The sequence below is a fragment of the Quercus suber genome, unplaced genomic scaffold, assembly GCF_002906115.3.
Source record: "Quercus suber isolate HL8 unplaced genomic scaffold, Cork oak 2.0 scaffold_145, whole genome shotgun sequence".
NCBI classification, from domain to species: Eukaryota; Viridiplantae; Streptophyta; class Magnoliopsida; order Fagales; family Fagaceae; genus Quercus; species Quercus suber.
The window spans coordinates 1,251,559-1,323,647 of NW_027069606.1; the positions used below are offsets into that span (position 1 = coordinate 1,251,559).

General features: G+C 37.0%; 3 protein-coding genes across 5 annotated transcripts; 2 read left to right on the forward strand and 1 right to left on the reverse strand.

Moving 5' to 3' along the window:
* Positions 1–16,909: 16,909 nt before the first annotated feature.
* Positions 16,910–17,832, reverse strand: LOC136068969 (uncharacterized). Its single transcript, XM_065776914.1, has 2 exons — positions 17,550–17,832; positions 16,910–17,457 (listed from the first exon to the last, which is right to left on the reverse strand). The coding sequence occupies exons 1-2, from the start codon at positions 17,595–17,597 to the stop codon at positions 16,945–16,947; spliced, it is 561 nt and encodes a 186-aa protein (XP_065632986.1). The 5' UTR covers positions 17,598–17,832; the 3' UTR covers positions 16,910–16,944.
* Positions 17,833–21,547: 3,715 nt separating this feature from the next.
* On the forward strand, positions 21,548–25,650 carry LOC112008287 (chaperone protein dnaJ 6). The gene is made up of 8 exons (XM_024040622.2): positions 21,548–21,868; positions 23,831–23,929; positions 24,009–24,110; positions 24,322–24,381; positions 24,474–24,580; positions 24,651–24,733; positions 25,144–25,231; positions 25,309–25,650. The coding sequence occupies exons 1-8, from the start codon at positions 21,788–21,790 to the stop codon at positions 25,514–25,516; spliced, it is 828 nt and encodes a 275-aa protein (XP_023896390.2). The 5' UTR covers positions 21,548–21,787; the 3' UTR covers positions 25,517–25,650.
* A 4,682-nt stretch (positions 25,651–30,332) lies between these two features.
* On the forward strand, positions 30,333–35,627 carry LOC112008286 (serine/threonine-protein kinase Nek6). Of its 3 annotated transcripts, none has more exons than XM_024040620.2 (14): positions 30,333–30,566; positions 30,657–30,805; positions 31,132–31,198; positions 32,136–32,201; positions 32,354–32,400; positions 32,714–32,759; positions 32,855–32,935; positions 33,016–33,058; positions 33,171–33,220; positions 33,470–33,551; positions 33,636–33,685; positions 33,797–33,870; positions 34,020–34,071; positions 34,157–35,627. In XM_024040620.2, the coding sequence occupies exons 2-14, from the start codon at positions 30,687–30,689 to the stop codon at positions 35,435–35,437; spliced, it is 2,058 nt and encodes a 685-aa protein (XP_023896388.1). In that variant the 5' UTR covers positions 30,333–30,566; positions 30,657–30,686; the 3' UTR covers positions 35,438–35,627. The 3 variants fall into 3 exon arrangements, with proteins under 3 accessions (XP_023896388.1, XP_023896389.1, XP_023896387.1); XM_024040621.2 differs by having other exon boundaries at positions 30,680–30,805; XM_024040619.2 differs by having other exon boundaries at positions 30,334–30,566; positions 30,671–30,805.
* Positions 35,628–72,089: the final 36,462 nt, after the last annotated feature.

The window sequence follows — 72,089 nt, forward strand, 5'->3', positions numbered from 1 at the left end:
AAAATTAACCCTAATCAGAATGTATCTGCTCTAATACCACTTGATAGGCCAAAAACACATTGACCCCTTGTGATGAATTAATTGATTAATTAGCCAAGTTTAATTAATTAATCAAATTAACATGCAAACTCATGGCAGCACAAACAAATCACCAATTTGACTAAGTATGCAACGAAAAATAAATTGACACGGTGACTTATTTACGAATGGGGAAAACCAACATGGCAAAAATCCCACTAGGTGATTTTAAGGTCACTGCTCCCGAAATTCCACTATTATCACAACAAGCGGTTACAAGTAAAGGAACCCCAGTACCTTATACCAACTTACAGTTGAACCTTTACCCCAATACCTAATTGGACTTGTTCTGTAGTGACAATTTCTGCTTTTGATGCACAACTCCCAGTACGTGACTAACCAATTGCCCGGATCCCAGTACGCGACTTCAATCACCAACTAGAGAAGGTTGTTGGCTACAAAGTTCTTCAATTCATCTAAATGATAAAGATCAAGAAGATGCTTGGTTACAAAACCCTACGGTGCACAAGCACAACAACTTCTTCATAAGAATGATGAAATAGAGCAAAACTCTGTCAACGGTCACAATTTGCTTGAACAAACTTTGCTCAACACTTGTGCAACTTGTGTCCTCTTTGATGACCCTTAAAATAATATTTTTATAAGTCTAGAGTTGTGAGAAAAGAAAGCCTAAACACATAATCACGATTAGAGTCAAAGCAAATCTGAAATTTTATTTTCCATAAACCTTGACAGATGCCTAGCTGTCGAGCTGCTGTCAAGCCACGGGGCTAATCAACTCTTTAAAGCTTGACAGATGGCTAGCTGTTGAGCTTTAATAATAGGCACTTTCTTGACTTGAAACTTGGACAGACTTGCATGACTTCAACACTTGATCTTGAAACACAGTTTTTTGAAGTATGAAACCATTCTAGATCTACCCAAATACAAGTAAAGTGCACTTTGTCAAAAGATTAGCTAATTACATAAAAAAGTGACATATGTTCATAACAAGTGAATCACATATGTCTTAACACCGAGCCTTATACTCGATTTTTGCTTTCTCTTTTAGAGCATCTCACTATAGATTTTTCCTTTTATTTTATTCTTTTTATCATAGCTGTATATAGGGATACAACGACCCGTGATAAGCTCATCTTCCCTTCAGCTATCACGAGGATTTTACACCATTTTTCTATTCCCTATCCCATCTCTGACCACTTTTTTGTTATGTATTCCATTGACGCTGCTATCGTTAAACAGAGCGAGGCACAGCTACGTTTGAGGCAATTCGATATGGTAGCTCCTTCTATTCCATCCACCTCTACTTCCTCTTTTTCTATGGGTGGTGTGACTCTAGATGCGATCATGGCGCAGTTCTAAGGTATGGATGCTCACCTTGACACTTTCACTAATGAGTTATGTTAGGTGAACACCAGTGTCAGTCGTATTGCCAAACGGTAGGCTCGCATTGGTCACTTTGTAGAGTCTCCTTCTTCTCCTCCCGAGGCATCCAACGATGATGATGATGAGGATGAGGAAGCTAGCTCTTCCAGCGATGACGAGATGTCTACGTGATACTCTTACCTTTTGTCACTTGTGACAAAAAGGGGAAGTAGTTTTGGATATGAAAGTAGTCATTCTTATAGGGGGAGAGTTAGCATAGGAGATTTTTGCTAGGGGAAGTGTGTATATTAAGGGATGTAGTGAGAACTTTATGTATCTTTTTTTTTTTTTTTTTTCTATTTTAGATGCATTGTTCATGTACCTTAGATCTTGTGATCATATTGTGATAGCAAACCTTGTACTTGTTTATAGATATATATATATACACACATTTAAGGTTGTCATTACAGTTCTTTCACCTATCTTTACATGTGTTGTTTCTCTTCTTTCTTTATACACATGTTTCTTATTAAGTGTATGCAATCTATTATTTCTATTTCACACTAAGATGCCTTGATGAGTTTTGTTTAAAATATTTCAGAAATACAAGTTGTCAAAGTCTATTTGCCATAAACTCTCTTCTTACAAAGTTTTTCAAGAGTTTGTATTAAGATAGATTTTATTGTATTCAACAAGTGAATATGTGTTGAGTGATTTGTGACTTCTCTCATATCTCATTTGTTTGTTATGTTTTCCCGTCTCCAACCACTTCTTTGTTATGTATGCCATTGACGCTGCTATCGTTAAACATACAGAGGCATAGCTGATGGATAACAAGAGTCTACGCAGCGGAAAAATTAAATTGACGGATCTACTTCATTCTCAATTGTCAACATGTGCCATATAAGTTTCAGAAAATACCAAAAAAAAAAAAAAAAAAAAAAAGCTACTACTGAACAGCGGGGATCTCTTCATTCTTCTCCTCAACCGTCTAATCCCCTTCAAGTTGACAAATACTGTCCTCAACGGATTTTTCTTGATCAGCATGAACAACCTACTCGTCAACTTGAGGGTGGGGGTTAGAGTCCTCAACAAAGAGCTCGTCATTTCCTTCGGAGTCAACAAGACCGGTTGTAGTTTGGCCTTCAGCATCAATGATGATGTGAGAAAGATCCAAATCCGAGAAGGAGGCCTTGACCTAACAGAAGCAATCATCAAAGCCATCAGCAAAGGAGGTGCTGATGGAAACAAGAGTCTACGCAGCGGAAAAATTAAATTAACGAATCTAATTCATTTACAATTGTCAACATGTGCCATATAAGTTTCAGAATTAGAGAATAAAGTTGTGTACCTTGAAGCAGTGAAATTCAAAATCGAAAATTCAGAAGTTCTTGGAAAGACTTTCAATCTTCACTCCAATTCTACTAACACCCAAGATGTGTGGTCTCTCAATCAGATATATGAGTTTGTTCTAGAAAGAATTGAAAAGTGTCCAACACACTTATACATACCAATTCTTCTTCTTATTCTTATTCTAATTAAATCTGTATGTTTCTCTCTATATATCTGATTATCTAATTGGGCTAGCCTTTTGGGTCTTCCCAATTGAGCTTTAGTATGTGGCTTGGAGTGAGACCAAAAGGGAACAAATAAGACTCTAGCTCCAATGGGCCTTGGGCTTTTCTGTCAACTCTTGACAAGTCCAAAGCTACCATTAACTATACTTAATACCACTATATAAATATAGTTGCACTCTAGGCCTTATTAATAAATTATATCTCAAGATTTTATTGTACACGCAACCCCTTCATAAAATATTCGTAGTAACACAAAGTCATTAATAAAGACTGCCACTTTGTGAATTACTATATCTTAATCCTTGAGTACCCGGTTTAATCCTTTTAATGTTATTCATCATATATTTATGAAATCCAATTTCATAAATATATACTTTAGTCTTACTAAAGTGGTTAGGCCTAACTCTCTGAATAACAAATCCATTAAACTTATCTTAGGGGAATATTTTGTATCTCTGTTAAGAGACTATGAATTCCATCTTGAGAATATATGTTCCATCAACACTAAATGTGGCTGCCCAACATACTGAGGTTTTGACCGTTACTTTAGATCTCACTCCTGATATATCAAAGCAACCTACACTTCATGATCAGGTCCATTATTCTCTCAGGATTAAGAGTTCATGTAAATGAAAGTCGTGAGATTTATTATTCAATTGACAGTCATTAGGAGAATAATAAATCTCATAGCGATCCTGTTCAATATGTTTTAACTCTTAAAACATATCAACATATCAACTAGAAGTCACTACTTCCATGACCAAGAGAAATCATCTTAGTTGATATTTATAGTCTTCGTAGATGAAATGCGCAATTTCATCACCGACTACGAACCAAATTCTGAGTTTACAAAGAACTTGTGACTTATATCTTTTGTGACTAAATCACATAAATCACATACTATGCATCTCATGGACTATATGATAATGTCCAAACATTCATGTTACCATTATTTCAGATAATAATAAAACAATATTAAGTCATACATCATGTCATACATAATGTCATACATAATATAATACATAGCATTATACAATAGGATTCTAGGGCACAAATCCCAACAAGTACCCAGTTCTTTTATGAGTTCGTTGGAATCATGACATTCACGTATAGCATCCTCCTTAGCCTGACAAAGTTGATCCTTGGCATCCTTGGTCTCACCCTCCTTGTCCTCACCTATAGCCTCGGAGGAGTGGTTGCCTAGGTCTTCGTAATCTTCACCCTTAATAATTGACGAAAGTTGCTTCAGGGCGTATTGAGAGTCTTCGCAAAGGATGACGGGAGGCTTCTTGGTGAAGGGACCCTGACTCATCATCAAACTCTTTCCCTTCCCCAAACCAGGCTTAGGGGGCTACTTGTTGGTAGCAGAGGTCTCACCAACAATTGACCTCGTCAGCACCTTGGGTTTCTTAGGTTGACAGTCTACTTTTTTAGACGGCTTCCTTTTTGTAGACGATTAGCCAGACTCATCACCTTAGGAGGTAGGCTTCCCTCCAGTTTCTTCTTTGCAGCAGCCTACTACTTGATGTAAGTTTTGCTCCTGCTATCTTCCATTTATGCAATAAAATGGACGGATAGAAGTAGTTATATAAGGTACTAAAAGTTAGAAAAGAAAGCAAGTAATGGAAAACGGACTTACATTTGCGTACTTGGCTATCGTAGCGATGAGCAGCTGTAGTAGGTTCAGGACCGTCACAATACCAATGAAGGGTGTCCAATGTAACCAGCTTAGTCCACGTTCTTTCTAGCAACTTGGTGGTCCTGAAGATCTTCTCCAAAAAGCTCCACTGCTCGAGGGTAATTTATGTGCGATCCTGAGCTGCAATAAAGACGGTTAGAATATCAAACAAAACAAGTAATAGAAAATGAAACCTAAGACGGATAGAGACCTACCAAATGGGAGCATTATACCCCAGGTTTTGTCCACAAGCATGTACTCCTGATCATATCTAGTCATCCTCTTGGATGAAAAAATACCGACTCTTCCAATTTCTATTTGAGTCAGGGGTCTCGCACACTAGCCTAAGCAACAGACTCCTTGGCAAGAAACTGTACATGCCCTTTGACTGGGTAATCTCAAATGGGTGGTAGCAATGGAAGAACCCCATCAGATAGCACTACATATAAAACCTCCGCACCTAGGAAGACTCTCCAAGCATTCTGAGAGATTTAGGTGACAACCAATCCCAGGTACTGAAGAAGACGATGATGAAGAGCATTTAAAGGGAATCTAAGTCCCGCTTTCAACATCTGCTCGTACACTCCGACATCTTTAGTGCCCTGGTAGTAACACTTTTCGAACTTGAAGGGTAGACGGATTGGTATGCCGGCGAGAATCTAGTATTTCTCTCTAAGCGTATTGAAGTGTTTTTGTTTGATGGTAGAATTGAAGTCATTTATTGTCCACAACGAAAGCATGGTAAACTCCCTAAGACCATTAGGACCTATGACGGATTGAATGGGAGGTTCAGCACTGTCAATATCCTCTTCATCATTGGAATCACCCTCTGACCCATCCACATCTAGGTCCTCATCCTCCTCCTCGAAAGGTGAGTTGGCAGACGGAACCCTTTCATCATAGGAGGTGTCGGGGTCATTTAGACCTGACAGAAACACCTCATCGTAGCCCGCTCCTTCACGGACGCACGATTGTTCACTCGACGCCTTACTAGACATCTGTCACCTACACGTGACGGGTAAACTTTTAAGACTCTACAGGTCTAAGACGATAGGCATACGATATTTAAATAAATAGAAAAAATAAAAAAAAGAAAAAAAAAAAGGGAGTTCAATATAAGGTGAAGGATACTTACAGGTGAATGGTACGAATAAGAAGATGGTGAAAGCGCAGCAGACAATCACACCAGGTAAACGGTATAACAATTTGTTGAAGAGGATGGTTGCGCTCTGATTGGAAATTTGTTGTGAAAAGTAAAAATTAAAGGGAGAAATCAACATATATATATAAAGGGAACAGCACGGAAGACGAAGGGATGCTTTGGTCCGAATGATTAACTACTAAAAACATGCCACGTGCCCCTATTGTATTAATGACTCTAGGCTAGCCTATCAATCAAAGCGCATTTTCCAAAGGTTGAGTTAGATCGTCACTCCACGGGTCTATCCATAAGATAAGACAACGGACCTATAAAGTGAGGGGGCAACTTAAGAGGATAAAAATTAAGATAGATGGACTTGTCCAAAAAGCCTTCCATAGGCGACAATGCTAAAATAATGGGTGATCATTACATAAGGACAACAGATTAATATTCTGAACAGAGAATATACATAACGAATGGATTCTCCATAGTGGAAAGATTCTAGATAAATGGACACAAGGGGGACAGATATCAAGGCCACGTGTCATCTATGTGGTTAAGTAGTCCCCAAGGAACCCTAAATAGAAATGGCTTGCACCTTACGATTAACCCTAATCAATGGGATCCCAATATGGGAAGAATCCCGCAAAATACGTACGTTTATGAGGATCTTCCCTACAATGAAACATCTTCCTAGCCAAGAAACAAATGTCGATTCTACACTACTATAAAAATTCAAAACCCTCAAAAAAAAGGTATGCATAATTTACCCCACCTCTGGCACTCTAAAGTTGTGAAAGTTCTCTAACTTAACCTTCGGAGGGTCTTTGGTCAGTACCACACCGGTACTCTCTGTAAGGTTTTCTTCTTCTTCTTTGTTGTCCAGGTCTTGTCTAGAGCACATAAGGACCGTGTAGCTTACTGAAGATTTTCGGCATCATCATTCCCTATATAATATTGTAAGGGCTTCATTCCATTTAAAGGCTTTTAGTTAATTGTCTAAATGACCTAATAGTTGGGCATTGCTTGAGTCCTAAGTTTTTCAAAGCTCTATGAATTAAACAAACCAAACATCACAACCCAAGACGAGTAAAATTTATGTCATCAAATAATGAAGCATCCAACTTCACCACTTAAGAACTAGTAGTGTAAGCTAGCTTAAGAAAACAAGAACATAATAATTGAGCAAGGAAATAAAAGGGATAACCGACTAAACTCAAATTGTTTATTGGTTGTTTGAATTTCAAGTGAAATAAAGAGGGATAAACAAGAACAGGTCTGCCTTGATGTATAGGATTATGCAATGACTCATGAGTTAATTATTGCAAATATTGCACTATTTTGGACAATGCCATTAAAAATGTGAATTTCCTATCACAATAGCATCTAAATTTCTTGACTCTATCCTTGACTTTCCAACATATATTAGAGAGTATACTAAAGAGTCTATTGGACTCATGCACATTTGTAAGGGGAAAAATTCTACAAGGGAGATGCATATACCAAGGGGGAGAAGACATCTTTTTATCAAGAAAACAAGTGAAAGTTCAATAAGGGTATACAACACCTTTGAACGTTTATGAACGGTTTTAGACCCCTTAAACACACAGATTGCGTAGCCTAGATTAATTAGCCAAGTTATTACTTAGTCAAATTAAACAATTCTAGGTTAAAACAATCCAAACAATCATATCAAGATATAATGCAGCGGAAAATAAAGAACACAAGATATGATCACCCAGGAAACCACACGGTAAAAACCTGGGGAGGATTTGACCCACCGATCCTCAAGGCTAACCTGAATTCACTATGAAAGAATTGAAGTTCGTACAAAAGGACTACAAGCTCCCCGCTCGACTTCCTAGACTCTTCCTCACTCATTTTTAACTCCTCAAAGCGAGTGGTCAGCATTTGAAGTTTTGTGTCCTTCACTTTCTTAGTTCCCTCATAGGTTGTCTTCAGAATTTCCCATGCTTCCTTAGCAATGGAGATGTGAGAAATCCGGTGGAATTCTTCTGGAGAAACACCGCAGAAGATAGCATTCAATGCCTTGCTATTTGCATTTGCTGCTGCAAGAGCATCCTTATCCCAATTTGCCTTAAGAGCCTCCGGTTTAGTCCAACCTATATCAACTGCATCCCACACAGTCTCATCCGTAGAACACAAAAATGCCCTCATTCGGACTTTCCAAAATGCATAATTATTACCATAAAAAAATGATGGAACATTGAGAGATTGAGACCTATCCATCTCACTAAGGGGTCAAGGATCACACTCAGGTATTAAAACCACAACAAGTGCGCCCGCTCTGATACCAATTGAAAGTTCAAAAAGGGTATACAACACCTTTGAACGTTTAGACCCCAAATAACACAAATACCAATTCAAGCTTTATATCAAACAATTTATGTGCGGAATATGATAACAAGCTTATAACAGAATTGATAGAACAATCTAAGCCAAATATAAATACATCCACAGTAGTAAATATAAGGCAAATGTAAAGGGAAAGAAGATGCAAACACACGGACAACACACTATGTGTTATCGAAGAGAAAACCGAAGTCCTCGGCGTAAAACCTCTCCGCCACCCTCCAAGCGGTCAAATAATCCACTAAAGAATGTAGTTGGGATACATGAACAACAGAAGACCCTCCAAGCCTAATCTACCCAAGTACCTAAGCCCTCCAAGCTTCTTGCTCCAACGAGGTTACGCCGAACCTATTTCTTCTCTAGCTTCCCGGATTCCACTACTTGACCATAGCATCAACCAATGTATATTGGTTCCTTTCCAAACTGCTTCCCATAGCACCAAATGGACCTTCTCACAGACATGGGTGTGGTGAGACAAGGGTTTGGTAAATGACCTCTTAAGGGTATGACAATGGAGAGGAAGAGAGTAGAGGAATTTGTAGAGTCTCTTTAGATAAAGATTGGGGATGAATCAATCTTGTATTTCTCTAGGGTTTTCTCTCACAAAATTCTCTCTAGAAGCTCTCTCAATATGATGGGTATAAGGGTGTATATATAGTAGGGTGAGAAGGGAATGCAAAACATCAGTTTTTGCCAAACAGGGCAAGTTGGCGACTTGAACTCGCAGCTTGGCCAAGTCGTGAAATCGAGTCGCGACGTAACGGCCTGGCCAGACTGGAACTTTTGTCTTGTAGCGTGACAGCTTGCGCGACCCTTCAGCTTCCCAGTGTGCCTCTCACGTGACTGCATTTCGCGGCTTGCCAGTCGCGAACCACCCGCGAGTCCTAGTCGCGAGACTCTGTTTTTCTTGCACACTCTTGAGCTTTTCCTCACATCTTCTCACACACTACCCTTACAATTTTCCCACCTAAATACAGGGTTACTAAGTGCTAAATTACAAGCAAATTGGTCACGGAATAAAGCCAATTAGATGGTTGATTAAATTCAACCTTACATAGAGGTTGCTCTATTTTCTATGTATGTGAATCTCTTAAGAGATCTGAGAGATGATTGCCTTTACACATGTTTAGGATTATCAAGAAGGAGATTTCATTGAGAGCTTGATCATCATTCAGTTGCTATACTAAAGAGCTTAAAGATACACAAGCGGGAGTGCTTGTACTTGCTGGAGAATCCAAGAAAGAAGGAGTCCGTGGTTTCAGAGCTTGCACGTAGTCGTGTCAGTAAGTTTTCTACATGAGATCGCAATAGGATATTAGTGGTCTAAGTCGCTATTATAAAATTTCGATTCTTTCATAGTGGATTTAGTTTTACCTTGAGGATAGTTAGGTTAAATCCTCCCAGGTTTTTTACCGTTTTAGTTTTCCTGGGTGATCATATCTTTGTGTTCTTTATATTCCGCACTTTACATTGATATGATTATATGATTGTGTTAACCTAGATTTGTTTAATCTGGACTAAGTAATCACTTGGCTAATTAACTAGGTTAATCTAGTTGTGTTTTAAGGGGTCTAAAACCAAATAAGTGGTATCAGAGCGGGTATCTCTCTTGTTGTAGATCTTTTGATCTTTGAGCTGATCCTTGGCCCTTACTGTCATGGAACATGGACACTTTCTAGTTATTCCTCCTCACTTTGATGGGAATAATTATGCTTATTGGAAAGTAAAGATGAAAGCATTCCTAAAATCTATTGATGAGAGAGTCTGGAACTCTGTTCAGTACGGATGGGAGAAGCCCACGACTCCTATGAGTGAGTGGCAAACTTCTCAAAAAGAAGCAGTCGCTTTCAATAGCAAAAAAATGAATGCTATCTTTAACACTCTTTCTATGGAGGAATTTAAGAGAATCTCTAATGTTGAGGTTGCCCACACTGCCTAAAATATCCTCTAGACTGTGCACAAAGGCACAAAGGCTATCAAAATTAATAAGTTGCAGCAATTAACATCTAGATTTGAGAGCATTAGGATGTCTGATAATGAATCCTTTGATGAATTTTATGCTAAACTTAATGACATTGTTAATTCTGCATACAATTTGGGTGAAATCTATGATCAACCTAAAATTGTTAGGAAGATTCTTAGATCTTTAACTAAAGACTTTAGACCCAAGATGACCGTCATCACTAAGAGCAATGATGTGGACTCCATCCCTGTTGATGAACTTGTAGGATATCTTCTGTCCTATGAGTTGGACCTACCCAAAACTAGCAAATACAAATCAATGGCTCTTAAGTTAGTTGATGATGTTGAGATTGGTGGATTTGATGATGGGCTCTCTGCTACAGAGATTGCTTCCCTTGCCAAGAACTTTAAGAATTTCCTTAGAAATAACAACAAAAAGGTTAACAACACTAAAAAACCTAGAGAAAAAGAAGGTCAATCTTCTATAATTCTATGGGTCCTCAATATTCTAGATGTCAAGAGTATGGTCACATGAAACCTAAATGTCCTACATACTTGAGGTCTAAGGGCAAGGCTATGGTTGTAACTCTTAGTGGTAATGAAGTTTTCAATGATGAGTCTGGTTTTAACGAGGATGAAAACTTTATTGCTTTCATTGCTACTGCTGTAGTCAATGAAAGCGTGTCTGTTGAAGAGAACCCTTCTGATGGGGAACTCTCTGAGGATGCATATCTTCAAGACGCCTTTAACAAACTCTGCAAAGTTGCTGCAAAGGATGCTGCAAATGTTGATCTTGGCTTGAAGAAAATTTCATCTCTTGAGCTTGATAAGAAAAAATTGCTTGTGAAACTGTTTGATGCTAATGAACTTTTGAACAATGTAAAAACTGAGAATATGCTTTTGCTTGATAAAGTTAAGAATTTGGAACTTGAACTATCTGTTGCTAGAGAACAGTCTAATAAGTCTGCAAGTTCCAAACTTGATCACATGCTGAGTGTTCAAAAGTCTCCCTCTGATAAAACTGGCTTAGGTTTTGTAGAAAGCATCTCTGTGTCTGCACCCCATCCCACAAATTTTGTTCTTTCTTCTTCCTCCGAACCTCCTATGAGTGAGACTGTTAAACCTGTAGAGGTTACAACTCCTAGAAAGATTAGGGTTGATCTAAAAGAGTCTAAACCTAAGGAGTCTACCCTTTCTAAGGACAAGGTGCATGGTAAGCCTGTTTGGGTTTGTCATTTTTGTGGAAAGTCTGGGTACATTTGTCCAAATTGTTTCAAGTTGCAAGCTGCTAAGCGAGCAAATAAGCTAAAAGTGTCTGTGTCTTAAGCACAAGATCCTATGGTACTTATTGGTGAATTGGTAAAGGTTCTCAACCTTTATTCCAATCCTGGAGTTGAAAATCACTCTAATATGAATAAGAACTCTAATGCTCGAGGTGCATCTAAAAATTTTTGGATGCAAAAGACTCGATCTAATTAAGTCTTTCTGATATGGTCCTTGTACTTCATTGCTCTACTCTTTGTGACCATCTTTTCTTGAATGAACCTGATAACCAAGTCAGAGCTGCTCATAAAATCCTCGGGTGCGACCCAGCTCAGACGTCATTCCCAGTTTCTCAGCACGTAATTAGAGCTCGTGACCCTCGGCTTACGCAGATTACCGTGGTGGAGAGCGGTTTTGCTTTTACTGAGGGGTCTTATATACCTGAAGGCATTCCGCTATCAGGTCCTTCCTCATCCCGGCAAGTAACGGTGGCCGAGAAAGGACCATCTAAGAAAGCGAGGGAGGTGGTTGAACTGAGCTCGTCCGAGGACGAATATAGTGTGTTTGACTTAGTTGATCAGTCCGAGGATCCTCCCGGTGACCTAGGGGACCCTCACTTGTCCGAAGCCGACCTTCAGCTCTTAAGAGCTGGTACCCAGGCTGAGATGGGTTTAAAAAGACAGCCCCAAACCAATCTTCTTGACCTGCTCGAAGGTGGTTCCAAGAAGGATGTACCAGGGGAGTCGCAGCCCCAGCCCCCAGCACCTCAGCCTCAGATTCCAACCATGCAAACCAGGTCNCTAGGGGGAAGTCCTACAGGACAGTCGTCCAAATCGAAGAAGGCATATTTGAAAGCAGTACAGAACGTTCAACTCTCTGGACGATTACCAGGTGAGAGAACTACGGACAAGCAGACGATTACCTTCACGGACGAGGATGCAGAAAGAATCCACCAACCCCATGACGACGCTATAGTCATCACTCTCCTTATTGCTGATTACAAGACCAGAAGGGTGTTGGTGGACAACGGAAGCTCGGCTGATATTTTGTATTATCTAGCTTTTCAACAAATGAGGTTAGGACGAGATCGACTGCGACAAGCAAGCTTCCCTCTAGTGGGGTTTGGTGGAATGAAGATACAACCTGTGGGCAGCATTTTGTTACCGGTGATAGTGGGGGCATATCCGCAGCAAGTTACCAAGGAGGTGAACTTCCTTGTGGTTGATTGTTCGTCCTCTTTCAATGCTATAATTGGGAGGCCAACTCTAAATAGGTGGAAGGCCATAACATCTACCTACCACCTGTTAGTCAAATTCCCGACGGAGCATGGGGTAGGCCAAGTACAGAGAGACCAACTAACGGCAAGAGAGTGTTACCTAGCCATGCTGGCTGCGGACGAGCAAATTCAAACAATGACTATTGAAGAAAAGAGAGTTACGGCAGAACCTGTTGAAGCGTTGGAAGATGTTCCTTTAGATGATAATAACCCGGAGAGGTGTACCAGGATTGGGGCGGATTTGGAAGCAAAAATCAAGAAGGATCTCGTTTGTTTGTTGAGAAGAAATAGGGATGTGTTTGCATGGAGTCACGAAGATATGCCGGGCATAGATCCCACCGTCTGAGTGTATGCCCTTCCTTCAAGCCAATGCGACAAAAGAAGAGGGTGTTTGCCCCAGAGAGAGACAATGCTGTTAAGGAGGAAGTTCAGAAGCTGATTACGGCGAAGTTCATTCGAGAGGTATACTATCCTGAGTGGTTGGCCAACGTAGTTATGGTTAAAAAGGCGAATGGCAAATAGAGAATGTGCGTTGATTTCACTGACCTAAACAAGGCTTGCCCAAAGGATAGTTACCTGTTACCACGCATCGATCAGCTGGTAGATTCTACTGCGGGCCACAAATTACTCAGTTTCTTGGACGCTTTTTCTGGGTACAATCAGATTCAGATGGACGAAGCAGACCAAGAGAAGACATCCTTTGTCACTAGTCAGGGATTATTTTGTTATTAAGTGATGCCTTTCGGTTTGAAAAATGCTGGAGCAACGTACCAACGGTTGGTCAATCATATGTTTCGTCCACAGATCGGGCGGAATATGGAAGTTTATATAGACGACATGTTGGTAAAAACTCAGGACGAAGACAAGCATCTGGACGACTTGCAGGAAACATTCAATACATTGAGGCATTATCACATAAAGTTAAACCCTAGCAAATGTGCTTTTGGGGTGTCATCAAGAAAATTCCTGGGGTTTATGGTCTCTTACAGAGGAATTGAAGCAAACCCTGATAAAATCCAAGCAATATTGAATATGAAGCCTCCGAGCAGCGTTAAAGAAGTCTAATCACTTACCGGACGAGTCGCCGCACTCAATAGATTTGTTTCCAAAGCAACTGACAAGTGTCTGCCATTTTTTAAGGTTCTTAAAAAAGCATTTGAATGGACTGATGAGTGTCAGAAAGCATTTGAAGATTTGAAGACATACCTCACCAAGGCCCCTTTGTTAAGCCCGTTCGTGCAAGGGGAAGAGTTGTATTTATATCTGGCAGTCACCCCACACGCTGTGAGTTCAGCATTAATAAGGGAGGAAGACAAGGTACAAAGGCCTGTGTACTATACCAGCAGAGCACTGAGGGGAGCAGAAGGACGATATCCGTTGATGGAGAAAATGGCTTTTGCGTTGATAACAGCCTCCAGAAAGCTAAGGATTACTTTCAAGCTCACGTTATTAATGTCATGACAGATCACCCACTCAAGAAAGCAATGAACAAACTAGAGGCTGCAGGACGTCTGATCCAATGGGCCGTCGAGCTCAGTGAGTTTGACATAAAGTATCAACTGAGGCATGCCATAAAAGCTCAAGCTCTGGCAGATTTCATTGCAGAGTTTACTTTGGATTGTGACGAGGTGGGTGAGAAGGAAAGCATTAAGTGGGTAGTTTATGTGGATGGCTCGTCTACGCAATATGCAGGAGGAGTAGGTGTGGTGTTACAATCTCCAGAGGGAGACAAATTAAAACACAAGGTTCGTTTGCAGTACCAGACAACTAATAATGAAGCTGAGTATGAAGCACTCCTCAAAGGGATAGAATTGGCCAAGTCCGTTGAAGCGGAGTCACTCCTCGTCCTGGGAGATTCTCAGCTAATCATAGGCCAAGTGAATGGCGTATTTGAAGCCAAGGAAGAGCGGATGAGGAAGTATCTAAACAGAGTGATGCATCTTGTTAAAAAGTTTGAGGAAGTGAACTTCGTTCAGATCCCAAGGGAAGAAAACATGGAAGCTGATGCTTTGGCGAAAGAAGCCTCAACAAGTGAAGCCATAGACGAGATAGATGAAATTCAATATATGCCAAGTATAGACATTCCAGAAGTACAACAGGTAGAAGGCAGGACTAGTTGGATGACTCCAATTGTGTCGTACCTGAAAGACGGACAACTCCCAGAAGAGAAGGACGAAGCAAGAAAGCTAAGGGTAAAGGCAGCCAGGTACATTCTTATGGACGAGATTCTCTATAAAAGAGGTTTTTCCCAGCCTTATCTAAGGTGTTTGGCACCGGACGAAGCAAACTACATAATAAGGGAAATCCACGAAGGAGCATGTGGCAATCACTCAGGGGCTAGATCACTCGTCCACAAAATCGTCCGTGCAGGGTATTATTGGCCTAGCATGCAAGCCGACGCTAAGGCCTACGTCAAGGTCTGCGACCAATGCCAAAGGTTCAGCAACGTCCCCAGGCAACCATCAGAGTATTTAACTCCAATGACGGCCCCCTGGCCCTTTGCACAATGGGGGCTGGACATTCTGGGTCCATTCCCACTGGATGTGAGACAAATGAAGTTCCTTGTGGTTGGTATTGATTATTTTACCAAGTGGGAAGAGGCGGAACCCTTAGCTAACATTACGCAACAGAATGTCAAAAATTTCATGTGGAAGAACATTGTGTGTAGATTTAGAGTACCCAGGGTGCTGATATCGGACAACGGACAACAATTTGATAATGCACTTTTTAGAGATTTTTGCCTACGTTTTGGAATTCAAAATCACTACTCCTCACTAGCCCACCCACAAGCTAACGGCCAAGCAGAGGTTGCAAACCGATCCTTGCTAAAGTTGATCAAGACTCGGCTTGAGGGGGCTAAGGGAGTATGGCCAGATGAGCTACCAGGTGTTTTGTGGGCATATAGGACGACTGCTAGAACTTCTACAGGGGAGACTCCTTTCAAGCTAGCCTATGGAGCAAAAGCGGTCGTACCTGCAGAAGTGCATATGGCTAATCATAGAGTGGCGGCGTATCAAGACAGAGATAATGAGGAGCAACTCCGTTTGAACCGTGATCTCATAGACGAGCTAAGGATGGACGCTGAACAAAGGATGGCAAGGTACAAAAACCTTATGGCTAGGCAGTATGATGCAATGGTGAAGCCAAGGCGTTTCAGCGTAGGATACCTCGTTCTGAAGAGGGTTTCCCTAGCAACAAAGAACCCAGCTCACGGGAAGTTGGGATCAAATTGGGAAGGCCCCTACAGAGTCTTCAACTACAAAAGACAAGGATCCTATTACTTGGAAGCACTTGATGGGAGGAAGTTAGAGCATCCTTGGAATGTGGAGCACTTGAGGAAGTACTATCAATAAAACGCAAGCTCAAATGCACATGACTTCGGACGAGTCTGGAGACTACATAAAAAACAATTCTACATAAAAGACTGTTTATTTAATTTGTCTTATTATTGTGTTAAGGACAAGTTTATGGTTTGATTTGTGTTTGGTTTTCTTTTAAGGCAGGCGTTAGTTTCTTAAAACATGCCTCGTCTATGAACAATGTATTGTGAACAATATTTGTGGAATGTACATAATGTTGTGTAAATCCATGATTCAAGCACTGCTTTTTGTTCATGATAACTTGAAAACAGTTGAAAAGCTCAAAACGAGAAAATTCTCTGGACGCAGAGATGTAATCTCAAGTTTTCCTTCTATGAAATAAAGCACTCTCGTCCAAAGCTAAGGACAAGATAGAGCTGGCACATCAAATCACAAGCAAAACCAGGGCATGCTCGTCCATAAAATGAGGAAGGATAGAAAATAAACAACCTCATCATACCATGGATGAGGGACAACATGGGCGTTTTGAACTTGTATAAATCACCTACTTCAAAGAAAAGGGTATCTCATGGACGAGATGAAAGCACAGGCAAGTCTAAGGACGAGTAATGCCTATTCGCTTAAAACCATTTCAAGTGAAGTTTTCGTTATCATTTTACATGGATAAATTACAAGTGAGAACTCCAATAAAAATGGTTTGAGTTTGTGTATGAAATATAGACGAGTAAAACAAATCAAGTATAGAATATAAACACTCGTCCATAAAGCAAACAGTACACGTTTAATTGTTTTTCAAGGGCGGACTAGAAACGTCCTAAACACCCTTTTAACTGTTTTGTCAAAATTCGTCCTTAAACGTGGACGAATTAAATGTACTTGAGTTACATATATTTTTTTAAAAAGAAAACAACAACAAAAACAAACAAATAACTAAGTCATCAACATATTTTCTAAGTTGAGGCATCCGGATTAGGGTCGTCCTGAGGTTGAGTTGTGGCATCGTCCTCAATGTTGGCGTCCTCAGAGTCAAGACCAAGGAGAGAGCTAGTGGTGGCGGGGTTTAGATTCAGCACGATGGAGCTGAAGTCCACATCAGGGAATTTCTCAGTAGCGTCCATCCTGAAGTCCTCAAGCCCTGCTGCGTAGTTGGTGTCCAAAGCATCTGTATATTGCTTGGAAGCTTTAAACTCAGCCACTGCATCTTCCTTAGCCTTGGAAAGGAGAATGCTTTGCTCGTCGATCTTCTTTTGTAAGTTTTCAAGACGAGCATCTTTCTCTACGGCATTAACCTTCAACTCCTCAACCAAAGCTTTGAGATCCTTCACCTCCTCCGTCGTCTTGGCAGCCACCTCGGCCCATTGCCTAGCATCCTCTTTTACCTCCTGTATCCTCGTCTCCAGTAAAATTCTCGTCTTGTCCAACCCAGTGGCCTGTCTGGACGCAGCTATGAACTTAGACATGCCCTGGAAGAAGTCAACAACAAAACAGGTTTAGATTAAACAAAAAGAAAAAGAAGAAAAATGTACATTTAGTCAAGACGAGGGAGAAGTTTTACCTTGAAGAGGTCATGAACACCAGAGTGTTCAAAGTCCTTCAAGGACATGTCATAGCAGACGTTAATGTCCTCGTCCGTCACAGCACTTTTAAAATGCTCCCAGGCCAAGTCTTCATTTTCAATGATATTAGAGAAGGCCCTCTGGGATAGTTGAGACGAGGAAGGCGCAGTTTTGGATGGAGGGGTCTTAGACAGAGTAGACTCCACAGGAGTGGACGAGTCAACCTCATAAACTTTGGCAGGTTGCTGAGAAGACGGGGTGGGCTTGATCACCTAGGACGATCCATGCTTAACCTTTTTACCTCACCTGCTGGGGAGGTTCTCTAGGTCCAAGTTTTTGGAGATAGTTTTCCTTTTTTCCCTAGCAGTGGGACGAGCTTGGCGTTCAAACTCAGGACGGCTCCCTTCTACACCTACTTCCTTCCCCTTGTTACCTCTCATGGTTGCCATTCCTGTAAAGGGACGAAGAAGATTTACTTAGAAAAATGAAGATAAAAAATCTAAGGAATGCAAAAGAATTTACTTACTTCTTCTCACTGTGATCTCGTGTGCAAGAGCAATATCAGAAGGGTTAGGACCTAAACCCCACTTAGCTAGTCGTCTAAGGGTGACCAAAGAATGGAAATCTCTGTCTACGTGTAGACGAGCCCTATGGACGCGATCACGGTGTAACTTGCTCAAAGTAGGTCGTCCAACAGTTGTAATAGAATAAACCAAGATTAAATGAGTTAATAAGTAAAAAGCAAGTGAAAAGAAGGGGAAAGCTAAGGGACTTACCCTCAGGATGAAGGTTCCCTAGGTCCCCACTGAAACGACCAAAAGAATCCCGGCCAACGTCTATAGGATTTCCAGCCCAGAATCCAGAGACGAAGAAAAACTCTGTCTTCCATTTTCTGTCAGACGAGGCCAAGGATTTCACCAATCTACAATCTTTACCCCTGGCTGTGAATTGATAAAAGCTAGGAGATTGATGAATCTCGGAAGGTTTATAGCAATAGAGGAACTCGTCCACAGTAATAGGACGATCCCCTCCAAACACTTCCCTCCACAAAATTTGCATAGAGACGATTAACCTCCATGCATTTGGGTTGAACTGACACACCCCTAAACCTAACCTAAATAGCAGTTCTCTGGTAAAAGAATTTAAAGGAAATCTAAGACCTCCAAAAAGGTAGGCCTCGTATACACTTATTCCAAAATGAGGGTTGCAGCACCACTCTCCACGGACGGGTAATCTAGGATTGAACTCGTCTGGGATTTGGTACCACTCCCTAAGGTTGTTTAATCTTTTCTCGTCCGTCTTTGAAAGGATATCTACAGCACAGCTATATACAGTTACCTTCGTCTCGTCCAAAGGGTCGGATGGAGGGATGGAAGACAAGGTACCTACCTGGGACCCTATAGTTTTCCTAAGTTGTTTTTGTATTTCTTCTAAAGGAACCCCAGGAACCCCTGAGACATACTCCTCGTCAGTAGTGTTTTCCCTACTGCTACTACTACTAGTGTCACTAGAGTTATTATTACTCCTGTCGTAATACTCGTCTATGGCTTTTTCTGTACTATCACTAGACGAGGAAATGGTGATTCCTGACATTTTCTAAAAAGGAAATTTTTGAAAACCTAAAAGACGAGGAGAGAGGGAATACCTGGGTCTAGGACGCACAGAAACTATGGACGCAGGAAAGTCTTAGACGAGGCTCTAGACGAGGGATGTCAAGGAGGAAAAATCTCAGAAGTAAAAGGGTAATGGGGGCATTCCACTATTTATAAATGGTTGACCTGAGCATATGAAACGACACGACCAATCAGACGCTGACACGTGGCCTTCGTCTCGAAAAAGTGAATCGACGAAATAAACTATCAATCAGATTGTGACACGTGGCGTCTACGATCGTTAAAAAAAAAAAAAGAGAAAGCTCGTCCATCCAGAGGAGTAAGCTACTATACTTTCTTGGACAACACATGGACAAGGGGGCAACTGATGGTGCAAGAAAATCACCAAGTCAATCATTCGTCCATTTGGTTGTCCATAGCAATGTGCAGAGTAGAAAGGAAACAGCTGATACGTTCGTCCTCTACCATTTTTCTTCTTCCTCCATTCACTCGTCCAGTGAAGGACGAGTAGGCAGTGAACCTCGTCCATCCTTAATGGACGAGGTAGGTTCACTTGGGAGTTACACTCACCACACCCTCAACCAAGAGTCATGTTGAAAAGTCATATTGCTTGAAGTTCAACACAGGTCCCGAAGAGATGACCCTTATGACGGTTAAGGAGGTTACCTTATGAATCCTCCAAACTCTACGACGATTAGGAAAAATAACCGATTCCTACCGCTATATAAAGGTCTTTCTGCATAGAGGTAAGGGGACTTTTTTCTTTTTCAGAAAAATTTGAGATAAGAAGTTAAGGAAGTCTTGAGGGCTCTTTTTTCTTCAATCTACTAACTTTACCATCGGAGAATTAAAGGCCGGCTTCCACCGATCTTCTCTGACTTTCTTTGGTTTTCCAGGATTCATTACTCAAGATCAAGTGCATCCGGAGATTTTTCAGCCCACTAATCTTATAGGACTTATCACACATGTTTCTTATTAAGTGTATGCAATCTATTATTTCTGTTTCACACTAAGATGCCTTAATGAGTTTTGTTTAAAGTGTTTCAGAAATACAGGTTGTTAAAATATACTTGTCATAAACTCTCTTTTTGCAAAAATTTTCAAGAGTCTGTGTTAGAATAGATTTTATTGTATTCAATAAGTGAATATGTGTTGAGTGATTTATGACTTCTCTCATATCTCATTTGTTTGTTGAGGTTTTGTCACAGATTGCCAAAAGGGGAGATTGTTAGGACATATGTGATTTATTGTTAAGAACATATGTCACTATTTTATATTGTTAGCTAATTTTTGACAAAACGCACTTTACTTGTAATTGGATAAATCTAGGATGTGTTTAATACTTTAAGAAATAAGGTTTCAAATTCAAGTATTAAAACCATGCAAATCTATCCAAGAATCAAGTCAAAAAGTGCAGGATTTTAAAGTTTGACAGTTAGCATCTATCGAAGTTTAAAAGCTGCTAAAGTTCGTGGCTCGACAGCTATCTCGATATGTAGGGTATTTGTCGAGGTTTATGAAGTTCAGTTTTTCAGGACTGTTTTTCATTCAATTCGTGAATGTATGTTTAGGCTTTCTTTTCTTACAACTCTAAACATATGTAAGGATTATTTTAAGGGCCTTAAAGGTGACGCAAGTTGCACAAGAGCACAATTCTACAATTTTAAAAAAAAGTGTGACCGGAAACCTAGTTTACCCTAGTTTTTCAAGAAGCTGCTGTGTTTTGTACACCTTAGAGTTTTGTGACTAAGTAACTTCATAATCTTCATCGTCTGGATGAACTAAAGAACTTTGCAGCTAACATCCTTCTTAAGTTAGTGATCAAGTTGCGTACTGAGATCCGCGCAATTGGTTAGTCACGTACTGGGAGTCATGCATTGAAAGGAGAAATTGTCAATATAGAACAAGTCCAATTAGGTATCGGGATAAGGGTTCAATTGTAGGTTAGTGTAAGGTATTGAGATTCCTTTACTTGTAACCGTTTATTTTGATAATAGTGGATTCTCGAGAGTGGTGACCTTAAAATCACCCGGTGAGATTTTTGCCATGTAAGTTTTTCCCATTCGTAAACAAATCACCGTGTCAATTTAATTTCTGCTGCATACTTAGTTTAATTGGTGGTTTGTTTGTACTACCATGTGTTTTTCATGTTAATTAGATTAATTAATTAACTTGACTAATTAATTAATTTATCACAAGGAGTTAATATGTTTTTGGCTTATCAACATAGTCAGAGTACAACTACAAAAGTGTATACCATTTATAGTTGTAGACTGGAGTTATAAACAATGCCCCTTAAAAATTGAAAACACCCCATGAGATGAGATGTCCACTAAATACAATGTTTAAACGACGGTGTCTCAAACACAAACACTCCAAACATTTTTATTTTATGCTGCCCACAGTGTTCAGTCTTTTACCAAACGGGTCCTCTGAGATGGTCACGGCGGGAAAAGGGTCAAAGCAAAGCGGGAAGTGGCGGGAACAAATTGGAGGCTAAAACTAAAGGACATAAAAAAAAAATCATAACGAAATTGGAATATTAAATACAGATTTACACATAGACCCCACCGACTATTTTATGTTCCTATACCCTCTTCATTTTTCTCTATCAGGCGATTTCAATGGCGAGAAGAAGAAGCAAAGCTAGGGTTTCCGAAGAAGTAGAAGATGGACCCTCAACTCACGAAAAGAGCCTCTACGAGGTACCCAAAAATTTGTTATTCTCATTATTTTTAGGATAAATTAGATTGTTTATTAAAGATTGTGATAGTTGTTATCTGTCTTGGCTGAGCAAAATTTTAGTAAATTTCATTAAGATAATCAAATTTGGAGTACATGATCTGCCAAGCAGACATAAGACATGAGAGCAGACATAGTATTGTGATAGGATTTTGATGTATTACTATTTCCTGCTTTTAGGGCTTGGTAGCCAGTGGGAATACATTGGGCATATAGATAAAGCTCCTAGCCTTTAGGTTTATGGAAATTTATAATGCCTTATAAGAAAGAAGATGTAGCCATCTCTTTCTTGTATTACAGATAGAAAGTTACACCAGCAAGTGGGAAAAAGGGGAATCAAGAAGATGGTTCATTTATTATGTTTCTGCAAGCTTGTTCTTGAGAAGAAGGATCTGGTTAATGGGAGACTCTGTATCCTTTGGACAGTGCATAGCCTAGTTAGATTTTTGTTAATGGTTCTCTACGTTGTGTCTTAAGGAATGAGTAGAAAAATTGACTTCTCTATTGGTGGAAGAAATTTCTCTTTATTGCTTCTCTCAAAAGAAATAAGAAATTTAGGGAAAATTTTAAGCTCGTTTATTATTATTATTATTATTAATTTCTTTTATAGAATGATAAGTTTTGCTCTTGACATTTAAGTCTTCCTCAGAGTGTTCTCACATGTTGTCATAAAATCATAATGGGCGGGATGAGTTACTGGTCCTCCAAAAAACATAGAGTTGCTTCTTGGGGTAATCCTAAACTTGCTTCTTGCCTGTTCTTAAGAGTTACACACGTCTTGGTGGGAGGGTAACTGTGAATTATGCCCTTGCTCATGTCTTTTTGTCCACTATTTCTTGGTTTCAGTATCAGTTCACGTGGCTGTTAAGATAGTGAATCTACATAAAACATGTCTGGGGCTGGCTTAGGAGATGAGCAATAGGATCTATTGATACTGAATCTTCATGTTAGGGTTGATTTTTTTTGGAACTTTGAAATTAGGGCCTTGCTTGGGAAATGCTCTTGTCAAAAAAAGGTCTTGTAGTTTCAGGCATATTTTACAATAAGAACCTTTTTATTTTCTTGTTTCATGTTTTGAGTCTGTGCTCGATGTTACTCAAAGTTGTAGGGAGTGAATGAATTGGTAACTTGTTGTGTCATTTGTTATAAGGTTGTTTCATGTTGGTTGTAATGTTTTATTTAATTTTATACTAGTAGATGCTACTCCCAATACTTATAAACTCTTTATATATATATATATATATATATAAATAATAAAATAAAATAAAAGATATCTGGCTATTAATGTTATTATGAGGAACTTTGGTTGCTATCTCATGAAAATAACTGAAATTCACATTGTAATGTTCTTTTTGGATGTCATAGTAACGCATGATTTAATGTTTGTTTTAAGTTCTAGACGAAATGCTTTTTAGTGATTGTATTGGTTTACTTGGACAATATGGCTTCGTTTGCCTATTAATTTTTTTTTTATGGGTACCTATTAATGAATTTGACTTGCATTGTTAGCTCTTTTGTGCTTTTTCCCTGGTTTGGCTTGTTTCCATTTTTTAAGTTCCAATATCCTTTTGTAATTTATTGAATTATCAAGGACATGTTTAATTTGTATTTTGTGTATTGATGCTTAAATACTGCTTAAATTACATTGGCGTACTAGAAAATTTGGCTTCATATTCTTGTGATCCTGGGGATGAACTTTTTCCTTTTGTTACTGTTTTGACCAGAGTAACTTAGAATCACACCTAACTTTCTCATTTTTGCAAGTCCTAGCACAGTTAGGCTCATTGGTGGCCCATTGTGTTGTATTCTCTGCGTCTTTGTTTGATGTCTTGTTTCTCATGTCCTCTTTCTTGCTTTACTGTTGTGTTAGATTTATCAGTGTAAAGTTGAGTAGGGTTTATTAAATATTGAACCACTGTTTGTAGGTTCTTGGTGTGGAGAGGACAGCATCTCAACAGGAAATAAAGAAAGCTTACTATAAGTTGGCATTGCGACTCCATCCTGATAAAAATCCCGGTGATGAGGTAACAGTTTATTTTCTTGATACCGATTTTATCAAGTACAGATTTCTTTGCATGTGACCTAATACTTTGCTTCTTAAAGGAGGCTAAAGTGAAGTTTCAGCAATTGCAAAAGGTGATATCTATTCTTGGGGATGAGGAGAAGCGAGCAGTCTATGATCAGACTGGTTGTGTTGATGATGCTGTGAGTGACTGCTTAAAATGTTTAATGCTTCCAACTTTGTTTAATTTAATCAAATCTAGTGTTCTTGGATATCCTATAGGATAAGGATACTCCACCTTTTTTTACAAGTTAAAGGCACAAATTTAATTCACTCATTACTAGATTATTTTGTCCACTGTGAGGACTGTAGCCAAAAGATACTGTGTACTCATTTGCCTTTTTCATTAATCAGGACCTTGCCGGGGAAGTGGTTCAGAATCTGCATGCTTTTTTCAGAACTATGTACAAAAAGGTTACATCAATTTTATCTGGTCAACATCTTTACTAATTCATATAACTTCTATTAGTTTGCAGTTTTGTAAGGCTTTAAATGCACAACTGCAGGTTACCGAGGCTGACATTGAAGAGTTTGAAGCAAACTATAGAGGATCAGATTCAGAAAAGAAAGATTTAATTGATCTGTATAAGGAGCACAAGGGTAACATGAACAGGTACAATAGTAACGATTTAGCCTCTTCATGAAAAATTGCCATTTTGACATTTAATTTATTTCCTGGACAGACTCTTCTGTTCAATGCTTTGTTCAGAACCTCAACTTGATTCACATCGTTTTAAGGGTATTCTTGATGAGACAATAGCAGCAGGTAATAATTTCTAGTTGCTTTTGATGAGTTAAATTTTCTATGACATTAGCTGTTCTTGAATTTATAGTGGGGAAAGATTTAGGGTCTGATTCAGTTCTGCTTTGCAAGTTGAAAATGGATGACTGACGCCATAGTTGATCGTTTTCAACACATAGATCCACAGTTTAGTAGTGGATTATTGAATATTTTACACCTTTGTAAGATGGTAGTTTATTTTTTTAGTTGTGAATTGTTTGCCTATCTTGTCTTTTGGATTGTTTCCACTAAAAAGAATATTGCTTAAAAGTTACTGGTTGGTATTTCTCAATTTCAATGTACCATCATATACAGTGGTAAAAAATCTGACTCCTTAGATGTATTTCCAGGTATGCTTTACCAAATTCAATGATGTTGACTTCTTGCTTTTGTAGGAGAACTGAAAGCAACCAAAGCCTACCAGAAATGGGCGAAGAAAGTATCTGAGACAAAACCACCTACCAGTCCTTTGAAGAGGAGGAAGTAAGTAATTTACTGCACGGAATTTTGCCTGTGTTCTGTACATTTTTACTGAATTTGGTCTTCACAACATTTTACAGGTCAAATAAAGAGTCAGAAGCAGATCTATTGGCAATTATATCTCAACGCAGAAGTGAGAGGAAAGATCAGTTTGATTCTATGTTCTCATCTTTGGTTTCAAAGTATGGTGGGAATAGTTCTGTTTCAGAGCCCACTGATGAAGAGTTTGAGGCTGCGCAGAAAAAAATCGAAAGCCGCAGGACCTCCAAAAAATCAAGGCGGAAGTAACTTGACCTCTGAATTGAACCATGCCCTATGAATTGATTGTGTACAAATTCTGATTCTGCTAAATGTCCTGCAACTGCTGTAACTGTTTAAATGATATTCAGAACCGTATGTATGGGAGCTATCTTTCTGCTAAATGTTCTGCAATTGCCATGACTAGACAGGATAAATTACACATACCACCCCTGTTTTTATACCCTTAAAACATGGAACTATCTTGTGATTTATTCTACGACAGTTAACTTTAACGGAATTCGATGATTTGGCAAGTGCCGACATCAAATGCAGAAAGAATTGAAGATCCAAAAATCGTTCTACCCTCAACTCTCTTTCAATCCCATATGGGTTTGTGTTTACAATGCCTTTAAGTTTTAAGGTAGAACTATCTTTTTCATTAATTCTTTCTCAATGGGTGTTGGCATTTGTTACGTCATCAAACTTCATTGAAGTTATTGAAAATGCTTCTTAAGGATGAAAACCACCATAGGTGTCACATGATAAAGGGAAAATTACTTTAGCACCTAAATTATACTTAAATGTTACACTTTGCACCTTGAATTTTTTGAATGCATATTTTGCACCATAAATTATGATTCTTGTTACACTTTGTATCCTGTTGCTAAGTGTGCTGTTAACTTAGATGTGCTGTTAACTTATATGAAAATTCAAAGTTTAGGGTTCAAAGTGTAATAAAGTATAGTTTAGGATGGTAGAGTGTAATTTATCTTTTGTTTTTGAAGCATTGAGAAGAGTGCCAATTAGATCTTTTTCACGTGGTATCATATTTTTCCATCTAAATGTCGAGATGCAAAGTGTAATAAGGGTCATAGTTTAAAGTGCAAAATATGTATTCGAAAAGTTTAAAGTGCAAAGTATAATATAATGTATAGTTTAAGGTGGTAAAATGTATTTTTTTTTTCCGTAATAAAACATATGATAGTTCCATTTTGTAAGAGAATATCAGTCACAGGGGTGGCATTTGTAACTTGACCTTAAAAAGAGTTATCTGAAAATTAATCTGAAGAGGATTATTGATTATGGTCCTTGGTATAACTTTCATGGTCGGGGCTATTTTTATATACAATTTTGGCAAGTAGGCCATGATTAACCTTTCTCTCTTAGCAAAAGAACGTAATATTCCCTTGTCCTCTAACTAATTATGAAACACAGGGAAAGGTATCTCCTCTTGGGGTCCTTTATGAAAGGAATAGCATAAAACTCTTTCTTTCTCGTCTATAACAAAACCCATCATATATACAGATAATACTATAGTGACGTTATAACCTGTGGTCTGCAAAGAAAGCTAAGATGACGTTTTCTAATCATGTTGGAATCTATTCCCTTTCCATTTAAGCAACACAACAGCTATTGATTGTACAATTTCTACATAATGGAAAATATTTTTCTACAATCCTAGCCACTCCAATGACGATCTTGCCACCTACTTGGAATTGATTCGATATTTGATATAGCCCACCTGATTATTTGGTTTGGTTTTGGCTCATAATTCCTTCTTAATCAAGACTATGATTAAACCAAAGGAATAAAGATGAACATAATTTAATACTTTAGGTCAAAGTTTAAGTCATTGATTATGTTCTGAAAGCCAATCATAAAAACCTACCTAATGCCAATGGTTGTCCAGCACATGAGCGCTGTAAAATTTTCTACAATATCCCATCAAAGTTCAAACAAAAACTATTTATCAGCTTTATGCTTCATTCGTCACAATTTGTTATTCTTATTAACCAAAAGTGACAAGCTGAGTTCGAGTCCAAGAATTAGTCTTTCCAATAAATTAAAGGTAAGACTGTTTATCATAATTTCTCTCAAACCCTTTAAAAGTGAGAGTTTTGTGAACTAGGTACAACTGTTTTTAAAAATAATAATAATAATAATAATAATAGGTTGAATTCAAATTACACATGGTGTAACTCTAAGTAATGTTACATCACCTAATAACTTGTTATAAAATTCATATTTTAAAAATCTCATCGTTAAATTATATGTTCTTAACATTCATGCCAATTTTCATGTTAATTGAATGTTATTTACCACTTAATCCATAAACTCATCTTTTATGCATTATTTTAAACTACAAAAACTTGAATTTAAAGAATTAATTGATGATATGATTATTAATCTTTGATCACATTAAAATTTTGCAAGCATAAAGAATATATATAAAAAAATGTAATCTAACGTAGATTTGTCAAAATTCACATCTAATTAAAAAATATTGAATAGTGTAATATTGCTTATAATTACATCAGGTGTAACTTGAATTCAACTATATATATACATATACATATATATATATATATATATATAAAACCGAAGCCTTTGACTTTTGACTGACCTCTCCACAATTTTCCACATTAGCATTTTTTATTTATATTTTTTAATTTGATTTAATTCATTCGATTTTATAACACCAAATTGCAAAAAATTTATTAAATTTATTTTAAAAAAATTAAATTTAGTTGTTTGGTGCCATACAACCACTATACATAAAGGAGACCTAAATTATCACCTAATCATAGAATTTTTAGATAATCCTAACAAACTATATAGTAACTCCATTAATATAAATGTATCCCAAAAAAGGGAATATATCTCCATAATTTGATAATTTCTATGTTGATGAAATTAAAAAAAAAAAATATATATATATATATTATCATATTCCCTTATATCTATCAATCACGTTTTCTTTCTCTTTTTTTTTTTTTTTTCATTTTTTATTTATATTAAAGTTGATTAGAAATTATAATTTTAATAGGATTTAAACTCTATAATTTTATCAAATGAGACTCAACAAATATTTATCATTTTTAATTTCAATAAGATTTAAATTTTACATCAAATGGACTCTACCAACATATTCATCCTTTTAAAATATATATATATATATATATCAAATTTGATTAGGAATCCATAATCCTATATTATATTATAAATAGTTCTTTTTAGGGATTATTTATTACAATTTCAACCTGGCTTTTCATTCCTATATTATATTTTAAATAGTTTTTTTTTTTTTTTTGGAATATTCTTTCAACACCACTCTGATGTATAGTCTCTTGCATTGATTTTGGTTCTTGAAGCGCCTTCAAAACAAAAGGTATGTATAGATTTCTTATCAGGTTCAATGTTAACATATATGAGAGATATTTTGATTAGTTAGAAAAAGTTCGATGAAACATAAAAGGAAAAAGAACTAAAGAACACACAATCTAAAAAGAAATAAAATAAAATAAATAGTGATTGTATTAGGTAGAGTCTTTTGGAGATTGTTGTTTTTATTTTTAGAATTCTTTACGTTCATGTGTATGTATGTATTAGGTTTAATTGAATTGGAATTATTTTTGAAACTTTAGTTTTGATTGAATAATGAAAATGACAGAAGAAGTATGTTCCAATATTTGAAGTCTTTTGTATATGTGTTGTTGTAGTTTAAACTTAGTATTTGAATTGTTAAATTGTTAATTCCCAGTTTCATTGTTCATTTATTAATCATGAATAATAATATTGCTATTTGCAACCATCATGATATGGTATCAATGATGTGATCATTCCGAATACTTTCCTTTAGAGTTTAAATAGTCTATTTTATGATTAAAAAAAATTTACAATTAAAAGACTTTTGAAATTACATTTTAAAAAAAAAAAAATTTATTGGATATGTTGGATCTTAAATGACTTCTATTAAACTCCATCTTTTATGGCATCATTAAAAATAAAACTCATATAGATAGGTATTAGGATATTATTTGAAACTATCATAATGAATTAACGTATTACACATAGTACAAATCTAATTGTAACATTCTATGTTATAAAATAAAAATTAGGCCTATGGTTATCTTCTATTTGCAAAAAATGGTTAAATTCTCATTAATTGTGATAGTTCACTCTTAGGTAAAATAGAGATTCTATTAACTAAGCTTTAAGAAATTTAAAATTCTATTTCAAAAAATTTCCAGAACATTAGATTTTATTCTAATTATTTTAATAATTTTATATTGTAAACGAATAAAATTTATACATTACATACAATCATTATTTTAGTTACCTTTTAAATGATAGAAGATATGAGAATATAATTTGCAGATCTACTATCAAAATAACATAGATTAGATTGGTGGTTGATAGTAGATTTAATTGCAATTGAGTATTGTGTGAAGTCATCACTATAGAATAGTCCATGCCGAGAAGTGTTATGTGGAACCAATGATATGAAAAAAAAAAAAAAAAAAGATTTTTCTAAACCATTATGTGGAACAAAAAATTACTTATTTTCATTTATTTTCAAGTTATACGTTTTTTTAAGTCAAGTCATGGACCTTTAAAAAAAATAAATACTTTTAATTTTTATTTAATTATTCCGTGTACTACAAGAGCTAGCTACTAGTTAAAATAAAAATAAAACATTGTGTTATAATAAAATTAGCAAAGCATAAAAGGTTACATAAGACAGTTTTTTCTTCGTAAAGTTTAAACTCGTATATGAGAATTTTAAGTACCAAGGGCAAGGACTATGACATAACACCCGCATGGTTGGGAAACATTCCCTTGTGTTGTGAGTGCTCTCCCATGAATTTGCAAATGCAAGCAAAGGTTTGCTTTTTTATTTGGTCTTCCTTATCTGTCACTTTAACTGTTGGCCTTCATGCTCTCTCTCTTTCTCTCTCCACATTTTCTTTTTGGTAGGTATTAACTATCTAATTAAGTAAAATATTTATCTAATAATATATATGTTGAAACGTTGCTTTACTTTAGTTTATCTTTCCACCTCTCTCACTCTCTCTCCTTTTTGGGTAAGTGATCAACTTTATGATTATCATATTAATCCTCTACCTTACTTTACTTGAGTTTTGTCCTTCCATCTCTCTCTCTCTCCTCTCACAAGGTAGCGTTATATTATCGTTGAGGAACGTAGCTTTACTCATTTTTATGTCTCTTACCTATAAGATAAAATCCCTCAGAATTTCTGGAACTTCAATTGTAGTCTCAACAGTCATCCTCAGAAGAATTTTTCTCAGTGAACAAGGTACAAACTTCAACTACTATATATATACATGGGCACAAATTTAGTTGATATTACTATATGGATCTGCCTCTGAGGTAGGACTTACTGCAGTAACTAACTTTCAGCTTCTGAAGAACCCCCATGGAGACAGACAATGGTGAAACAAAGTCAAAGATGGAAGACTATGAAGTGATGGAGCAGATAGGAAGAGGAGCCTTTGGAGCTGCTTTTCTGGTTCTCCATAAGATTGAGAAAAAGAAGTAAGAGAGAGTTTTCTGACCAAGTTTGTTTCTTTATGCTAATTTCTTCAATTCCTTGGTTCTTGTCAGCAGCGTCATTAAATGTTGTCTTGCTGTATACATATCAACCCACAAGTTGATTTTTTTTCAAGAATCTTGTTTGAGTAACTATATATGTTGGCAACAAAATTATAATTCACATTAAGGGAATTTGACTTCCCAAGGAAAGAAACTAAACAATTCAAGATATATCTGTCTTTGAATCCATTCCAAAACCTCTAATTTGCTTGAAGCTGTGTTCTTAGTTTCCATTTTGTTAATTATTTTACTTTCTTTTATCTTTTTAGGTATGTTCTGAAGAAGATTCGCTTGGCTAAGCAAACAGAGAAGTTCAAACGTACAGCACATCAGGAGGTCACTAAACAAAAACACTTCCGTTACATGTTAAATGTAGAAATTTATTGTCTGCTTCATTAATATAATTATTTTGGTACCAATCTACCCTATATAGGTGTTGCCCTTTTCATTTTATCTGTCCTCTCAGCAATGTGGCTTCAGTATATATGTTCTCCCTATATTTGGGCTGTCAATTCTAGAATAGTAAACTTCATTTTCTAACTTTTTATTGTCTACAACAATCTGACAACCTTTTTGAAACTGCTTAGTTGATATGTTGGGATTGGTTTAAGAAAAAATGGTGTCAGTAGTGGACTGATGTAAAAAGTGTAATGCATCAATCATAAGAAGTGAAAAAAATGTGATTTTTGTTGTTTGTTTTGTCTATAGCATTGCTCTATATCCTCAATTCTACCACATTACTTTGATGACAATGTCATGTCTTGGATGCTCTACTTTTTGTTCAAGAAACATTCAGTTACATACTGAGGCAATATACCCCATTTAAAATAGTACTCACACACCACACCAACATATGCATCTCTACTTCTCATTACAAACAAATTGGTCCATACTAATAAATGGAGAAGGGCACAGAATCATTTATGAACAAATTTGACTAAGCATTACTTTTCATTATACTAAACATTTTTTTAGAAAACGATTTATTTTTAGATCCTTCCTCTTCGAAACCCACTGAATGATTTATACCAATGATATTTCTACAATATATGATGCTAACAAGGACATAGTATAACAATATTTAGCCAATTACAATCTGAAGATCTTGATTTTGTGTCTAGCTTTTCCATGAACTATCCTAGAAGATAGCCTTTATAGTCAACCTCACATGCATGAACTTTTTCTTTAATTGAAAATTTTATGGAAATAACTTTAACAATGCAGTCAATACTCCTAACTCACATCACTAATAGCTCCTTTATTTCTATTGCAGATGAACTTAATTGCTCAACTAAATAATCCATATATTGTGCAGTACAAAGATGCTTGGGTAGAGAAGGTGAACGTGCAATATTTTTTGCTCCTAAATCTGCAAATAACTTTGGATGAGATGATAGGCCAATAATTTAGAGAACTGTAGCTATTGTGATTTTTTTTTTTTTTTTTAAGAAATTCTTTGACATGGATCTTCATGAGTTGTTCTGTTTGTAGGGAGACTGCATATGCATTGTAACTGGCTATTGTGAAGGAGGAGACATGTAAGTATGGAACTTTTGTGTAAAATATTTCGTATGGGTTTTGGATTATGTAACAAAATGTGTTTTTCACATCAATTGAGAAGATTATACACAAATTCAGAGCCATGTGAGAAAGTTGATTCCAAGTAATGCTAATAAAGGATTGATGGCACCTGTTCAGACAGCAGCTAAAAAAGAAAGAAAGAAAGAAAAGAAACCTGTTTAGTGTAAAAAATTATTTATGTAAATATTTAGAAGGAAAAAAATATAAAAAAGCTATCAGAATGTCAACTGAATTCGGGAACCTTATATTTTTTTCGTTTCTCTGGAGCAGGGCTGAAAACATTAAAAAGGCTAGAGGCATATTTTTTCCAGAGGAGGTAATCAGTAAGATTCCATGGTCTTTAGTCCTTTATATGTACTTAGATAAGGTAATATTCACTTACTTTGTATCATTATTCTGTTTTGTTTTCAGAAGCTTTGCAAATGGCTGACTCAGTTGTTGCTAGCTGTGGACTACCTGCACTCCAATCGTGTACTTCACAGAGATCTTAAGGTACTGTAATGTAACCGTCCTTGCAAAGCAAAAGATACTATGATCTATATTTATTTTAATATAACTTCATTAAATTCCAGTGTTCCAACATATTCCTAACAAAGGAGAATGACGTCCGGCTTGGTATGAAGGCCTAATGATTATTAAGGGAGCAGAATTTTGTTTGCTACATCAGGTTTGACTTCCATGTCATCATGTCTTCTAAAGCAATGTATATCTTACATGGACTGTACAGGTGACTTTGGACTCGCAAAACTACTGAACACGGAAGAGCTTACGTCCTCGGTATGGACTTGTGTATATATCTTTTGTGTGCTGATTGTTTAGTTTGTGTCAACTTGTCAACCTACAAAACTGTCTTAAAACCCTATTACTGTAACACACGGCCCTGCCCAAAATTTTATGATGTTTGTGATATCCACAATGGTACCATGGGTTAAGAGTCTTTGAGATTTTAGAGTTTAGGTTAAAACTACTTAGCTAAGTTCATTATTCACATTTGTCTGTCATCAACTCCCATTTGATTTTATATAGGTTGTTGGAACTCCTAACTACATGTGTCCTGAGCTCCTGGCAGACATTCCTTATGGTTACAAATCTGATATATGGTCGCTTGGTAAGAATAGTGGAAGCAAGGTTCTAATTCAACAAAGCTGTGTCCATGATTTTGACTAGGAATAAAATCTTGTTTATTCTTCAGGCTGCTGTATGTTTGAAATCGCTGCTCATCAACCAGCATTCAGAGCTCCTGTAAGTTAAAGCTTCAGCCATTTATACTGGAGAAATTATTTGTTATAATGATGTCTTTTGTACTTCAGTTAAAAAAGTAAAATAAGTCCATTTTATCATTTAATTTAACAGGACATGGCTGGACTCATCAACAAAATAAACAGATCCTCCATTTCTCCACTCCCAATTGCATATTCCTCCACAATGTAAGTGAATTATCCAAAGTCACCAACCAGGGCAGTAAATCCATGAATAATGCATTTAACAGTTCCATTTGCCATTTTCCCCCTTATAAATTCTCTAGTTCATTATTGATTTACATGTATCAACTGAAACAAGGGCTTAAATCTCACAGGAAACAACTTATCAAGAGCATGCTGCGGAAGAACCCAGAACACAGACCAACTGTGAGTTCAGATCAATCCACTCCCATATCTGATTTGTGTTTGAACTCCATAATCCATTGTAACCTTTACAACTTCATAATTTCAGGCAGCAGAACTTTTGAGGCATCCACATTTACAACAATATCTCCTCCGTTGCCGTAATCCTTCTTCTGTTTATCTACCAATCAAGCCCTTAAACAATTTCAAGGAGAAGGGATCAAGAAAGTCATTATCTAGTAGACCTAGCATTGGCAAAGACAAAGAAAAAGAGGCTGGAGTACTAGACTCGCTTGAAGACAACCTATCTGAAAGAAATTCTGATGTGCAGCCAAGCTTACTGCCTGACCGTGACAAGCCAATGGTGTCAGCTAGAGCAGAAGACAACCTAGAGACAAAGAAGATTGATCATAATATCTATACAGTTGAAATATCTAATGCTATCAATGGTCCAAGAGATGTGTCAACTGATTCTGAAGAAATTGTTTGCAATGGTGACAACCAAGCAGACTTTGGAAATGCACCTGAAGAGGGGAGGACTAACATTGAGACTAACTTGGGGAGTACACTGAATTCTCTGCATGAGGAACAGGGAAACAATACTGAAAAAATTAAACAATTGAAAGATGTTAATATCACAACTGTGACAACAAAGGATGAAACATTTCGCAACCCAGCTCAAAAAGAAGCTGAAGTAGAGGTTATGTGTGCTAAACCTGAGAAATTTTGCAACCAAGTTCAAGAAGACACTGAAGCTGAGAGCGAGTTTGTTAAACCAGGGAACCAAGTGCCTGACGAAACTGAAGCAGAGGGCAAGGTTGCTACACCAGTGGATTCTGGGAAGTTGACAATGTCCCGTGCAGGATGCACCAATAAAGATGGTTCCCTTGATGATGAAAGTTCATTGTCAGCTGAGCAAATTGTTGAAAATAAACCTGATGTAGAGTCTAGAACTATACAACAAAGGGAAAGTCCTGATGCATACACTGAAGCTTCACACATGGATTACACATTGTCTGAAAGTAATGATACACTTCCATTTAAAGATAAAGTAAGAGCAAAAACAGACAACCTTAGCTGCTCTTTGCAGACAGAGAAAGATGATGCTCATGTAAATAATCAGGCACCTAATGACATCTCTTTACTGAGTACACTTACTGCAATTGGTGGTGATGAAACCAAAAGTGAGTGGGATAATCCCTGCCAGCAAAGAGCGGATGCTCTGGAGTCTCTGCTTGAGCTATGTGCGCAGCTACTTAAGCAGGACAAACTTGATGAGCTTGCTGGTGTACTAAGACCATTTGGAGAAGAAGCAGTCTCATCTAGAGAAACAGCAATTTGGTTGACAAAGAGCCTCATGTCTGCACAAAAATTTAATGGAGGAACCTAATTTTTGAGAGCCAGTTGGTGTTAACTTATTCATCACTATAAGACTGTGTCTTGTTGAATGTGTTAAAATAAAATGTATATCATCTATATCGTTGTTTCGATTACAGATTAGAGGCTTGGCAATAAAATATAGCACAGATTGTTAACTTACCATTTGCTTTGATTGGAAATGAACCTAAATTTTCTTACAAGTAATGTCTGCCTCTGATTACAACTATTCATTGGATGCAAATGCTCTATACTCTACAGTAAATGTATCTCTGTACTCTACAGTAAATGTATCAAATTTTTTTTATTTTTCCATTTGTTTGTTTGGAGGATTAATTGTTATTGAAGAGTAGTTAGGTTTTGTTGCCTTAGGCCTTTCTTGCATTACATTTTGTTGCCAAAAAAATTAGGTATACTGCCTGTAGTCTTATGATTATTATTCTGGGGTACCAAGTAGCAGCTTTGCAAGGTGAAATTTCAACATGATTTATGGCTCCTTTTTGTTTGAATCAATCGACAATTACATCGCAACTACATGAGCCCAAAAAAAAAAAAAAAACTAAATATAATAATTCTACTACTAAATTATGCCCATTGAATCAACCATTCGATCTTGCAAATTAAGAAATATCATAAGGTGGTCTAGATTACATTAGTTTCAAACTGTATACTAACTTCAAAATGTGGTTTACAAAGTATAAATCCTTTCCCCTCTATGACCATGTAATAGTTTGATTTACTTACCACAAAGAGATGAACAGACAAAATCCAAGCTGCTGTTCTTTTTTTTTTTTTTTTTTAAGAGCTGCGGTTTTTTATTATTATTATTATTATTATTATTTTTTTTTTTAAGAAAAGAAAAAAAAGAAAAACAAAACAAATCAACTTTACAAACACTGATGGTGTCGGGCAAAAATGACCCATTATCACTATTTAGCAAAAAAATTAGCAATCTACCATTGTTTTAAAAATATGTAAGAATCTATCACATTTTTGGAACTCGAGTTTGCCATGAAACTCAAGTTCCAAAAACTCAAGTTCTTTGAAAAAATATACTTCAAATTTGCCAGAAAATTTTTCTATGGTACTCGAATTCCATGAACTCGAGTACCATGAAAAACATGGTTTCACCAAACTCGAGTACGCAAAAAGTGACAAATTCCTACATATTTCCGAAACAGTTATAAATTGCAATATAATTTGCAAAAATATGTTATTTGACTATTTTTGCCGATGGTGTCCCCATAGCATCTTTGGTAACTATGCACAAAATTCGTTTCCCCAACTTCCATGAGATTGACATAAAATAATGGTTTGTAATGAATGATGAGTGATGACACTTGGCATGATTAAACCAATGTCATATTAACTGTCACTTGTTACAATCTGTGTTTTGTTTTGTCCCACTAAGACATAATTGATGATAGTGATTGCACATATACACCAGACATAAGCGGACTAAACTGGTTGAATTTATTTAATACGTGTTTCCAAATATTCCTACACTTAGAGGGCGTTTGGCCTCTGCGTTTTCAGTGTGCGTCCACGTTTGAGTTTTTCCTTTTTTTTTTTTTCTCGGCCAGTGAACAGTAAAATCACATGATTTTACTGTTTAGAGACAAAAAACACTGTTCATGCATTGTTTAGCACTGTTCACGCACTAAAAATATTAAAAATGGGTCCCACGGTACTATTTACACATTTAAAAATTATTTTGCTACAGTGTTTTCAGTTTTCAGTTTTCAGTTTCAGCAACAATAAGTTCAATCCAAACGGACCCTTAGTGTTCATTTGATTTGCTTATTTTGCTGAAATTTTTTTTTTTTTTAGGTTGAAAATAATGTAGATAAAGGTAAAAATTAGCTGAAATAGTACAATGAGACCTATAAATAATACCAAAAAGTGCAGTGGAATACATGAATAGTAGCAAAAATAAGTTAAATAGTAAAAATAAATTGGCAAAAATAATTCATGCTGATGAAGCAGGAATTTGCCTCGTCATTATGCCCCTCGTCAGTATGATGGATGACTTGTAAAACCTGTATCACAGAAAGCACTCAATAGATAAGGNAACAAAGGGAAAGTCCTGATGCATACACTGAAGCTTCACACATGGATTACACATTGTCTGAAAGTAATGATACACTTCCATTTAAAGATAAAGTAAGAGCAAAAACAGACAACCTTAGCTGCTCTTTGCAGACAGAGAAAGATGATGCTCATGTAAATAATCAGGCACCTAATGACATCTCTTTACTGAGTACACTTACTGCAATTGGTGGTGATGAAACCAAAAGTGAGTGGGATAATCCCTGCCAGCAAAGAGCGGATGCTCTGGAGTCTCTGCTTGAGCTATGTGCGCAGCTACTTAAGCAGGACAAACTTGATGAGCTTGCTGGTGTACTAAGACCATTTGGAGAAGAAGCAGTCTCATCTAGAGAAACAGCAATTTGGTTGACAAAGAGCCTCATGTCTGCACAAAAATTTAATGGAGGAACCTAATTTTTGAGAGCCAGTTGGTGTTAACTTATTCATCACTATAAGACTGTGTCTTGTTGAATGTGTTAAAATAAAATGTATATCATCTATATCGTTGTTTCGATTACAGATTAGAGGCTTGGCAATAAAATATAGCACAGATTGTTAACTTACCATTTGCTTTGATTGGAAATGAACCTAAATTTTCTTACAAGTAATGTCTGCCTCTGATTACAACTATTCATTGGATGCAAATGCTCTATACTCTACAGTAAATGTATCTCTGTACTCTACAGTAAATGTATCAAATTTTTTTTATTTTTCCATTTGTTTGTTTGGAGGATTAATTGTTATTGAAGAGTAGTTAGGTTTTGTTGCCTTAGGCCTTTCTTACATTACATTTTGTTGCCAAAAAAATTAGGTATACTGCCTGTAGTCTTATGATTATTATTCTGGGGTACCAAGTAGCAGCTTTGCAAGGTGAAATTTCAACATGATTTATGGCTCCTTTTTGTTTGAATCAATCGACAATTACATCGCAACTACATGAGCCCAAAAAAAAAAAAAAAACTAAATATAATAATTCTACTACTAAATTATGCCCATTGAATCAACCATTCGATCTTGCAAATTAAGAAATATCATAAGGTGGTCTAGATTACATTAGTTTCAAACTGTATACTAACTTCAAAATGTGGTTTACAAAGTATAAATCCTTTCCCCTCTATGACCATGTAATAGTTTGATTTACTTACCACAAAGAGATGAACAGACAAAATCCAAGCTGCTGTTCTTTTTTTTTTTTTTTTTTAAGAGCTGCGGTTTTTTATTATTATTATTATTATTATTAATTTTTTTTTTAAGAAAAGAAAAAAAAGAAAAACAAAACAAATCAACTTTACAAACACTGATGGTGTCGGGCAAAAATGACCCATTATCACTATTTAGCAAAAAAATTAGCAATCTACCATTGTTTTAAAAATATGTAAGAATCTATCACATTTTTGGAACTCGAGTTTGCCATGAAACTCAAGTTCCAAAAACTCAAGTTCTTTGAAAAAATATACTTCAAATTTGCCAGAAAAAAATTTTTCTATGGTACTCGAATTCCATGAACTCGAGTACCATGAAAAACATGGTTTCACCAAACTCGAGTACGCAAAAAGTGACAAATTCCTACATATTTCCGAAACAGTTATAAATTGCAATATAATTTGCAAAAATATGTTATTTGACTATTTTTGCCGATGGTGTCCCCATAGCATCTTTGGTAACTATGCACAAAATTCGTTTCCCCAACTTCCATGAGATTGACATAAAATAATGGTTTGTAATGAATGATGAGTGATGACACTTGGCATGATTAAATCAATGTCATATTAACTGTCACTTGTTACAATCTGTGTTTTGTTTTGTCCCACTAAGACATAATTGATGATAGTGATTGCACATATACACCAGACATAAGCGGACTAAACTGGTTGAATTTATTTAATACGTGTTTCCAAATATTCCTACACTTAGAGGGCGTTTGGCCTCTGCGTTTTCAGTGTGCGTCCACGTTTGAGTTTTTCCTTTTTTTTTTTTTTTTTTTCTCGGCCAGTGAACAGTAAAATCACATGATTTTACTGTTTAGAGACAAAAAACACTGTTCATGCATTGTCTAGCACTGTTCACGCACTAAAAATATTAAAAATGGGTCACACGGTACTATTTACACATTTAAAAATTATTTTGCTACAGTGTTTTCAGTTTTCAGTTTTCAGTTTCAGCAACAATAAGTTCAATCAAACGGACCCTTAGTGTTTATTTGATTTGCTTATTTTGCTGAAATTTTTTTTTTTTTAGGTTGAAAATAATGTAGATAAAGGTAAAAATTAGCTGAAATAGTACAATGAGACCTATAAATAATACCAAAAAGTGCAGTGGAATACATGAATAGTAGCAAAAATAAGTTAAATAGTAAAAAAAATTGGCAAAAATAATTCATGCTGATGAAGCAGGAATTTGCCTCGTCATTATGCCCCTCGTCAGTATGATGGATGACTTGTAAAACCTGTATCACAGAAAGCACTCAATAGATAAGGGCACTAGTTTAGGGCCTGCCAAAGACTATCCGATGCTTAAGTTAGCTTATTCTCTTTGGAAAAACTATAATTTTTGTAGTAGTTGTGTGTTCATGTCCTTTTACTTGTTTTTCTTGGCTTTATATAGCCCTAGGCTGAGTTAATACTCAATATGTCGTTATGTTGCAGCTTGGTAATCAATACTCATAAAAAGTTAAGTAACTTTTTTTTTTTTTTTTTAATTCCAGTTTATAGACAATAGATGCCTCCTGTTTTGAGGCTTAGAAACAATGCAATTATCTTGTTTTGAACTTTGAAGTTCTTTCGCAGATTTATGCTTACTCTTTTATTACCCTACTTAAGGATTTACCTCGTCATTTGAGTTTCTACCATGTTCTATGTTCAACTCATCGCTAGAGTCATTACCATGCTTATGATTTTTACTCTATTTTGTGATTTTAACTCACCTTGTGAGTTTTTACCATGTTTATGATTTTTAACTCGTCATTTTGAGTTTTTACCATGTGTCATGATTTAACTCATCTTGTGAGTTTTTTTTTACCACATTTATAATTTTTACTTGTGATTCCAACTCATCTTGTGAGTTTTTACCACATTTAATATTTTAACTTGTCATTTTAAATTTTTACCATATTTTGTGATTTTGACTCTTCCTTTGAGTTTTTACCACATTTAATATTTTAACTTGTCATTTTAAGTTTTTACCATATTTTGTGATTTTGACTCTTCTTTTGAGTTTTTACCACATTTATGATTTTCACTTGTCATTCGAGCTTTTACCATTCATGTTCTTATCGAGTTTGTGATTTGAACTTGTTGCTAGATTTCAGATACTTCATTTTTGTCATTGAACTTAGCTTTGACACTCTGTCAAACTTTATTGAAAAAAGGAATGGCTGAACAAGCCTTATTAATTCATGCATTCCTTATATACGAGGGAATTACAAGGAAATAGCAAACTGAAAATAGCTTTATCAAAATACTTGAAGGAAAAGAAATACATAGAAATACAATTAAATCTCACTTATCTGATGTGTCGTCAGGCGAGGTGCTCTTACAAACAAAGCTTATTAGACCACGCAATAGCTTTTACTGATAGTACTTCTTGAGATGTTCCACGTTCCAAGGACGAGGAAGTGGATTGCCTTCCAAATCCTTCAAATAATAGCTTCCTCGTTTAGAGTAACGGACAACCTTGTATGGACCTTCCTAAGTAGGCCCTAACTTCCCTTGTGCTGGATCCTTAGTAGCTTGGGAGACTTTTCGTAGGACCATGTCGTCGGGGTTGAATCTTCTGAGTTTTACCCTCTGATTGTAGTAGTTCTTCATTTTTTGTTGGTAATGAGCCATTCTCAATCCTACCTCATCTTTGACTTCAGCCAAACAATCCAAGCTGAGCCTCAATTCATCATTATTTGTACCATCGTCGTAATGAGCATGCCTAAGATTGGAGACTCCTATCTAGGTTGGAATAACTGCTTCAGTAGCGAAGGCCAACATGAATGGAGTCTTCTGCTGGTGCATGTTCTTGCTGTTGTCCTGTAAGCCCATAATACCCTAGCAACTTTTCAGGCCATGCACCCTTTATCCCCTCAAGTTGTGCTTTGATGAGTTTAAGCAAAGTATGATTTGTTACTTCTGTTTTCCCATTAGCTTGTGGATGCCCAAGTGATGAATAGTGATTTTGTATCCTTAGCTCTGCGCAAAACTCCTTGAATTTTTTACTATCAAACTGACAACCATTATCAGATATGATCGTACTAGGGATCCTAAACTTACATACGATGTTCTTCCAAACGAAGGTCTGTACCTTGTCTTTGGTGATTACTGCTAGTGGTTCTGCTTTGACCAATTTGGTGAAGTAGTCAATGGCTATGAGCAAAAACTTCACTTGCCATTTTTTCCAAAGGGAGTGGGCCAACAATGTCTATTCCCCATGTAGAAAATGGCTAGGATGAGGATATGCTCATCAGTAATTCCCTAGGTATATGTTGCATGTTGCCGAATCGCTGACATTTATCACATTTCTTCACAAGTTCAACTGCATCCTTTTGCATAGTTGGCCAAAAGTTGCTTGCCCCAATTGTCTTTCCCACCAGAGATCGAGATCCAGAATGGTTACCACAAACACCTTCGTGTATTTCTCGTAGCACATACATCGCTTCATCAGGGGTCAAGAGGTATGGCAGTGAGAATCCTCTTTTGTAAAGTTCTCCGTTAAAAACAGTGAATCTTGCTACTCGGATTCTGACCTTCTTTGCCTCTGATGGGTCAGATAGGAGTTGGCCATCTCTAATGTAGGATATGATTGGTTCCATCCAGTTACTTGGTTACTGAATCGAAAGGGCTAGTAGTCTGTCAGCAATGGAGATTGTTTGAACCTCCATGAGTAAGCCTTCCGTTACTAAAGAATCTTTGGTTAAGGCAAGTCTAGCGACCTCGTCGGCAGCTGAGTTTTCTTCCCTTGGGATTAGCTCGAGTTTAACATTATCAAACTCGTCAATGAGCTAGTGTTGTAGGTATTTCTTCATTCTTTCCTCCTTTGCTTCATATTCATTAGTTATTTGCCCAACAATCAGCTTAGAATCAGACCTTAGTCTCATATTCTTAACTCCTAAGGCTTTAGCAACCCTTAGCTAGCAAGGACTGCTTCATACTCTGCCTCATTATTTGTTGCTAGAAACTGGAGTTGAACCCCATATTTAAGGATGTTATTCTCTGGTGACATCATTATGACATTAATGCCTCTGAGTCCTGTTACAAACGAGTCATCTATGTAAACTGTCCAATACTCTGCTTCTTGATTAGGGTTTGGATGAGTGAATTCTACAATGAAATCCGCTAAAACTTGTGCTATGATTGCTGTTCTTAGCCTGTGCTCAATGTCAAACTGGCTTAGCCCAACTGTCCATTGGACCATACGACCTGCAACATCTGGTTTGCTCATTGCTTTTCAAATTGGCTAGTCTATCATAACTACAATAGTATAAGCCTGGAAGTGTAGACGAAGCTTTCTCAAAGTCACGATTAATGAAAAGGCCATCTTATCCATACGTGGATACTTTGCTTCGGCACCCTAAAAAGCTTGACTAGTATAATACACTAGCCTTTGCATCTTGGATTCCTCGCGGATCAAAGCAAAACTGACGGCTGTTGGTGATACAACCAAGTATAAAAAAAAAGATCTTCTCCTTCAATTGACGGGCTTAGTAATGGAGGCTTGGCCATATACTCCTTGAGGCTTTAAAAAGCTGCCTCACACTTGTCCATCCATTGAAAAGCCTATTTAAGAACTTTAAAGAAGGGAAGACACTTGTCGGTGGCTTTCGAGACAAACCTGTTTAATGATGCTACTCCCCCTGTCAGTCTTTGCACCTCTTTGACTGTCTTGGGAGAAACCATGTCAAGTATGGCTTTGACCTTTTCTGGGTTCGCCTCAATTCCTTGCTAAGATACCATGAAGCCTAGGAATTTTCCTGATGAGACTCCAAAAAGGGACTTCATAGGGTTAAACTTCACCTTATACCTTCTCAAAGTATCGAACGCCTCTTAAAGGTCTGTAAGATGGGTTTTAGCTTCCCTGCTTTTTACGAGCATATCATCCACATAGACTTCCATATTCCTCCCTATCTGTTTGCTGAACATCTGATTCACCAATATTTGATAGGTGGCTCCTGCGTTCTTCAATCCGAATGGCATGACTTTGTAGCAATATAGGCCCTAGCTAGTGACGAATGTAGTTTTCTCCTGATCTTCTTCCTTCATTAGGATTTGGTTATAACTTGAAAAAGCATCCATGAAGGTTAGTAGTTCATGGCCAGTCATTGAATCAACAAGCTGGTCAATTCTAAGAAGGGGAAAACTGTCTTTGGGACATGCATTGTTCAAATCAGTAAAGTCCATACACATTCTCCACTTTCCATTGGACTTCTTTACCATAACCACGTTTGCAAGCCATTTTGGATAGTAGACTTCTTTAATGAATCTAGCAGTTAAAAGTTTTTCCACCTTTTCCATGATTGCTTTGTTCCACTCTAGAGCAAATACTCGCCTCTTTTGTTGGACAGGCTTCTTTGTTGGGTCGACGTTAAGACTGTGTTTTATCACTCGTCTGTCGATCCCCGGCATGTCCTCATGGCTCTATGTAAAGACATCCAATTTCTTTTTCAAAAACTTCACCAATTCGTCCTTCAAAGTCTGTTAAAGCTCTTTTCCTACCTTGGCGGTTTTGGATGGGTCTCCTTCCACTAGCACAATATTTTCTGCTTTCTCCATGGGTTTGGGCATTTCTTCTTCTACCATCGAAGTGTGATTTTTCGTAGACGCTAAAACTGCCTAGTAACATTCTTGAGCCAAAAGTTGGTCCCTTGTGATTTCTCCAGTTCCGTGAGGGGTCAGGAATTTCACCTTCAGGCAATATGTGGAAGTCACTGCCTTAAGGCGATTAAGGGTTTGTCGCCCAAGAATTACATTGTAAGACGGAGGTCAATCAATGATCAAGAAGTCTACCATCCTCGTCACTTGAGCGGGGTGGGTCCCTGCTGTAATTTGTAATCAAATTATGCCCTTCGAATAAACACGGTCTCTGCTGAAGCTGACTAATTGAGATCCGAAGGGCTTGAGGTGTATTGGGTCCAACTTCATCTGATGGAAAGCTGGCATGTACATTACATCTGCTGAGCTTCCTTTATCCACCAACACTCTTCGGGTGTTGAACCCTTCAATGGTTAGCACAATGACTAGGGGGTCATCAAGGGGTTGCTTAATCCCCTTCACATCTTGCTCAGAGAAGACAATGTCATCATTCTTAGTGTGATGATGTTTTGCCATTGGGTGAGTGACACAGACGCTGCTCATTTGCCTCTGAACTGCTTTCCTTAGGGACTTGTATGATCCTCCAACGATTAGTCCCCCAGTGATCGTCCTTATCTCTCCCACGATGGGTTTGAAATTGTCCTGATCTTCCTTTCTTTGGCCGTCAGTGGGTTCTCCTTTGTCCGCTGACGAACTTGACAGTCTTTCTTAATAAACTTTTGGAGCTTCCCCCTTTGGATCAACTCTTCTATGTGTTCTTTCAAATCCTGGCATTCGTCTGTATAATGACCATGGTCCTTATGGAAGCGGTAGTAATTCTTTGGAACTCTTCACTTTGAGGACAAGCTCAATGGTTTAGGCCATTTCAAGGCAAGGTCATCCTTTATTTGCACGAGGATCTTGTCCACAGGCAGGCATTATCAAAGGGATGAAATTCAACTTCTTCTTTAATGGTGCCTCCAAACTACTTTTTCCAGTCTTAGCTTTCGTAGGATTATCTTTGCACTCCTTCTTTTTGCTTTAGGACTCTGTGCCTTCGTCTTTCTTTCGTTTGCCCGTCAGTCCCTTTGTCGTTAGCACGACTTCCCCATTCATGTATTTTTGCGCTTTAAACAGCAAATCCATCATTAAGGTCAAAAGAGTTTTCCCTAGGGAGAAAACGAGGTCAAGGTTGATCAACCCAACCTGGAAGGTCATCATTATCACCTACTTGTCAGCCTCATCAATTTCTAGGACTGCTTTATTGAATTGCTTCACATATTCCCTTAAGGTCTCTCATTCCTGCTGTTTCACAATTAGGATATAGGAGGTAGGCCTCTTATGGTGTTGGCCTCCAATGAAGTGACGAACGAAGGAGTAACTCAGCTGGTCAAAGTTTGCAATGGACGCTGCAGGTAGTTTACTGAACCATACCCACGTTGCTCCCCTAATGGTTGCTGGGAATGTCCTGCAAATAACTTCATCTGGGGTTTGCTAGAGGCTCGAAATTGTTTTGAATGCTCCTATGTGGTCCAGAGGGTCTTTAGTACCGTCGTAGACCTCTCGTTAAGGGAGACAAAATTTGGGAGGCAATAGGCACTCCAGAACACTGGCTATGAAGGGTAAGTCAGTCCTTTTGATCATGCCATCTAGGTTTATCGCTGTCTTCCCCTTCATGGCATTCTTGACCTCATCCAACTCCTTTCTCATGTTTTTCATCATGTTCACTACCATGAGTTGGCTGCGCGGTATGTTTTGAAGTAACTTATGCTATTCTCTAGACTATAGGCCTCGTCATCATTGTCGTTGTGATTACGTCGAGACTGCAACATAGTCGGAGTCCCAGGGCACGCCTTCTGCTGCAACTCTTCGTTTTGTTTCATCAAATCTTGCACATTAGCTGTGAGTGCTTGAATTTGTTGGGCCATTACCACTGGATCTGGCGGTGTGGTCGAAGTTGAGTCCATTGGTCTTGAGGAACTTAGTTGATGGAGAATTCAATGGCTTATTGTCAAATTTTACCCCACAGACGGCACCAAACTAATGAGGCAGGAATTTGCCTCGTCAATATGATGGACAACCTATAAAACCTGTATCACAAAAAGCACTCAATAGATAAGGGCACCAGTTTGGGGCTTGCCAAGTACCCTTCGATGCTTAAGTTAGCTTATTCTCTTTGGAAAAACTATAATTTTTGTAGTAGTTGTGTGTTTATGTTCTTTTACCTGTTTTTCTTGGCTTTATATAGCCCTAGGCTGAGTTAATACTCAATAAACCATTATGTTGTAGCTAGGTAATCAATGCATTGCAAATTAACTCCAATGTTTTATGTTTGTACCGGCCCTTAATTCTGTATTATTGGATGATGGTAATGGTTTTGTGCTATTCATTACACGGTCATTGATTACTACCTAGAATTAATGCACTTATGCTTGTCCATACCCTTTCTCATCACTGAGGTGGACGGTTTGCATGTAATGGACAAACATTTACATGCTACTTGTCACATGCCAAACTCACACTTATTATATGATCTCACTTTAAGTTTGTTTCTTCTTCTTCTTCGTTGTTTTTTTTTTTTACTTTTTCTTCATTTTAAAAAAAAGAAAATAGTGGTTGATGTGTCTATGTGAGTTGTGACATGTAGACCTGATTGATTATGGTTTTTATAAGCTATTTTCAATTGCAAAAAAAAAAAAATCAGAACACATTTTTTGAAGGCTTTGATTGGGTTTTTTCACGTTGCTTTTTTATTTTTTAAAAGAAAAAACATTTAAAACACTATGCAAAGCATGATGGGATATGTCTATAGCCTAATTTACTTTGTAGGTTATGCTGGTGGAGGGCTCCACTAGCAAGATTTTAAGGAGTACATTTGGTGTCCATACAATTATTTAACCTAATGTAATTTACAAAAACATGGATATGTATGCTAATAAAAAGTCGCAAACTATTTTACTGTGGTAAATTATTATTGGTTGTTATTTGAGCTCATCACTAACACTACATTTTACTTACTAATAATCACTAACCACATCAATAATTTGTAAAAAAGTTTATTACTTCAGCATTTTTCATATGTTGATTATCATTTTAATTCATTTTGAAGTCACCAACTCTATAGATGTAACCCAAGTTAGAGTGAACCATGTAAATTTTGATACTTATTTGTGTGCATTGATATTATTTCTTGTTTGGCAAAAATGCAATTTACACTAGTTAACTTTGCTTAAAAATTATTTTAATCCTTTAAGTTTGAAGTCAGTTATTTTAATCTACTAATTTTACCCAAAAATTATTTTATTCCTTTAAGTTTGAAGTGGGTCCCATGCCTAGCATTCCCTCTCAAACAGAGACGTTCATCCTTCTAGGACCTAATTCCTAGACATAACAACGTAGTCCTTGTCATAAGCCTTATTGGAGTCCAAAGAAAAAGTTTAGTACCACAAAATTTTTTACAACTTTTTACCATAATTATGACATGGCAGAGTGTGATTGGTGGAAAAAAAAATTGTGGGTCTATGTGAAAGTGATGGTTGACCACTCTCAATCTGCCACTCAACATTGTAACAAAAAAGTTATAAAATAATTTGTAATTCTAAAACTATTTGAGTCAGAAATGCCATTCACAAAGGTCATTTCCATCTTTTAAGCCTTCAAGTAGTACACTCCACTTCCCAATCATTAGCAAGAGTTAGGTCTATATGATATCATGAACAGTGATGTAGAAACCTATAGGTGCCTTTTCAGTTTTGCATTACCTATGACTATCCAAATGGCATTGAAAGAACACTATGATAAGCACAGGTGGTGCTTTCGAAGAAACTCTGCTATTGAGTAAGTCTATTATATTTATAACATTTTTCACAACTTTAATCACAACTTGTTTACGTGGCAAGTTGTAAATGGTAGGAAAAAAATGATAGGTCCACAATTCCACCACTTACAAATAGCCACATGGATAAATTGTGGCAAAATTGTGAAAATAGTTGTGGTATCAGACTTACTCTCTACTAATAAGAGAAGAAGGGAACCTTATTCCCCTTCCACCATGGAAATCATAAGAAACACAACTTCCCATGTCAATTTTCTAAAGATAAAGATCCTCCTATCCATTGGCAGCTCTACATGCAAGCCAGGGTGGTCACATGACCAACTTGACTTGCAAAAAATGGCATATATACACTTGCCAATATATATATATATATATTATGTTATACTAACCTATTGTGACCACTCTAATAAAAATGTTGAACACCTAAACTTGAGAATTCCAAAAAGTTGGGCTCAACAAAGATAAAAATAATGCTACATTCACAACATTTTCACAATAAATCTAATGTGGTAAGCTGTTATAATTCTAATTTGGGCTCAATATTGATATTATTTTTTTTATCCACTAATAACATTTTTTTACATAAAATTTATTGAAAAAAATATTGTGGACGTAACATTACTCCAAAATTAATTCTACCCCCCAAACATAATCCTTAGTCTCTTTTATAAAATTAAAAAAAAATTAAATAACAACAATAAATATTAGCGCAAATAACAACAAACATAAACCAAACAAAAACAAGTTAAGACCAAATAACAACAAGTGAACTAATTATTCAACAAAAAGCCTACTATAAAACAAAAAGATAAAAATCACTAAACATTCAAATTTGTAGTTCCTTCAACCTAGATAACTAACCCATGAACACTGAGCAAAAATAACATCCCGACTTAAATGGAATGAGAAATATAAGGATCAAAATGAAGCAAAGAAAGGAAATTTAGAGGGAAGAGAAAACGTACAGACATGTAGAGAGTGATAAAAAAATATGAGGAGAAGATGGGAGGAAAGCAACGAATAGTTATGGGAACTATGGATGAGTGAAAGTGAAATGTGAGAAGGATGAGTTATTTATGGGTAAAAAGTTCACTTGGTATTTGGATAATGAACGGGTGTCCTTGCCATGATTACATGAAGTAATTAAGGTGACCACTGTAGATATAGGATCCCTTGAATTATGCATAACTTAAGGTGATCAAATATCTCTTCTAGCACCCCATCGCTATCATCATAGAAATCAAGGCAAACTTTTGGCTTTCCACCATTAAACAAATGAACCAAGCATTGTTAGCTCCTAATCCTCTCACAATGGTTCAAGGGATCAAAAGCTAGAGGGCAGTTGAAGGGGTCAAGAACAGTCTATGCTTGAACTTCAAGCCAATAGCAAGACAAGCTTGGGGGAGATAGCCTTAGTTGATCTTTGAAGTTAGGTCATGCTTTTCATTTCAAAGTTAAGTCTTCTATGGGAAGCTTTAGGAGTCTTCCCCTAGAAAGCCTTTGGAGCATCTTTCAATCCTCAATGACATTTATGCTCCATTATTTTCAATGTAAAATGTTTTACGAAAAACGTTTTTATCATTTTACAATGTTTGTTTCATTGTAAAATTTAGTCAAACCTGAAAGTGTTTTCCGTTGACCATAAAATCCTTTGTAAAATGTTGTAGAACATTTACCTTCAAGACTTTTGGTAAAATATTTTACAAAAACACATAGTAGCTCCCCCCCTCACCCTGCTCCTTTTCCTCCCCATTTGGTGGCCAAAGACTCTAGTCATATCACAACTGGCTTCCACCATCGAATCATTAGATCCGACAACCAGAGTTAGTAGTCTAGTTGAAGCCGCAAATTTTGGTGGTTTATACTTGAAAGGTTTTACATGTCACACTAAACACTTGAAAATATTTTACATTTGAAAACATTTTACCTATTATAGGTTGAGCATTAAATGTTATTAGAAAAAGTGGTGATCCTGACCTTTAGGAAAATGACTTATCTTCATTTCCCTCCACCGACCTAAGGCAATAGAAATTTAGGGAATTTTTATTTTATTTTTTATTTTTTATTATTATTGAGAAACCAATTGTGAAACTTCATTAATAGGACAAAAAACTTCTATCAGAAAATACAATAGTAGCTACATCTCTATGGATATCCTCAAACCAAATAGTAGGTTCATACAAGGTCTTAGCTAACTTTGCTAATTTATCCGCCACCATATTACCCTTACGCTTGATATGTGAAAACTAAAAACTCCTCAAAGTCGATGTTAGATTGTGTGCCTCATCAACTAAGTGGCTAAAGGTAGCCATACTTGGTTGATCAGAGTTGAGATGTTTGAAGATAGTCTCTGAGTCGTATTCGAACATGACATCCTGAATGTCCAGATAAATGGCAAAAGCTACTGCCTTCCTACAAGCTAAAGCTTCCAAGGCTACAATGGTTGGGGGAAGGGAGATACGTTCTGAAAGTACTGCGATAACTTGTCCATTGAATCACGTGCCACCACACCTAACCTCGCCAATGCCAAATCCTGGAACGTTGCACCATCATAGTTTATTTTATAGAAACCCGGCAGGGGTGGCAACTAATGGGTTGGATAAGGGGCTACTTCCTGCAGCAGTGGTAGGTCCTACGTTGAGTAGAATTCTTGAAGGCGTTGAACTACATCAATATAGATCATTTCCATAGGCATTGTCACCGTCCCAAACTTCCTTGCATTTCGATTGTGCCATATACTCCACCCAATGTACGCAAATAACTCAGCCATTAGCCGATTGTTTTGTGCAAAGACTCCTTGAAGCAAATCATGGACACATTTGAATTTCTCCCACAAGAACACTCTGCATTGTTCTAGCTCCCATCAAGTGCCTTTAACCATCAGACAACCCCAGAGTGCATGTATTGTACCCTTAGTGTTGTCACCACAGTGCTCACAAGTCAACTCCGGCAAGATATTCCGTTCTTGTAGGTTTTTCTTTGTAGGCAAAGAGTCATTGGAAGCCTGCCATAGAAAATGTTGTATTTTGTTCAACACATTCAACGACCACAACTGCCTCCAAAACTGATTGTGTGCATTTGAATTAGATGGACCAAGTTCTGAAACTACTGTCTCCATTGAGAGAAGATGATAAGCAGATTTGGTGGAGTAACAGCCATTGCTTGTGGCAAACCAGATGGCTCGTCCTCGGTGCCCAAGTTACTTAGAGGTATACTAATTATTTCCTCTGCTTCATGGGGGAGAAATTCCTCTATCACTCTATCTTCTAGTCACCTACCTCTTTCCTCATCAATGAGAGCACAGACCTTTGTGTTGTTGGGAAAGGGTTTTTGGGGTGATACCACCCGACTTGCTTGTGAATCCAGCCACCACTTATCCCCACGGATCCTCGCTCATTTCCCATCTCCTATCCTCCACTTCGACCCTAACCATACAACCCTCCTTGCTTTTAGTATACTTAACCAAGCATATGACCCGTTCAACTTTACCTCCTCATCTAGAATAATGCAATCCATAAAATATTTTGATTTGAAGACTTTATAGAAAATGGAGTCTTTATTGGGGAGCAATCGCCATACCTGTTTACCTAACATTGCAAGGTTGAAATTTTCAATATCCTTGAATCCTAACCCCCCTTGGCCTTTCGGTTTGCATAGTTTCTTCCATCCCACCCAATGAGTTTTCCTTTTATCTCCCTTGTAACCCCCCCCCCCACCAGAATTTCTTGATAAGAGCTTCAATATCTTTGCATAATCTCTTTGGAATTTTGAAACATCCCATGGTGAAAGTAGGCATTTCTTGAAAGACTACTTTTATCAAAACTTCTCTACCACCTTGCGACAATAATCTTTCCTTCCAGCCTTGCATTTTATGCCAAATCCTTTCCCGAATATAATTGAAGCTTTGCTTTTTTGCTCTCCCCACAAATGATGGCAGATCGAGGTATTTTTCATAATTGGAAGTAATCACCACCCCAAGAAGGGTTTTGATATTTTCTTGCATGTGTGGATCTGTATTGGGCTGAAAAAAAGTTGTGTTTTGTCTTGGTTGATTTGTTGACTTGAAGCTTCTTCAGATTGTTGCAGAACCTCCAAAATAATGGCACACTCTTGAGTAATTGCTCGACAAAAGAGCAAGTTGTCATCTGCAAAGAACAAATGAGAAACCTTTGGCCTTGCACTACAAAGAGATACTCCTTTGATTGAACCTGAATTTTCAACTTGTTGTATAAGAGAGTGTAACCCTTCTACACACAATAGAAATAAGAAGGGTGATAACAGGTCCCCTTGACGGAGGCCTCTATTAGGAGTGAAATTACCATGTGGTTTACCATTAACTAAAATAGAAAAAGAAACAAATCTGATACATGAGCTAATAAGGGAAATACACCTCCTATCAAAGCCCAATTTTTCCATTATTTTTTCAAGGAAAATCCATTCCACTCTATCATAAGCTTTGCTCATGTCAAGCTTTAGGGCCATCAACCTCGTTTTTCCTTTTCTCTTACATTTTAGGTGGTGAAGGGTTTCAAATGCTACAAGGATGTTATCAAAAATCAATCTGTTTGACAGGAAGGCACTTTGTGATTCCGAGACTAACTTGGGAAGTAATATTTTTAGATGGTTGGCTATGGTTTTGGATATAATTTTATATAGTACGTTGCAAAGGCTTATAGGTCGAAAGTCCTTGGCTTTTTCAGGTGATTTAATTTTTGGTATCAAGGAAATGAATGTGTGATTTAGGCTATTAGGCATGGACCTTGAATTTAAAATTTTTAGAGAAGCATCAATTACATCCTTGCCAATAAAGTTCCAACAAGACTTTAAAAAAATTGGAGACATACCATCTGGTCTTGGAGCTGTTAATGGCTTCATTTGTTTCAAGGAACGTTCCACCTCCTCTGCTATGTAATCTCAAACCAATTCAGCATTCATCAATGGGGTAATCTTTGTGTCAATGCCTTGGAGAATCTGTTTAAAGCTTGAAAGGGAAGTGGAAGTAAAAATCTACTTGAAATAATCCACCAAAGCCTCTCCAATCTGCCTATCACCATCCACCACAGACCCATCCTCCAAAATTAATTTGGAAATAAAGTTTCTTTTGTTTCGGTGGGTAGCTCGGCTATGGAAATAGCTTGTGTTCAAATCCCCACTCTTCAGCCAATCTACCCTTGATCTTTGACGCCACAAAAATTCTTCCTTCACCATAAGATCATAAACCTCACCTTTTAGCAATCGGACCCGATCTAGATTCGTCCCCGCCATGGACATGAGTTTTGCATGTGCTAATTGTTTCTTTTTTTGAGCTAACAGATGGCGAAATATTGCCAAAAGAGAGCCTACTCCATTTTTGCAAACTTGTGCAACAAGCATCAACCTTGCACATTAACCTTCCAACCGGTTCACCAACATTTTTTCCCTCCCATGCAGATTTGATGATCCCCTCACATCTTTCATCTTTCAACCAAACAACTTCAAAGTGAAAAGGCCTGGATTTCTTATAAAATCTAACATTTTCATTGTCAAAACATAACCACAATGGACAATGGTCAGATAATGTACCTTCAATGTGGTAGAGTCGAATTGTTGGAAACAATTTAGATCATGGTGGAGTTGCTACCCCTCTATCCAGCCAAATCCATATCATCTTTCCTTCAAAATGACTATTACACCATGTGAAAGGTGGCCTGACAAAACCCAAGTCTTGAAATCCACAAAAATCCAGAGCACTCCTAAATTCTCTCATCTGACTTTCCTGTCTTGGAGCACCCCCCCCCCTTCTTCTCCTCAGCTTTGGTGATTTTTTTGAAATCCCCACACAAAGCCAAGGCAAATCCATCTTCAAGCATACGTGTCTTAGTAGTGCCCAAGAATGTTCCCGGTTGGCTGTTATTGGGTTTCCGTAAAAACCTGTTAACTGCCAGGCATCATCCATTCTTGAGTTAACTACTACATCAATGAATGTTGGTGTTGAATCTATAACTTTGAGGTTAAGTCTGTCCTTCCAATAGAGTGCCAAACCACCACCTGTATTAACCCTTGGCTCAATGAAAATATTCTCTATATGTATTTTCAAACAGAGTCTCTTCAAGTGGCTGTCCTTTGCTTTACTCTCTATGGATGGGGAATATTTTTTCACCAACTTGGTGAGCTCCAGAACTGCATATGGTTGTCCCAATCCATGGCAGTTCCAACTTAAGCAATTCATTGGTTTTGGCGGGGCTGCTTAGCAACCTCCACCACTTCAGAGCAATCATCATGAGCAACCTAGATTGTTTGTTGTCGTTTGGAAGGGAAATTTGGTGAAGATTAGTATTGACGTTTTTTGGTAGAAAGTGGTTCAGGTCCTGGGGTTTTTTGAGATAGACCAACCACACGTTTTTTGCGAGACCAAGTGGGCAAAACAAGAAAGGTCTGCTGCTGAGTTTGAAACCTTAGTTGACTTTTTAGGGTCACGTGAGTCACTTAAGTTGCCGTGGCTTTGTTCAGAACTTAAGGCATGTGAGTTTGTTTCGATTGAATTCAAATTGAACTCTTCAGTACTATCAAATTTTGCCAGCTCTGCATCAATTTCATTTAATCTTATATTGAATTCCCTAACATCAAGGGCAGCAACGGCTTGTGGAGTAAAGGAGGATGTAATTGAGTTTGAATGCAAATCCACAACTTCAATGTGCTTATCAAAAACGGCGTGGGAATTAAATGCTGAATCATTGCCGTGATTTGTGCTCTGCTATAATTGTATGGGAGAATTAATCTCATAATTAATATCTGGATGTGCGTTATGCTCTTGAACATGGCCATTCAGACTGCCTGAGCCATTTCCTCCTCCCTTGCTCTGGTAACTAACTTTCTTCACTTCATCGGTTTTTGGTTGGTCTTGCCTGGATTCATCGAAGTCCATGGAGGAGGGCGATGGATGAACAGTAGATTGCTTCTTTGTCAAGTAGAAACCTGGGACTATTATACCAGTTTTTCTTTTTTGTCTTAACGAAAGCCGAGGCTCTTAAGCCTGAGTCAAATTGTCTATCCTCTGGCTTCAGTGTGCCCTTACTATCAATCCAAATCTCACAATCCTTGTCGTCATGAGTTAACCGACCACACCAATAACAAAGGTTCGGTAAATGTTCATACTTGAAGCTTACCCAGATTTGCTTGCCATTCTCCAGGGAGATGAGGCATCCACGTCACAAAGGAAGAGACAAGTCTAATTTCACCTAAAGACCCAGAAAATTTCCACCATCAACTTCCTTAAAATCCTTAGGCTGAGTCACTTCTCCAATTACATTGCTTATTTTTAAGGCCGCTTCCAAAGTCATGTATCATGGGGAATGGCATGGAGTTGGGCCTAAAAACTTGCATTATTGAATTTGAGTTCCCCAATTGGAACTTCTTTATCATATCGCTGCATGACAACCAAATTCATATCAAAGCTCCATGGTTCGCTTGATAGGATTTTGTCAACATCCGCCTTGTTATCAAAAGTGAAAAGTATTATATGCTCTCTGTAATTTTGAATCTTGAAACCATTGCGAGACCTCCATAAAGTATTGAAGGTTTTTGCAATGGCATTAATGTTTAGGACTCTCTTTGTAAGAAATTTTGCAATGATGGAGAACTCCAAAGAGCAATCTTCATTGGTTAGATTGCATCCGGGACCCTCCCTATCGGACAAAGTGAGACGACTCCAGTTTTGAGTTAGAGCTTCCATAGTTCCCATAAAGCAAAAGCTAACCAACTCTTTTTTCTGTTTCCCAGACCCTGAGAAAAAACCACTAGCCTAGGAGTACTCTTGATACTCCAAGGAACACACACTACGCACCTTCACAATGAAATGACCAAATATCCATCATTTACTCTTAGTCAGTGTCCTTGTGTGGATCTTATCATTAGACATGGAAAAATTGGACTAAACTTAAAGGAAAAATATCCACTTCGAACCCGAAATTTTCAACCCAAAGTAAAAACAAGTTAACTAATAACCCTTTTTTTAATTTAAAAAAAAAAGAAAAAAAGAAAAGAGACCTTGAAATGTCATTAATGTTGTTTGTGACGAAGAAAGTTAACATTTTAGAATTCTGGCAAATAAGTGAATATGATTACCCAGCCCCCCCTAGAATTTGAGAAGGAAGAAAAAATATACTACTAGTTTAGTTGTTAAGATTCATTTGGACCTTATCAGATTTTAGAATTGTTTTATTAACAAAAAATTGATACAAAGACCCAAAAACCATTCTTTATGATTTAATAGTCTAGATTTTACCTTGTCAGCATTATACTAACAATAATCTTAATTGTACTGTTTGCGACATTATTTTATTATTTTAAGAGTATTGTTAGTGAAATGTTGACATGACAAAATTTAGACCCTTAAATCATAAAAGAATGATTTGGATTTAAGAAAATCTATTGGTAAAATACCCTAGAAAATCTAGAATATCTGAATCCTCCAAATATACCCTACAAATCATTTTAACAAATTTCCATATCAGTAATATGTGGTAAAAAAAAATTTCCTTTGTAAATCAGCCTAGTTAGGACTCTCTTCCATCTAAATCAGCACTTCTTTTAATACCCACAAAAGGACAACATTAATATATATTAAAGATGTAAAGTTGTGATTTACAACTATATTTTATGTTGGCTTTATTCCATGAAAAAAAGTATTGTATTTGCTTTAATTTTGTTCCTTGTATTTTGTGGGATTTTTTTATTATTGGGTTTAGTATTAAGTTGGTGAAGAATCGAGCATAAAATGAAGAATCAATGCATTTTCACGATTGGCTCACGAGTATCTCACGAGAAGGGTTCCCGCGAAAAGGGCACGTGAGAAGCACATGACTAGAAGCTGAAGAGTCGTGCCAGACTATTAGTTTCTCGAATGTCTCGCGGGTAAGGCATTCCTGCGAAATACTTGAGAAACATTCTTTCTGGAGGTTTTTTAAGAGTGACTTTCTTACTCTTCACCCATACTATATATACCCTTATTACCCACAAAAGTATGAGAAGCCATTTAGAAAGAAAAACCCTAGATAGGTTTTCTATAACACAACACACCCATCTTTTAGAGAGAGAGTTACTCATCCTTAGTGAGAAATCATTGTAGCCTCTTCTCATTCTCTCTCCCATTATCATACCTTGATAGAAGATTGTATCCAAACACAACTCACACCTTTTCAGAGTGTAGAGAGTGTTTTAGAGTTTGGAAAGTTTTGAGGATTTGCCAAAAGAAGCCGGTGAGGCTTGGCGGATGCAATCAGACGTATTGCGAGATCCAAAAAACTAGAGAAGACATGACTCCGAGAAGTCCATTGGTAGCAGGAGCTTGGAGAGTTCAAGTACATGGGGTAGACTAGGCTTGAAGGGCCTTTTATTATTCGTGTACTCCAACTTTATTCTTTAGTAGATCAATTTTGACTTGGAGGGTCGCAGAGAGGTTTTTCGCCGAGTTCTTTGGTTTCCTATTCGATAACACGTCTTGGTGTTATCTTGTGTTTACATCTCTCTTCTCTTACTCTTGTGCTTTACTTTTATTGTTTGTTGTTCTTGTTTATACACTAAAGTAGTATTGGTTCATTGCGCACATTTACTCTTGTTCCGCACTTTGATTAAGTAAAGGTAAAAGCAATCTAGTTATATTTTTTAATTGGAGGTCTGAACAAGCTCTTGTGTTTTAACACAAATCCGAGCTTTCAAAAGAGAGTTCTAGGCTTGTGTCCACTGATACGATGATAAAATGTTTTGGAAACTAATATCAAACTAATGTTTCATTAGGGCTCATGGTCATCTAAATTGTCCAACTCAAATCAATTGGGATAATTATAATTTTGGTTAGCAATTTTGTGATTGTATATTTTATTATTAATAAATAAATATCAATTTTTTTATCAAGCACATTTTAACATAGATGAATCTAAATTAATGCATTTTACACAAAATAATTTGTTACGTGACTTATCAACTGGCAAATACATGTTTTTATTTTTAATTATATATATATATATATATATATATATAAAGGAAATGCTAACAGATGCCTTTAGGGTAATGGTTAATAATATATTTAAAAAAAATTACAGGAAAAGAAAAAAAAATGTTTTCATAGCTTTTTTCATTTTCCATAAAATTGGTGTAAAAAATTTCCTAAAATAATTGTTAACCATTTCCCTAAAGGCATCCATTAACATAATCATAAAAATAAAATAAAATAAAATAAAAGAGTCAATTTGAAACTAAACCGACCGGACCAAACACGTCTGCGACTTAGATCATTTTCTAATTTCTCCACCTTCAATTTCCAATTATTTTGTAATTTAATATTGATGTGATGTGAAATGGACCGTCAAACTCTGTGCGTCGTCAAGTGCCAACACGTTGATATTAAAACGAATTTCAATATTGCCTCTGCCTCGGCGATTCGGCTTGGTAAAAGCGAGTTAGGTTGAGGCACATCGCACCAAAACCAGTTATTCCAAGTCACACATATGATTATTGCTACAATCGAAACTTATGGCCTTCCAGGTCCGTAGTAGAAGTTAGAACAATCACTTGTGCTATATAATACGAAGTAGAATAGAACCTAGATGGTTCTCGACTTTATAAGGTCGCAAAAGCCACTCTTTCCCTTATGTAGCTTTGACAACTGAGGCAGTAATTGCAAACGTTTCACTTCCCTTTGCTTTGTACCTGAACAGGAAAAAAAAATAAAAAAACTGAAGAACGTTTCACATGCCACACGGACACTATATATATATTCATGTTCTCCTACACTTTGCACAATCTCAAAACAAAACACACCAGTTTCCCAAACAAAATCTTACCCACAATTTGTATAGGAATGGCAAAGCTAAGTTCATATGCGGTTCATTTTCTTAAGCTCATAATGTTTGTGTCATTCTGTTTTGTGACTAAAAGTAGGGCACAGGATTTCGACAATATTGCACCTTTACCAAATATTGAACCTTTACCGGCTTTGGAGGCTGGAGCTGGATATTCTTTGTCGTTTTCCGGGGCATTGATCTGCTCTTCAATGTTGACCTCTCTAATTGCCTTTTTGCTGCAATGAATTTGGAGTTTGGGGATTGAGGTGTCTCACTTGTTTTGGATAAGGAAGAATGGTTTTGTTTGAGTTGGAGATGATAATGTTTGAACTACTGGTTACTATTTTGTGCTTCTAAATTATGGTTTGAGATATTTACTATGTGATTTGAGTCTCTGAAATAATAATTAATAAGATGTTATGTTAGAATCTCTATTTCTATTAGAATAGCAATGCGCAGTTGTTATTGTCTATCAAACTTTGTTTTGCAACTAATATAATATAATATTGCACAGCAGGATGTGATGCTAATGTGAAAAAATAACCCTCCTAACTTCTAGCCCTCAGGTTGGAAGTTTGGTCCTCTAGTTTGATTTCCTTTAGTGGCAAGAGTGATTTTTAGTTAGAACTTTGAACACTGTGGCATATCTACCAGTTAAAAACAATTATAATTTCCAATTTAATATATTTATATATATATTAAGAGAAGACAATGATATAGCAAAATTTTGGGCAATCTATTATGGGTTTTCTATGGCTGTGTACAAGGGTTCCAGAGAGATGGAGATCAATGCAGTTTCAATTCAACTATTGATTATACTACTTATAGTTTTTGAGTTGGTCACTACTTTTAAAATTCAACTATTGATTATACTACTTATAGTTTTTGAGTTGGTCACTACTTTTAAATTAAAGGGAAAAGTTAAAGGATGCTTTAAGGGGTATTGATTTATAAATATTTTTAAAAAAAATTATGAATAAAAGTAAAAAAATAACTGATTTTTTTAACAACTTTTTATATTTTTCACAAAAGTAGTAAAAAAGTTTCTAAAATGGCTCATTACTAAATTTCTTAAGAGTATCTATTAATATGACCATTAAATTAAAGGCTATCCTAGTTTGTTATTCGTTTACATTTACCGGAATTTTGGTGCAGACTATTTAGCAAGTTGCAACTTGTGCGCTCATGTTATGGCTTGGGTCTTCTCAAATATTTGCATCCCCGCCAAAGTTAAATCCTCTCTCTCCCTTGTTCAAAGTTCAAAGAATAAATTAAAACATTGATTAATTAGATCAATCTCTTCGGCCTGTTTAGTTGGGCTTGAGCCCATTATAACCAAAATGAAAATCGCACACACTTCGGTCATTACATTTTTTTTTTATAAAATATATTATTATCAGTTTCTTTGATTCTTTCTTTACATACCAATTTCTTTCATAATTGTCTTAGCTAGAATATCTGGTTTTGTGTCCTGCCAGATGATTCACGAAATCCGCTGTGGAAAATATGTTTGGATTGGGGGAGATCGAGGAGATGAGAGAGGAGAAGGGGTGGAGATTTTGATTCTCCCTTCGATATTGTGATCTCATGTCCAAGGAAGTAGCTAACTGGTCTAAGACCCTTTAGCTCAAACGGCTGGTTGAGATACTATTTGAACTCCTAATATCATGCAAATCATCTCAAATTATGATCACATCATCAACATAAATCATAACAAAAATGGTATAACAGTATAACACCCCCTTTAGCAATAATTATTTTTCATTTTTTCAACCTATTTAGCACTAAAGGGTAATAATAATTTTATACAAATAAAAATTCCATAAATGACATTGACCTCAAAATTCAAATCATAAGTGGTCATTGGGCCATTGAGGATGTATTGATTTTTTTTTTTTTTTTTTTTCCTTTCTATGTTTAAAATTGTATTTTTTTATTATTTTTATAGATAATTATAATATGTTGCTAACCTTGTAGTTTGAACCATTTTCCCCCTAAGCATCTTGTACATGGGGAGGTGCCAATTTAGCAACAAAACCCTTAGCATTTAAAATTGTACTTAGGTCATGCTTTTATAAAAGCTTAAATATGATTGTTTAATAAGGGTCTTACAAAAGATGTGCAAGCATAAGATTGCTGTGTACATAAAAAGATTTATTTAAATTTAATGGAAAGATAAATCCTTTTGATTTGTAATTTTAATTATAATAGACATGTAAATATTGATAATTCTACGTGAATAATACATCTTTTTTAATTATTTTAAGATTGTTATATAATTTCTATCTATTTTAATTTGCTAAGAAGAGTTTAACGGTGAAAAAGAATACAATCATGAAAAGAGTCCAAAATGCTAAAAGGCTTGAATTATCTCTTCAAAATTAAATAGGATTAAAAGTAAAATTTGTAATTTATTTGTACATGTTTCTCATGTATAGTGGAGGTATTGTGGGCTGTAACGGGTGCAATATTCTTTGCTTCCTTTATATGATTTTCTTGTTTCGTAGTTTAACTTTGGGCTGAAGTGACAAGAGTCTCAAGGTTCGTTGGAGTTGGTGTCTTTATTTTCCTTTTGGTCCCATCTCAAATCATATTACTAAAGCCTAGGACAGGTTCGGGCTTTAATAAATGAGCTTTTTTTTTTTCACCTACCCTATTTAATAAATGGGATTTTTTTTAAACCCCCAAACCCGCCCATCGGACCCTGCGGGCCCCATCTAACCCACTTCAGGGCCCAATCTGTGGCCCAGTCAAAAAAAGAAAAAATTATGTTTGCCTTATTTGATTTTCTCAGCAACCAAACAATAAGGAAAAATGGACACTCAAGAAAACCTAGATCTTTTATATTAAAAAAAAAAATCCTAAATCTGAACAGATTGGAACCCATAAAACCAAGCAACATACACCTAGAATGGAAACCCATAAAACCCATTATTTTCTTAGCAACCAACAAATAAGAAACCCACAAAATCCAATAACATGCACCCAAGAAAACCTAGATTTGAACACTCAAATTTCACCAATCATTGCCAAAAAAAAAAAAAAAAAAAACCAGAAAACCACCAATAGATCGGAAACCCACAGATCGAAACCCACAAAACCTAGTAACATACACCCAAGAAAACCTAGATCTGAACACCCAAATTTCACCAATCATTGCCCCCCCCCCCCCCCAAAAAAAAAAAAAAAAAAAAACACCAATAGATTGGAAACCCACAAAACCTAGCAACATAAACCACCATTGCATAGTCGGTTCTCAACCACCACCACACATGCATGCTGCTAGCCATTGATATCTCACAATAACCAAAGATTTCATGTAATGAAACCAAAGTTAAAATAAAAAATAATAGATAGAGCGGTGACGAACCAATGACAAAGTAAGAAAGGGGTGTAGTCGGCGGTAAGAGTGAGTGAGGGTGAGACTTAAGAGTAAGTGAGATGGTAGTCGAGTGGGGAGGGATTGAGTGAGTAAAAGTGACAGAGTAGAGGATGGCTGAGAATGAGAGGAAAGTTAGGGGTTGTTTGGTTTTTTTTTTTTTCATCACTCATCACTTATCACGCCTCACTCAATTTCGTTACTCATCACTCATCACTTAAAATGCCCCAATTTCCCCAACCCCACCCGTTTGGCACTCATCACTCAATTATGACCGTGACTTTGTTTCAAAAAAAAAAAAAAAAAAAGCCCAAAAAGTCAAACATTGTGGCTGAAATTTCAAAAGTTGTGATTTTAATTATGAAAATGCCATTTGAAACTAAAAACACCTAAAATATGTTTTTAGTTTCCATAACTCATCACTCAAAAATTAGAGAATTAAGTGATGGAAACAATGTCAAACAGACTTTTCAACTGTGGGACCCACATATTTTGAGTTATGGGTGATGGAAACACAAATACCAAACAACCCCTTAAAGATTAGGGTTTTTCTTTTGAGAATGAGATTAGGGTTTTTCTAAGTGTGTACACACACACACACACACACACACACACACACATAATAAGGGTTTTTGGTAATTTTGTTCTAACCGAGTTAGGTTCGGGTTTGGGTTCAGGTATCACTAAAACCCATATCCGACTCGAACCCGCTTCGGGTTTTATTTTAAAAATCCAAACCCAACCCTACTATTTCATGGGTCGGGTAAAACCTACCCCATTAGGGTCAGGTCAGGATGAGTACCCATGGGTCGAGTACTTTTTGCCATCCCTACTAAAGCCCACATAGGTTGGCCTAATAGCTAATCCATTATGCACTGTACTACATGCATGCATAAAAGGACTTATTTAAGAGTGTGAGAAGAGTTTATCCCTCTCTAATTTGACATACATGGTTGCAAGAAAGGAGAAGAAAAATAAGAATATTCCAAGTCCTTATAGGAGCACAGATATAGGATTTTAATCTTAATTAAGTAAGAGAGTCCACACTCTTAAGATTCTCATGGTTGTTGAGGTGACAATTAAGGAGTTCTCAAGATCAAGTCGTTAAAATTTTGATCATGTTTTAAAATTTACTACATCAAATAAACCCTAATTCAATTTCAAGAGAAGATGTGATATGACTTCATGGAAGTAAATCTTCCATGCTTTTTCGCTGCGATACACCATTTTAGGACGTTTTAATACAAATTTCATATAAAATATAGAAAATTGTAAAAAAATTTATTCTTTTTTATTGTTTTTATAAAAGGTTTTTAAAATATTTTCTAAATATTAATGCTCATAAGGTACCTGTTAATATTTTCATATAAAACTTGAAAATAGTTGGAAAATTGGAGAAAAAAAATTAATGAGTGATAATCCTTGGAAACTAAAAAATATTGGGACATCAGTCATGCTTATCAACATTAAGCACCGGTGTGGGGCTTAATAGGCTAGTTGCCTTTGGATTCGTTTTTTGAAAAAAGCTTTTCTGGCTTTCAAAAAAAAAAAAAAAGCAGCTTTTCCTTTAGGCCTTACTCTCTAATGGATGATGGACCTACCGACATATATTAGCACACTAGCAACACGTATTTTTTAGTATGACCAACTGCCACGCCCACCGACCAAACCCAAAGTAACAACTACGCTAATCTAATTCAAAATTCACAGTTTCGCACGCAAACGCAACCCACACTTGACAATTGAATTGAAGCTTGCGCTGTTCATAGCCGTTGCAACCCTTTTCACACTCTGTCACAGCTCCCCCATTGGGTCCACACAACTCACAGTTACGCCTTATATACAGTGTCCCTCTCTCAGAGTCTCACTCACCTTCTCATTCCTTCTCACAATTCCAACTTCAAATAATGAAAGCAGCAACTATTCTATATACTACTCTATACGCTTTCTCCGATTCCTTTATTATCTTCAGCCACGGCACAATTTAGCATTTCCAAGGCCTTGATGTTGGTTTTGGTGATTGTGGTAAGCTCGGCTGCTACGATGGTCTCCGCTCAGGACAGCAAGCTGGCTCCGGCGCTGGCTCCAACGATGGACGCTGGAGCTGCATTTTCTCTTCCCATCTCTACTGCCTTTTTGGGGTCATCTATTTTGTTCTCTCTTCTTGCTTTGCTAAAACGCTGAATTTTTTGAACCAAAGAAGCTCTTTGGATGCACAGGAGTTGGAGCCATTTTTTATGGTGTTGCGGGAAATTGAGAGTGGATTGTGTTGATCTATTCATTTAATTCTTTCTTCTTTTCACTTGCATTGAATTATTTGATTTGTTGGATTAATTATTATTACTTTTACAAAATTCATGTTTCTTGGCCCTTGGCTGTACTAGTTTTATTTTGTTTTCTAAAGGAAAAAAAAAAAAAAAAAATCCTAAAAGCCGGCTATACATCTCTAAAAAAAAGTATTTTTCAAAATAAATTAAAAAACTTTTTATAGTATAAGGGCATTAGCGTTAGGGGTGTAAAACACCCCCCAGTTTCTATTTTATCATCCACCCAGCAAATAATCAGCCTCATCCCAGTTGCTATTTCTATTTTTTTTAAGCAACTGTGAACAGTTAGTTGTGATATATACAACCTACTGCAGCTTGGTAAAAGAAAATATTTTATTCTATTAAAAAGATCAACTCTTTCTCTCTCCAAAAAACGTTTCGTCTCCTTTCTCTCAACCTCTGTTTCTCTGACTCTTCAAACGCACAGAGCTCTATGGCTGAAGCTCTCAAAGCAAAGCCTCCCTTCATTCACCGCCATATAACACCACAACTGTCACGGATTCAGGATATTGAATCTCCCTCTCTCTTCACCCTCTATTCTCACCATCTCTCTCTCTCTTTGCTTGAGCTCAGCCCATGGGGGTTGAACCCATGACCACCATTACTGGCAATGGTGTACAACGGCGAAGCCACCCTAGTGGCCGCCGATCTTTCTTCTCTCCCTCTCTATTTTTTATTTTTATTTTTTTTGTTTGATCCGAAAGCTCCCTTTTTTCTTTTTTATTGTTTTAGATTTGCTTGGGTTTGAGGTTTGGGGATTTTTGGGTTGAGGGTTTAAGAAAGAAAAACTTTTTGTTCCAGGTTTTGGGATTTGTTTCAAAAATGGATTTTGGGGTTTTGATGTGTGTTCTTGTGGCTATGGTGGATGTGAAGCGGCGGTGGGTATGGATCTTGGAGTGTTTGGCAGTCGTGGCTGGAAGTTTTGTTGATTTCTCCGGCTTTGTGGTGGTGGTGACTAGTGGTTTATGGGTTTGACATGGGTTTTTTGGGTAGTTCTTGGTGGTTTGCTGTGTGGATGGTGGTGGGTTTTGGTGTTTTGCTGATAGGTCTTGGTGTTTTGCTGGAATTGTAGCGGTGGTTCAATTGTTTTTTTTTGTATGGGTTATGGCTAGGGACGGACGCTGGATTTCAAGTTAGGGGGCGGAGATAAGCGAAAAAAAAAAAAAAAAAAATCAAACGCATATCCATATAGTCACTAGCGGAGTCAGGGAATTTTTTTAGGAGGAGTAAGTTAGTTATGCCTACATTGTGTTAATAGGTTTAAGCCCACATTGGCTCAAAATGCAAAAAACTCAAGTTATTTTGGCCCAAATTATGGTCAAAATTAAATTACTTTATTTCACAAACTAACTTTAAGTAAACTTGTGCCTACATTTTTTTCACTGTACTAAATTATTTGTGCTTAGGTTAATAGGTTTGAACTTACCTTTTTACATTTTAGAGCTTTTCTAAGAAGTTACATCTAATGTTTCAGCATTTAGGATAAAAAATTGATTAATAGGTATGAAATTTTGAAGATTTATACAATAATTTTTGTTAAAAAAATGTGTGAACAATGAGGTGCAAATTACTATTTAAGTGCAATTAGATCAAATCAAACAATTAAAAAATTATTTGTCCTCCTACTATTATCAGATATAAATAGATAATCTAATATTCTAATATAAACCACATTATTATATATTATATTATTATTATTATTATTATAAATAGATTTATACAATATTTTTTTTTTAAAGGTTTTCATGGGCTTTTGAAAACTCTTGGGCTGGCTGGCTGGAGGGCCTGAGTTAAAAACCAAGGGGGCCCAAGCTAAAAACCAAGGGCCCAAACCTTTTTTTTTTAATTTTACATACTAAATTTTTTTTTTGGACCTAGGGGGGCCCGGGCCCCCTTTGCCCTGCACCTGGGTCTGTCCCTGGTTATGGCCTTGTGGGTGATGTTGGTAGGTAGCAGTGGGAAGAGTATGGAAGCGTGGAGAAAGATTTGTTAGGCAAAATAGGGAAATGGAATAGAAGAGAGAGAAATAATTTTTTTTTTAATTTATATTATTTTAATAAGTTGTATGAAAAATTAAAAACTGAAAAGTGAGTTCTAAAATGAGATGGTAAAATAGATAAAGTGAATTTTGAAAATGTAAAATCGACACTAATTTACATCCTTTGATGCTAGTTTTCCAAGTTTATATAACCTATTACTTATCAAGGGTAGGGGTGTCCACGGGTCGGGTCAGGTTTGTGCCCAACTCGAACCCGACTCGAATAATTCGAGTGGAGGAATATATGGCTCGAAACCGACCCACTGATCTGGTTGGGTTTTCCAGTTTAGGTATTGGGTTTCATCGGTTTGGGTATCGGGTTTCATCTTCGAGAACGATTTTTGGCTGGATCTGGCGAGATATGGCCGAAATCTGGCCGGATCTGGCGAGATATGGCCAAAATCTGGCCTAGATTTCGGCGGATAACGGCAAGATCTCGTCGGATTTGGTCTGGGATGCGTACTATTTCGCCGAAAACATCAAAGATTTCGGAGATTTGGTCTGGGATGCTTAGTATTTCGCTAGAAACGTTAAAGGTATTGGTTGTTTTCACGGGTTTCGAAATTAAAAACCGACAACCGACCCGCTGAGGTAGGGTTAGTGAGGTCGGAACCTGTGTCTGACTGCCGGAGTCGTCGGATTGGGTGGCGGCGGGTCGGACAGGTTGGGCGGGTTGCCGGTTTCCATGGAGACCCCTAATCAAGGGAAAAAAAAGTCTATAACCTTTTCTAAAAAAAAAAAAAAAAGCGTGCAACCTTCTATTGTATCTAAAATTCATGAGAATTAATATAAGAAAAAGGGGATTTACTTTGCCAAAATGCTATCAATTAGCCTTCATTTGGGAGTTATAAAAGAATTGAATAGAATAATAAAATAAATAATGAAAATCAAATTTTTTTTTTTTAGAGAGAGAATAATGAGAAAGAATGAGCATAGGAAATAAAATAGAATGAGCATAAAGAATATAATAAAAGGAATTAGCAGTTTATACATTTAAAATAGACTCTTTGGAACATCGATAGTGATAGGCTTCCCAATTTCTTTAGCAACACAATCACCCACATCTTTATTCATACTTTTAATAGAAATGTTAAAATCCCAAATCCAAAAAGGAGAATACTGAAATTTGACATCACAAGAATATAAATAAACACATCAACGCTACCAGTGGCTGTTGGATCAATCCCACCATAGAAGCCCACATTATAAAATACCCAAAGAAATTCTAGATCGCACCTACCACGCGTACCACCCATGGCCCACCACCCCTAGTTGGAGTTGTTTTTTAAGTGTTACAAAAAAGTAGAGGAGTGGAGTGAGGACCAAAACGTTGTTGCCAAAGTCCTTGAAGAATGCCTCTGTGTAGAGCGTTGATTGTTGTAACCTTGGCTTAGATTTTAGAACCGAGTAGATGTTGTAAGTGTCTGCACCACAGCTATTGTGGCTATCCATTTGTTGTGGGTTTGGCTAGGTTTTTGAATTTGTTAATGTCGGTGGTCTGTGGTTGCTTGTTCTAGGTTTGTGGATGGGAATTTGTTGATGGTGTTTGTGGGTTTTGTTGATGGTGTTTGTGGGTTTGTGGGTTTTGTTGATGTCATTGTTTTGCTGTGTTTGTGGGTTTTGCTTATTGTAGACACCATATTTTGTCCGCCCTCGATTTGGGTGTTAGACCCCGAAAATTCCAAAAATATTATTTTTTCTCCATGGGGCTATTGAAACATTTAGATTGACATGGCGCAGCCTGTTCGAGCATCGAAGCACTCGAAGTGCCATTTCAGGCCAAATTGACCAAAATGCCCCTGGTCAATCCCCGAGTTGACCAAAAGTCAAAGTTGGGTCAAAATCATTTCAAAAAAACATTTTTCATGTTTTTACATCAAATCCGAGCTACTCGGTGATTTTCGCCAACTTTGACCAAGTTTGATCCGAGGTTGACTCTCGGGGACACCAGAAACCCTAATTTTGATATGATCCTCAAAATAGGTTGATAGTAACTCCATTGTGAAGATTATCAAATTCCCTTTCCAACGACTATTCATGGGTCGAAATCGGAGCTAAAATGGTTGAGATATCCAGAAACCGTAAAAAAGCGCATCAGCACACTTTCCAAGGCCATAACTTTTGATCCAACAGTTGGATTCTCAATTTATTTAGTGTTATAAAAACCAGACATCCAGATCTTTCCAGGGACACCAAGATTAGCTCAATCCAAGTCCAGGAAGGCCTTCAAATATGCGATCGAAGTTAAAACCGAAAAGTAGAAAAAGAAAAAATAGCTAATGTCATCTTCGCGTAGGTGCGTCGGAAGCTGAAGGGTCATTTTTTCACTATAAATGACCCCTGACCCCCTCATTTGACCCTAAAAAAAAAAAAAAATTAATTCTGGGCAATTTTTGAGCAGATTCTCTCTCTCTTCTCTTTCTAATTTCTCTCCCAAACACATCAAAACACCTTAAATTCTCACATTTTCTCCACAATCTTCAAGTTAGTGTTCTTGCACCGAATCTTCCTCTCCTTGGTTCCATACATTGGATTTGAGGTTTAGGGGTATGTATGTAGCTTTTTAGCTACAATCCACACCCCTTTCTCTTTATTTATTTTCCAACTTCTTTTTGCTTAATAAAATGTTTTATTTGCTTTTCCTAGCATGTTTTATAGTTTTCGTAGTATGTCTACTTGATTTTTACCATGATTTATCACTTTGATATTGTTGCCCAAGCCTTCTTGGGCTAGGATATGTCTACTTTTCATGTTTGTGCTTAGATCCACATGATTTTAGGCTCCTTGCCATGTTGTGCTTAGATCCATATGAATTTAGGCTCCTTGCCATGTTTTTGCTTAGATCTACATGTTAGTGTTTAGATCTATGTTCATATGCTTAGATCTATGTGTTTATGTGCTCTGTGTCATGCTTGTGTGTTTGGATCTATGTTGGTCGCTATTCCATGTGCTACTTTAGCCCTTTTTGTCCCTTGATATCATTCTTTCTTTCTTTTTGGCTCTTTCAGTGGGTGTAGATCTAGATCTTGTGGTCTAGGCCTACATTTGCACACCTAGGCCTATATTAAAGGGTTTGGATCATTTCATTTTGCATGTCGATGTTTACTTTCCTACTTCTATGCTTTATCTCCGTGGGCTTGTGCACGTGTGGTTACATCCATCCCTCCTAAGGTTTGTTTGGATGTTGGTGTGCTTGGTTTACACCTTCTCCACTCCGTGCATTGTTGATATGCTTGTCTCGCTTGCTTTGCGCCACTCATTTGGCTTTCTTTGCTTCTTTGCTTCTTTGCACTTTTGCCTACATGTTCATACATGAGTCTGTGTGTCGTCCATATTCCAATCCAATAGAACTATGGACACTCAATCCAAACCTGCATTTTTCCTCCTAAGTCACTATCTTTTGTTTGATAACATGTTTGTTTGCCCCTGTTTGGCATCTTTTCCTAGCCTTTCTTTAGCATGCTTTTCCTTCCATTCGTTTCTTTAATTGTTTGCTAGCTTGTTTATTTTGTCTTTGCATATACACGTATGGAGCGAGGACGCTTGGAGTAAGGGTGCAACCTCCTAAGCACGAGCAAAAAGGGCAAGGATGCAAGCAAAATGGGGCAAGCCCACAAAGGGCAATGTTCAGTAAATTAGGGGGCCTAGCCCCTCTAAAGCAATCTTCTCTTTCACTCTCTCTAAGCCTTTTCTCTAGAGCATGTATTAGGGTCCCCCTCTATGTACCCCTATTATTTTCCTACTTCTTGCTTGGGCCACATTCCCTAGGTATGACAATGTCTGTTTTACATTTCCTGTACCTTGCTGGGCCATACCTTTGGAACATTGGCAATGTTTGGTTTATTTTCACCCTTTGTGTGATAGCATTGTGCATGATGCATGTGTGTGTGTGTGTATTTATATATATATCTACTTATTTGTGTGTGGGTGATTGTGCACTTTGTATGATGGACTCTCATGGCTACATGTGCGGCCCTTTTTAGTCACGAGAGCTCTTGACCTTGTAGTATGGGTATGCATTCAAAGCGATTGCCGTAGGTGCACATTAGTGCTATATTGTGTGCATGATCATCGTTGTGTGATTGTCTTGATCCATGTTACCAAGTGACATTGGTTTCCCTATGTATGCAACATGTATCAATGTGTTCTAACACTTTGGAAGGCTTGGGCTCGTCACAGTGCAAGCATGTCGATATGTGCCATATACACAGACATAAGACTCTGCCTGTGCACCATAGTGCACCAAACGTGAAACTCTGCTGGATTTTCGCCGTGAAAATGGGGCATCCCCATTATCTCATTCTCACGTTGAAAGCTTGGTGAGAATAGCATTTCGCGTGCTATGACGCATCTAAGGTGAAGTGTTGCCAAATTTCCGCCACGAAAATAAGGCGAAATGTTGCCGAATTTTCATCGTGGAAATTTGATAGCAACTTTAAACATACTTGGAAAGCATTGATTGGGACCACACCCATTCCCAAACCAAACCTCAAAGCCCAACATATTTAAAACTCCAAAAGCCAATGCCAATAGCTTGTTTTCAATTGCCAATGTCTAAAAATTATGATTTTACCAAAATAAAGGACTATCTACGAACAGGTGTTGTGGAGTGCTTAACACATTCTCCACACGTAACCAAACTTCCGAACTCAAGAATCAAGATTTTTTGCCCTATCTGCATTAGATTAGGAAAAACGACATTTTTCATAACCTATGATTGGTAATAAAATCAAATAGAGTCAAGTGACCAATCACACCTTAGAAAAAACCCAATGATTGGTGACGACTTCACTTACTCTTGGTAATTTTCTTAAAATTGACTTATATTCCAGTCACACACTCGAGGTACGACACACCTCCTCCACACACGTTCAAATGAGGGCAGATGTCGCCGCGATGGGTGGTCGACATTTTTAGCCACTAGGCGTTGATACTTATGGTCACTGGGTTTATGGAATTTGCTAGGTCAGTGGTCAAGCTCTTTTGATTGTTTTATTGAGAAAGTCATTGTTCTTCAATTTTTTTTCTTCTTGGAATCAGACAAAAGGAAGACAAAGACTTAAGGAGAGAGGGATGAGAGAATGGAGAGATGTAACGAGCGTTACAAGCCATTTGAGGATAAGGACTGAGATAGTTAATTTTTAAATATTATGGATTTGATTGGTATTTTTCCAAACCTCAGGGTAAGTTTGAAAAATTTACCCTAACTAATAAATAAGTAAATGGCACATCATGTGGGGCTTGACAACTTGGCTTAGATCTATCTTTTGAAAAAGAATTTCCTTTGGACCTCAATGTCCATAGGACCTACCGAGTACCGACATATATTCGAAAGTGGCAACTGGCAACTCATATTAGCAACTGCCACGTCCACATACCAAACCAAAATTAACCACCGCGCTGTAACC

Bases quoted from the DNA above. Each gene is read 5' to 3' on its own strand.
- LOC136068969 (XM_065776914.1), bottom strand. From the start codon at position 17,597: ATGTCCTTGAAGGACTTTGAACACTCTGGTGTTCATGACCTCTTCAAG. The intron at 17,458-17,549 runs GTAAAACTTCTC...GACTTCTTCCAG, and splicing joins GTGTTCATGACCTCTTCAAG to GGCATGTCTAAGTTCATAGC.
- LOC112008287 (XM_024040622.2), top strand. From the start codon at position 21,788: ATGGCGAGAAGAAGAAGCAAAGCTAGGGTTTCCGAAGAAGTAGAAGAT. The intron at 24,111-24,321 runs GTGAGTGACTGC...TTCATTAATCAG, and splicing joins CTGGTTGTGTTGATGATGCT to GACCTTGCCGGGGAAGTGGT. The intron at 24,581-24,650 runs GTACAATAGTAA...TTTCCTGGACAG, and splicing joins CACAAGGGTAACATGAACAG to ACTCTTCTGTTCAATGCTTT.
- LOC112008286 (XM_024040620.2), top strand. From the start codon at position 30,687: ATGGAGACAGACAATGGTGAAACAAAGTCAAAGATGGAAGACTATGAA. The intron at 30,806-31,131 runs GTAAGAGAGAGT...TTATCTTTTTAG, and splicing joins CATAAGATTGAGAAAAAGAA to GTATGTTCTGAAGAAGATTC. The intron at 32,760-32,854 runs GTAATCAGTAAG...TTTTGTTTTCAG, and splicing joins GCATATTTTTTCCAGAGGAG to AAGCTTTGCAAATGGCTGAC.